This window comes from Aphelocoma coerulescens, chromosome 4, assembly GCF_041296385.1.
Source record: "Aphelocoma coerulescens isolate FSJ_1873_10779 chromosome 4, UR_Acoe_1.0, whole genome shotgun sequence".
NCBI lineage: Eukaryota > Metazoa > Chordata > Aves > Passeriformes > Corvidae > Aphelocoma > Aphelocoma coerulescens.
Window position 1 is genome coordinate 38718464 of NC_091017.1, and position 60948 is coordinate 38779411.

General features: G+C 46.1%; 1 long non-coding RNA gene across 3 annotated transcripts; it reads right to left on the reverse strand.

Annotated features, from left to right (window-relative positions):
- Positions 1–33495: 33495 nt before the first annotated feature.
- Positions 33496–58510, reverse strand: LOC138109032 (uncharacterized). 3 transcript variants are annotated; one of them, XR_011150218.1, is made up of 10 exons: positions 58380–58510; positions 56643–56810; positions 54726–54803; positions 52559–52655; positions 42052–42198; positions 35949–36101; positions 35362–35429; positions 35125–35161; positions 34625–34751; positions 33496–33624 (listed from the first exon to the last, which is right to left on the reverse strand). It is a non-coding gene; the product is annotated as an uncharacterized lncRNA (long non-coding RNA). The 3 variants fall into 3 exon arrangements; XR_011150217.1 differs by having other exon boundaries at positions 35125–35256; XR_011150219.1 differs by having other exon boundaries at positions 35125–35256; positions 42052–42201.
- Positions 58511–60948: the final 2438 nt, after the last annotated feature.

Here is a 60948-nt window from a genome sequence, read left to right on the forward strand (position 1 = left end):
CTGGAGCTCCTGGCTTTGTGGTTTTCTCAAGCCTAACCCTAGGCGGAACCCTAACCCTAGCCCTAAACCTAGTTTGAGCCGGAAATCGGGCATATGGCTGTGGAGAGTACTAAGCTGATGGAAGAAGAGGGAGCAAGATTTGGGCTGCGTTGCGCTCACTTTCGCCTTCCTTTCGCACGGTCTGTGTCCCTGGAGCTCCTGGCTTTGTGGTTTTCTCAAGCCTAACCCTAGGCCTAACCCTAACCCTAGCTTGAGCCAGCAATCGGGCATTGGGCTGTGGCGAGATCCATGGAGAAAGAAGAAGAGTGAGCATGACTTGGGCTGCGCTGCGCTCACCTTGACCTGCCTTTCGCATGGTCAGTGCCCATTGAGCTCCTGGCTTTGTGGTTTTCTCAAGCCTAACCCTAGGCGGAACACTAGCCCTAACCCTAGTTTGAGCCAGCAATCGGGCATACGGCTGTGGAGAGTACTAAGCTGATGGAAGAAGAGGGAGCAAGATTTGGGCTGCGTTGCGCTCACTTTCGCCTTCCTTTCGCACGGTCTGTGTCCCTGGAGCTCCTGGCTTTGTGGTTTTCTCAAGCCTAACCCTAGGCGGAACCCTAACCCTAGCTTGAGCCAGCAATCGGGCATTGGGCTGTGGCGAGATCCATGGAGAAAGAAGAAGAGTGAGCATGATTGGGGCTGCGCTGCGCTCACCTTGGCCTGCCATTGGCATGGTCAGTGCCCATTGAGATCCTGGCTTTGTGGTTTTCTCAAGCCTAACCCTAGGCGGAACACTAGCCCTAACCCTAGTTTGAGCCAGCAATCGGGCATACGGCTGTGGAGAGTACTAAGCTGATGGAAGAAGAGGGAGCAAGATTTGGGCTGCGTTGCGCTCACTTTCGCCTTCCTTTCGCACGGTCTGTGTCCCTGGAGCTCCTGGCTTTGTGGTTTTCTCAAGCCTAACCCTAGGCCTAACCCTAGCCCTAACCCTAGTTTGAGCCAGCAATCCGGCATAGGGCTGTGGTGTCTTACAAGCAGAAAGAAGAAGAGGGAGCAAGGTTTTGGCTGTGTCATGTTCATCTTGGCTTGCCTTTCGCATGGTCAGTATCCCTGGAGCGCCGGGCTTTGTGGTTTTCTCAAGCCTAACCCTAGGCGGAACCCTAACCCTAACCCTAGTTTGAACCAGCAATCGGGCATTGGGCTGTGGCGAGATCCATGGAGAAAGAAGAAGAGTGAGCATGATTTGGGCTGCGCTGTGCTCACCTTGGCCTGCCTTTCGCATGGTCAGTGCCCATTGAGCTCCTGGCTTTGTGGTTTTCTCAAGCCTAACCCTAGGCGGAACCCTAACCCTAGCCCTAACCCTAGTTTGAGCCGGAAATCGGGAATATGGCTGTGGCGAGTACCAAGCAGATGTAAGAAGAGGGAGCAAGATTTGGGCTGTGCCATGCTCACATTGGCCTGCCTTTGGCATGGGCAGTGCCCATTGAGCTCCTGGCTTTGTGGTTTTCTCAAGCCTAACCCCAGGTTGAACACTAGCCCTAACCCTAGTCTGAGCCAGCAATCGGGCATACAGCTGTGGAGAGTACTAAGCTGATGGAAGAAGAGGGAGCAAGATTTGGGCTGCGTTGCGCTCACCTTCGCCTTCCTTTCGCACGGTCTGTGTCCCTGGAGCTCCTGGCTTTGTGGTTTTCTCAAGCCTAACCCTAGGCGGAACACTAACCCTAACCCTAACCCTAACCCTCATTTAAGCCGGAAATCAGGCATTGGGCTGTGTCGAGTTCCATGGAGAAAGAAGAAGGAGTAAGATAGGCTGTTCTGCACTCACTTTCGCCTGCCTTTCACATGGTCACTGTCCTTTGAGCTCTTGGCTTTGTGGTTTTCTCAAGCCTACCCTTAGGCCTAACCGTAACCCCAACCATAGCTTCAGCCAGCAATCGGGCATAGGGCTGTGGTGTCTTACAAGCAGAAAAGAGAAGAGGGGGAAAGGTTTTGGCTGCGACATAATCACCTTGGCCTGCCTTTCGCATGGTCACTCTGCCTGGAGCTCTTGGCTTTCTGTTTTTCTCAAGCCTAACCCTAGGCGTAAACCTAACCCTAACCCTAGTTTGAGCCAGCAATCCGGCATAGGGCTGTGGTGTCTTACAAGCACAAAGAAGAAGAGGGAGCAAGATTTAGGCTGTGCCGTGCTCACCATGGCCTGCCTTTCGCATGGTCAGTGCCCATTGAGCTCCTGGCTTTGTGGTTTTCTCAAGCCTAACCCTAGGCGGAACCCTAACCCTAGCCCTAACCCTCATTTAAGCCGGAAATCAGGCATTGGGCTGTGTCGAGTTCCACGGAGCAAGAAGAAGAGGGAGCAAGATTTGGGCTGTGCCGTGCTCACCTTGGCCTGCCTTTCGCATGGTCAGTGCCCATTGAGCTCCTGGCTTTGCGGTTATCTCAAGCCTAACCCTAGGTGTAACCCTAACCCTAGCCCTAACCCTCATTTAAGCCGGAAATCAGGCATTGGGCTGTGTCGAGTTCCACGGAGCAAGAAGAAGAGCGAGCAAGATTTGGGCTGTGCCGTGCTCACCTTGGCCTGCCTTTCGCATGGTCAGTGCCCATTGAGCTCCTGGCTTTGTGGTTTTCTCAAGCCTAACCCTAGGCGGAACCCTAACCCTAACCCTAGTTTGAGCCAGCAATCGGGCATTGGGCATTGGCGACTTCCATGGAGAAAGAAGAAGAGGGAGCAAGATTTGGGCTGCGCTGCGCTCACCTTGGCCTGCCTTTCGCATGGTCAGTGCCCATTGAGCTCCTGGCTTTGTGGTTTTCTCAAGCCTAACCCTAGGCCTAACCCTAACCCTAGCTTGAGCCAGCAATCGGGCATTGGGCTGTGGCGAGATCCATGGAGAAAGAAGAAGAGTGAGCATGATTTGGGCTGCGCTGCGCTCACCTTGGCCTGCTATTGGCATGGTCAGTGCCCATTGAGCTCCTGGCTTTGTGGTTTTCTCAAGCCTAACCCTAGGCGGAACACTAGCCCTAACCCTAGTTTGAGCCAGCAATCGGGCATACGGCTGTGGAGAGTACTAAGCTGATGGAAGAAGAGGGAGCAAGATTTGGGCTGCGTTGCGCTCACTTTCGCCTTCCTTTCGCACGGTCTGTGTCCCTGGAGCTCCTGGCTTTGTGGTTTTCTCAAGCCTAACCCTAGGCGGAACCCTAACCCTAACCCTAGCTTGAGCCAGCAATCGGGCATTGGGCATTGGCGAGATCCATGGAGAAAGAAGAAGAGAGAGCAAGATTTGGGCTGCGCTGCGCTCACCTTGGCCTGCCTTTGGCATGGTCAGTGCCCATTGAGCGCCTGGCTTTGTGGTTTTCTCAAGCCTAAGCCCAGGCCTAACCCTAGCCCTAACCCTAGTTTGAGCCAGCAATCCGGCATAGGGCTGTGGTGTCTTACAAGCAGAAAGAAGAAGAGGGAGCAAGGTTTTGGCTGTGTCATGTTCATCTTGGCTTGCCTTTCGCATGGTCAGTATCCCTGGAGCTCCGGGCTTTGTGGTTTTCTCAAGCCTAACCCTAGGCGGAACCCTAACCCTAGCTTGAGCCAGCAATCGGGCATTGGGCTGTGGCGAGATCCATGGAGAAAGAAGAAGAGTGAGCATGATTTGGGCTGCGCTGCGCTCACCTTGGCCTGCCTTTCGCATGGTCAGTGCCCATTGAGCTCCTGGCTTTGTGGTTTTTTCAAGCCTAACCCTAGGCGGAACCCTAAACCTAGTTTGAGCCAGGAATCAGGCATTGGGCTGTGGCGACTTCCATGGAGAAAGAAGAAGAGTGAGCATCGTTTGGGCCGCACTGCGCTCACCTTGGCCTGCCTTTCGCATGGTCAGTGCCCATTGAGCTCCTGGCTTTGTGGTTTTCTCAAGCCTAACCCTAGGCGGAACACTAGCCCTAACCCTAGTTTGAGCCAGCAATCGGGCATACGGCTGTGGAGAGTACTAAGCTGATGGAAGAAGAGGGAGCAAGATTTGGGCTGCGTTGCGCTCACTTTCGCCTTCCTTTCGCACGGTCTGTGTCCCTGGAGCTCCTGGCTTTGTGGTTTTCTCAAGCCTAACCCTAGGCCTAACCCTAACCCTAGCTTGAGCCAGCAATCGGGCATTGGGCATTGGCGAGATCCATGGAGAAAGAAGAAGAGTGAGCATGACTTGGGCTGCGCTGCGCTCACCTTGACCTGCCTTTCGCATGGTCAGTGCCCATTGAGCTCCTGGCTTTGTGGTTTTCTCAAGCCTAACCCTAGGCGGAACACTAGCCCTAACCCTAGTTTGAGCCAGCAATCGGGCATACGGCTGTGGAGAGTACTAAGCTGATGGAAGAAGAGGGAGCAAGATTTGGGCTGCGTTGCGCTCACTTTCGCCTTCCTTTCGCACGGTCTGTGTCCCTGGAGCTCCTGGCTTTGTGGTTTTCTCAAGCCTAACCCTAGGCGGAACCCTAACCCTAGCCCTAACCCTCATTTAAGCCGGAAATCAGGCATTGGGCTGTGTCGAGTTCCACGGAGCAAGAAGAAGAGGGAGCAAGATTTGGGCTGTGCCGTGCTCACCTTGGCCTGCCTTTCGCATGGTCAGTGTTCCTGGAGCTCCTGGCTTTGTGGTTTTCTCAAGCCTAACCCTAGGCCTAACCCTAGCCCTAACCCTAGTTTGAGCCAGCAATCCGGCATAGGGCTGTGGTGTCTTACAAGCAGAAAGAAGAAGAGGGAGCAAGGTTTTGGCTGTGTCATGTTCATCTTGGCTTGCCTTTCGCATGGTCAGTATCCCTGGAGCTCCGGGCTTTGTGGTTTTCTCAAGCCTAACCCTAGGCGGAACCCTAACCCTAACCCTAGTTTGAACCAGCAATCGGGCATTGGGCTGTGGCGAGATCCATGGAGAAAGAAGAAGAGTGAGCATGATTTGGGCTGCGCTGCGCTCACCTTGGCCTGCCTTTCGTATGGTCAGTGCCCATTGAGCTCCTGGCTTTGTGGTTTTCTCAAGCCTAACCCTAGGCGGAACCCTAACCCTAGCCCTAACCCTCATTTAAGCCGGAAATCAGGCATTGGGCTGTGTCGAGTCCCAAAGAGAAAGAAGAAGAGGGTGCAAGATTTGGGCTGCGCTGCACTCACCTTGGCCTGCCTTTCGCATGGTCAGTGCCCATTGAGCTCCTGGCTTTGTGGTTTTCTCAAGCCTAACCCTAGGCGGAACCCTAACCCTAGCCCTAACCCTAGTTTGAGCCGGAAATCGGGAATATGGCTGTGGCGAGTACCAAGCAGATGTAAGAAGAGGGAGCAAGATTTGGGCTGTGCCATGCTCACCTTGGCCTGCCTTTCGCATGGTCAGTGCCCATTGAGCTCCTGGCTTTGTGGTTTTCTCAAGCCTAACCCTAGGCGGAACACTAGCCCTAACCCTAGTTTGAGCCAGCAATCGGGCATACGGCTGTGAAGAGTACTAAGCTGATGGAAGAAGAGGGAGCAAGATTTGGGCTGCGTTGCGCTCACTTTCGCCTTCCTTTCGCACGGTCTGTGTCCCTGGAGCTCCTGGCTTTGTGGTTTTCTCAAGCCTAACCCTAGGCGGAACCCTAACCCTAGCCCTAAACCTAGTTTGAGCCGGAAATCGGGCATATGGCTGTGGAGAGTACTAAGCTGATGGAAGAAGAGGGAGCAAGATTTGGGCTGCGTTGCGCTCACTTTCGCCTTCCTTTCGCACGGTCTGTGTCCCTGGAGCTCCTGGCTTTGTGGTTTTCTCAAGCCTAACCCTAGGCCTAACCCTAACCCTAGCTTGAGCCAGCAATCGGGCATTGGGCATTGGCGAGATCCATGGAGAAAGAAGAAGAGTGAGCATGACTTGGGCTGCGCTGCGCTCACCTTGACCTGCCTTTCGCATGGTCAGTGCCCATTGAGCTCCTGGCTTTGTGGTTTTCTCAAGCCTAACCCTAGGCCTAACCCTAACCCTAGTTTGAGCCAGCAATCGGGCATTGGGCTGTGGCGACTTCCATGGAGAAAGAAGAAGAGGGAGCATCGTTTGGGCTGCACTGCGCTCACCTTGGCCTGCCTTTCGCATGGTCAGTGCCCATTGAGCTCCTGGCTTTGTGGTTTTCTCAAGCCTAACCCTAGGCGGAACACTAGCCCTAACCCTAGTTTGAGCCGGAAATCGGGCATATGGCTGTGGCGAGTACCAAGCAGATGTAAGAAGAGGGAGCAAGATTTGGGCTGTGCCATGCTCACCTTGGCCTGCCTTTCGCATGGTCAGTGCCCATTGAGCTCCTGGCTTTGTGGTTTTCTCAAGCCTAACCCTAGGCGGAACACTAGCCCTAACCCTAGTTTGAGCCAGCAATCGGGCACACGGCTGTGGAGAGTACTAAGCTGATGGAAGAAGAGGGAGCAAGATTTGGGCTGCGTTGCGCTCACTTTCGCCTTCCTTTCGCACGGTCTGTGTCCCTGGAGCTCCTGGCTTTGTGGTTTTCTCAAGCCTAACCCTAGGCGGAACCCTAACCCTAGCTTGAGCCAGCAATCGGGCATTGGGCATTGGCGAGATCCATGGAGAAAGAAGAAGAGTGAGCATGATCTGGGCTGCGCTGCGCTCACCTTGACCTGCCTTTCGCATGGTCAGTGCCCATTGAGCTCCTGGCTTTGTGGTTTTCTCAAGCCTAACCCGAGGCCTAACCCTAACCCTAGTTTGAGCCAGCAATCGGGCATTGGGCTGTGGCGACTTCCATGGAGAAAGAAGAAGAGGGAGCAAGATTTGGGCTGCGCTGCGCTCACCTTGGCCTGCCTTTCGCATGGTCAGTGCCCATTGAGCTCCTGGCTTTGTGGTTTTCTCAAGCCTAACCCTAGGCCTAACCCTAACCCTAGTTTGAGCCAGCAATCGGGCATTGGGCTGTGGCGACTTCCATGGAGAAAGAAGAAGAGGGAGCAAGATTTGGGCTGCGCTGCGCTCACCTTGGCCTGCCTTTCGCATGGTCAGTGCCCATTGAGCTCCTGGCTTTGTGGTTTTCTCAAGCCTAACCCTAGGCGGAACCCTAACCCAAACCCTAAAACTAATTTATGATGGAAATCAGGCATTGGGCTGTGTCGAGTACCAAGCAGATGTAAGAAGAGGGAGCAAGATTTGGGCTGCGCTGCGCTCACCTTGGCCTGCCTTTCGCATGGTCAGTGCCCATTGAGCGCCTGGCTTTGTGGTTTTCTCAAGCCTAAGCCCAGGCCTAACCCTAGCCCTAACCCTAGTTTGAGCCAGCAATCCGGCATAGGGCTGTGGTGTCTTACAAGCAGAAAGAAGAAGAGGGAGCAAGGTTTTGGCTGTGTCATGTTCATCTTGGCTTGCCTTTCGCATGGTCAGTATCCCTGGAGCTCCGGGCTTTGTGGTTTTCTCAAGCCTAACCCTAGGCGGAACCCTAACCCTAGCTTGAGCCAGCAATCGGGCATTGGGCTGTGGCGAGATCCATGGAGAAAGAAGAGTGAGCATGATTTGGGCTGCGCTGCGCTCACCTTGGCCTGCCTTTCGCATGGTCAGTGCCCATTGAGCTCCTGGCTTTGTGGTTTTCTCAAGCCTAACCCTAGGCGGAACACTGGCCCTAACCCTAGTTTGAGCCAGCAATCGGGCATACGGCTGTGGAGAGTACTAAGCTGATGGAAGAAGAGGGAGCAAGATTTGGGCTGCGTTGCGCTCACTTTCGCCTTCCTTTCGCACGGTCTGTGTCCCTGGAGCTCCTGGCTTTGTGGTTTTCTCAAGCCTAACCCTAGGCGGAACCCTAACCCTAACCCTAGTTTGAGCCAGCAATCGGGCATTGGGCATTGGCGACTTCCATGGAGAAAGAACAAGAGGGAGCAAGATTTGAGCTGCGCTGCGCTCACCTTGGCCTGCTTTTCGCATGGTCAGTGCCCATTGAGCTCCTGGCTTTGCGGTTATCTCAAGCCTAACCCTAGGCGTAACCCTAACCCTGGCCCTAACCCTCATTTAAGCCGGAAATCAGGCATTGGGCTGTGTCGAGTGCCACGGAGCAAGAAGAAGAGGGAGCAAGATTTGGGCTGTGCCGTGCTCACCTTGGCCTGCCTTTCGCATGGTCAGTGTTCCTGGAGCTCCTGGCTTTGTGGTTTTCTCAAGCCTAAGCCGCGGCCTAACCCTAGCCCTAACCCTAGTTTGAGCCAGCAATCCGGCATAGGGCTGTGGTGTCTTACAAGCAGAAAGAAGAAGAGGGAGCAAGGTTTTGGCTGTTTCATGTTCATCTTGGCTTGCCTTTCGCATGGTCAGTATCCCTGGAGCTCCGGGCTTTGTGGTTTTCTCAAGCCTAACCCTAGGCGGAACCCTAACCCTAGCCCTAACCCTCATTTAAGCCGGAAATCAGGCATTGGGCTGTGTCGAGTCCCAAAGAGAAAGAAGAAGAGGGAGCAAGATTTAGGCTGTGCCGTGCTCACCATGGCCTGCCTTTCGCATGGTCAGTGCCCATTGAGCTCCTGGCTTTGTGGTTTTCTCAAGCCTAACCCTAGGCCTAACCCTAACCCTAGCTTGAGCCAGCAATCGGGCATTGGGCTGTGGCGAGATCCATGGAGAAAGAAGAAGAGTGAGCATGATTTGGGCTGCGCTGTGCTCACCTTGGCCTGCCTTTCGCATGGTCAGTGCCCATTGAGCTCCTGGCTTTGTGGTTTTCTCAAGCCTAACCCTAGGCGGAACCCTAACCCTAACCCTAGTTTGAGCCAGCAATTGGGCATTGGGCATTGGCGACTTCCATGGAGAAAGAACAAGAGGGAGCAAGATTTGAGCTGCGCTGCGCTCACCTTGGCCTGCTTTTCGCATGGTCAGTGCCCATTGAGCTCCTGGCTTTGCGGTTATCTCAAGCCTAACCCTAGGCGTAACCCTAACCCTGGCCCTAACCCTCATTTAAGCCGGAAATCAGGCATTGGGCTGTGTCGAGTTCCACGGAGCGAGAAGAAGAGGGAGCAAGATTTCGGCTGTGCCGTGCTCACCTTGGCCTGCCTTTCGCATGGTCAGTGTTCCTGGAGCTCCTGGCTTTGTGGTTTTCTCAAGCCTAAGCCGCGGCCTAACCCTAGCCCTAACTCTAGTTTGAGCCAGCAATCCGGCATAGGGCTGTGGTGTCTTACAGGCAGAAAGAAGAAGAGGGAGCAAGGTTTTGGCTGTGCCATTCTCACCTTGGCCTGCCTTTCGCATGGTCAGTATTCCTGGAGCTCCTGGCTTTGTGGTTTTCTCAAGCCTAACCCTAGGCGGAACCCTAACCCTAGCCCTAACCCTCATTTAACCCGGAAATCAGGCATTGGGCTGTGTCGAGTTCCACGGAGCAAGAAGAAGAGGGAGCAAGATTTGGGCTGTGCCGTGCTCACCTTGGCCTGCCTTTCGCATGGTCAGTGCCCATTGAGCTCCTGGCTTTGTGGTTTTCTCAAGCCTAACCCTAGGCGGAACCCTAACCCTAACCCTAGTTTGAGCCAGCAATCGGGCATTGGGCATTGGCGACTTCCATGGAGAAAGAAGAAGAGGGAGCAAGATTTGGGCTGCGCTGCGCTCACCTTGGCCTGCCTTTCGCATGGTCAGTGCCCATTGAGCTCCTGGCTTTGTGGTTTTCTCAAGCCTAACCCTAGGCCTAACCCTAACCCTAGCTTGAGCCAGCAATCGGGCATTGGGCTGTGGCGAGATCCATGGAGAAAGAAGAAGAGTGAGCATGATTTGGGCTGCGCTGCGCTCACCTTGGCCTGCCTTTCGCATGGTCAGTGCCCATTGAGCTCCTGGCTTTGTGGTTTTCTCAAGCCTAACCCTAGGCGGAACCCTAACCCTAGCCCTAACCCTCATTTAAGCCGGAAATCAGGCATTGGGCTGTGTCGAGTTCCACGGAGCAAGAAGAAGAGGGAGCAAGATTTGGGCTGTGCCGTGCTCACCTTGGCCTGCCTTTCGCATGGTCAGTGTTCCTGGAGCTCCTGGCTTTGTGGTTTTCTCAAGCCTAACCCTAGGCCTAACCCTAGCCCTAACCCTAGTTTGAGCCAGCAATCCGGCATAGGGCTGTGGTGTCTTACAAGCAGAAAGAAGAAGAGGGAGCAAGGTTTTGGCTGTGTCATGTTCATCTTGGCTTGCCTTTCGCATGGTCAGTATCCCTGGAGCTCCGGGCTTTGTGGTTTTCTCAAGCCTAACCCTAGGCGGAACCCTAACCCTAACCCTAGTTTGAACCAGCAATCGGGCATTGGGCTGTGGCGAGATCCATGGAGAAAGAAGAAGAGTGAGCATGATTTGGGCTGTGCTGCGCTCACCTTGGCCTGCCTTTCGTATGGTCAGTGCCCATTGAGCTCCTGGCTTTGTGGTTTTCTCAAGCCTAACCCTAGGCGGAACCCTAACCCTAGCCCTAACCCTCATTTAAGCCGGAAATCAGGCATTGGGCTGTGTCGAGTCCCAAAGAGAAAGAAGAAGAGGGTGCAAGATTTGGGCTGCGCTGCACTCACCTTGGCCTGCCTTTCGCATGGTCAGTGCCCATTGAGCTCCTGGCTTTGTGGTTTTCTCAAGCCTAACCCTAGGCGGAACCCTAACCCTAGCCCTAACCCTAGTTTGAGCCGGAAATCGGGAATATGGCTGTGGCGAGTACCAAGCAGATGTAAGAAGAGGGAGCAAGATTTGGGCTGTGCCATGCTCACCTTGGCCTGCCTTTCGCATGGTCAGTGCCCATTGAGCTCCTGGCTTTGTGGTTTTCTCAAGCCTAACCCTAGGCGGAACACTAGCCCTAACCCTAGTTTGAGCCAGCAATCGGGCATACGGCTGTGAAGAGTACTAAGCTGATGGAAGAAGAGGGAGCAAGATTTGGGCTGCGTTGCGCTCACTTTCGCCTTCCTTTCGCACGGTCTGTGTCCCTGGAGCTCCTGGCTTTGTGGTTTTCTCAAGCCTAACCCTAGGCGGAACCCTAACCCTAGCCCTAAACCTAGTTTGAGCCGGAAATCGGGCATATGGCTGTGGAGAGTACTAAGCTGATGGAAGAAGAGGGAGCAAGATTTGGGCTGCGTTGCGCTCACTTTCGCCTTCCTTTCGCACGGTCTGTGTCCCTGGAGCTCCTGGCTTTGTGGTTTTCTCAAGCCTAACCCTAGGCCTAACCCTAACCCTAGCTTGAGCCAGCAATCGGGCATTGGGCATTGGCGAGATCCATGGAGAAAGAAGAAGAGTGAGCATGACTTGGGCTGCGCTGCGCTCACCTTGACCTGCCTTTCGCATGGTCAGTGCCCATTGAGCTCCTGGCTTTGTGGTTTTCTCAAGCCTAACCCTAGGCCTAACCCTAACCCTAGTTTGAGCCAGCAATCGGGCATTGGGCTGTGGCGACTTCCATGGAGAAAGAAGAAGAGGGAGCATCGTTTGGGCTGCACTGCGCTCACCTTGGCCTGCCTTTCGCATGGTCAGTGCCCATTGAGCTCCTGGCTTTGTGGTTTTCTCAAGCCTAACCCTAGGCGGAACACTAGCCCTAACCCTAGTTTGAGCCGGAAATCGGGCATATGGCTGTGGCGAGTACCAAGCAGATGTAAGAAGAGGGAGCAAGATTTGGGCTGTGCCATGCACACCTTGGCCTGCCTTTCGCATGGTCAGTGCCCATTGAGCTCCTGGCTTTGTGGTTTTCTCAAGCCTAACCCTAGGCGGAACACTAGCCCTAACCCTAGTTTGAGCCAGCAATCGGGCACACGGCTGTGGAGAGTACTAAGCTGATGGAAGAAGAGGGAGCAAGATTTGGGCTGCGTTGCGCTCACTTTCGCCTTCCTTTCGCACGGTCTGTGTCCCTGGAGCTCCTGGCTTTGTGGTTTTCTCAAGCCTAACCCTAGGCGGAACCCTAACCCTAGCTTGAGCCAGCAATCGGGCATTGGGCATTGGCGAGATCCATGGAGAAAGAAGAAGAGTGAGCATGATCTGGGCTGCGCTGCGCTCACCTTGACCTGCCTTTCGCATGGTCAGTGCCCATTGAGCTCCTGGCTTTGTGGTTTTCTCAAGCCTAACCCGAGGCCTAACCCTAACCCTAGTTTGAGCCAGCAATCGGGCATTGGGCTGTGGCGACTTCCATGGAGAAAGAAGAAGAGGGAGCAAGATTTGGGCTGCGCTGCGCTCACCTTGGCCTGCCTTTCGCATGGTCAGTGCCCATTGAGCTCCTGGCTTTGTGGTTTTCTCAAGCCTAACCCTAGGCCTAACCCTAACCCTAGTTTGAGCCAGCAATCGGGCATTGGGCTGTGGCGACTTCCATGGAGAAAGAAGAAGAGGGAGCAAGATTTGGGCTGCGCTGCGCTCACCTTGGCCTGCCTTTCGCATGGTCAGTGCCCATTGAGCTCCTGGCTTTGTGGTTTTCTCAAGCCTAACCCTAGGCGGAACCCTAACCCAAACCCTAAAACTAATTTATGATGGAAATCAGGCATTGGGCTGTGTCGAGTACCAAGCAGATGTAAGAAGAGGGAGCAAGATTTGGGCTGCGCTGCGCTCACCTTGGCCTGCCTTTCGCATGGTCAGTGCCCATTGAGCGCCTGGCTTTGTGGTTTTCTCAAGCCTAAGCCCAGGCCTAACCCTAGCCCTAACCCTAGTTTGAGCCAGCAATCCGGCATAGGGCTGTGGTGTCTTACAAGCAGAAAGAAGAAGAGGGAGCAAGGTTTTGGCTGTGTCATGTTCATCTTGGCTTGCCTTTCGCATGGTCAGTATCCCTGGAGCTCCGGGCTTTGTGGTTTTCTCAAGCCTAACCCTAGGCGGAACCCTAACCCTAGCTTGAGCCAGCAATCGGGCATTGGGCTGTGGCGAGATCCATGGAGAAAGAAGAAGAGTGAGCATGATTTGGGCTGCGCTGCGCTCACCTTGGCCTGCCTTTCGCATGGTCAGTGCCCATTGAGCTCCTGGCTTTGTGGTTTTCTCAAGCCTAACCCTAGGCGGAACACTGGCCCTAACCCTAGTTTGAGCCAGCAATCGGGCATACGGCTGTGGAGAGTACTAAGCTGATGGAAGAAGAGGGAGCAAGATTTGGGCTGCGTTGCGCTCACTTTCGCCTTCCTTTCGCACGGTCTGTGTCCCTGGAGCTCCTGGCTTTGTGGTTTTCTCAAGCCTAACCCTAGGCGGAACCCTAACCCTAACCCTAGTTTGAGCCAGCAATCGGGCATTGGGCATTGGCGACTTCCATGGAGAAAGAACAAGAGGGAGCAAGATTTGAGCTGCGCTGCGCTCACCTTGGCCTGCTTTTCGCATGGTCAGTGCCCATTGAGCTCCTGGCTTTGCGGTTATCTCAAGCCTAACCCTAGGCGTAACCCTAACCCTGGCCCTAACCCTCATTTAAGCCGGAAATCAGGCATTGGGCTGTGTCGAGTGCCACGGAGCAAGAAGAAGAGGGAGCAAGATTTGGGCTGTGCCGTGCTCACCTTGGCCTGCCTTTCGCATGGTCAGTGTTCCTGGAGCTCCTGGCTTTGTGGTTTTCTCAAGCCTAAGCCGCGGCCTAACCCTAGCCCTAACCCTAGTTTGAGCCAGCAATCCGGCATAGGGCTGTGGTGTCTTACAAGCAGAAAGAAGAAGAGGGAGCAAGGTTTTGGCTGTTTCATGTTCATCTTGGCTTGCCTTTCGCATGGTCAGTATCCCTGGAGCTCCGGGCTTTGTGGTTTTCTCAAGCCTAACCCTAGGCGGAACCCTAACCCTAGCCCTAACCCTCATTTAAGCCGGAAATCAGGCATTGGGCTGTGTCGAGTCCCAAAGAGAAAGAAGAAGAGGGAGCAAGATTTAGGCTGTGCCGTGCTCACCATGGCCTGCCTTTCGCATGGTCAGTGCCCATTGAGCTCCTGGCTTTGTGGTTTTCTCAAGCCTAACCCTAGGCCTAACCCTAACCCTAGCTTGAGCCAGCAATCGGGCATTGGGCTGTGGCGAGATCCATGGAGAAAGAAGAAGAGTGAGCATGATTTGGGCTGCGCTGTGCTCACCTTGGCCTGCCTTTCGCATGGTCAGTGCCCATTGAGCTCCTGGCTTTGTGGTTTTCTCAAGCCTAACCCTAGGCGGAACCCTAACCCTAACCCTAGTTTGAGCCAGCAATCGGGCATTGGGCATTGGCGACTTCCATGGAGAAAGAACAAGAGGGAGCAAGATTTGAGCTGCGCTGCGCTCACCTTGGCCTGCTTTTCGCATGGTCAGTGCCCATTGAGCTCCTGGCTTTGCGGTTATCTCAAGCCTAACCCTAGGCGTAACCCTAACCCTGGCCCTAACCCTCATTTAAGCCGGAAATCAGGCATTGGGCTGTGTCGAGTTCCACGGAGCGAGAAGAAGAGGGAGCAAGATTTCGGCTGTGCCGTGCTCACCTTGGCCTGCCTTTCGCATGGTCAGTGTTCCTGGAGCTCCTGGCTTTGTGGTTTTCTCAAGCCTAAGCCGCGGCCTAACCCTAGCCCTAACTCTAGTTTGAGCCAGCAATCCGGCATAGGGCTGTGGTGTCTTACAGGCAGAAAGAAGAAGAGGGAGCAAGGTTTTGGCTGTGCCATTCTCACCTTGGCCTGCCTTTCGCATGGTCAGTATTCCTGGAGCTCCTGGCTTTGTGGTTTTCTCAAGCCTAACCCTAGGCGGAACCCTAACCCTAGCCCTAACCCTCATTTAACCCGGAAATCAGGCATTGGGCTGTGTCGAGTTCCACGGAGCAAGAAGAAGAGGGAGCAAGATTTGGGCTGTGCCGTGCTCACCTTGGCCTGCCTTTCGCATGGTCAGTGCCCATTGAGCTCCTGGCTTTGTGGTTTTCTCAAGCCTAACCCTAGGCGGAACCCTAACCCTAACCCTAGTTTGAGCCAGCAATCGGGCATTGGGCATTGGCGACTTCCATGGAGAAAGAAGAAGAGGGAGCAAGATTTGGGCTGCGCTGCGCTCACCTTGGCCTGCCTTTCGCATGGTCAGTGCCCATTGAGCTCCTGGCTTTGTGGTTTTCTCAAGCCTAACCCTAGGCCTAACCCTAACCCTAGCTTGAGCCAGCAATCGGGCATTGGGCTGTGGCGAGATCCATGGAGAAAGAAGAAGAGTGAGCATGATTTGGGCTGCGCTGCGCTCACCTTGGCCTGCCTTTCGCATGGTCAGTGCCCATTGAGCTCCTGGCTTTGTGGTTTTCTCAAGCCTAACCCTAGGCGGAACCCTAACCCTAGCCCTAACCCTCATTTAAGCCGGAAATCAGGCATTGGGCTGTGTCGAGTTCCACGGAGCAAGAAGAAGAGGGAGCAAGATTTGGGCTGTGCCGTGCTCACCTTGGCCTGCCTTTCGCATGGTCAGTGTTCCTGGAGCTCCTGGCTTTGTGGTTTTCTCAAGCCTAACCCTAGGCCTAACCCTAGCCCTAACCCTAGTTTGAGCCAGCAATCCGGCATAGGGCTGTGGTGTCTTACAAGCAGAAAGAAGAAGAGGGAGCAAGGTTTTGGCTGTGTCATGTTCATCTTGGCTTGCCTTTCGCATGGTCAGTATCCCTGGAGCTCCGGGCTTTGTGGTTTTCTCAAGCCTAACCCTAGGCGGAACCCTAACCCTAACCCTAGTTTGAACCAGCAATCGGGCATTGGGCTGTGGCGAGATCCATGGAGAAAGAAGAAGAGTGAGCATGATTTGGGCTGTGCTGCGCTCACCTTGGCCTGCCTTTCGTATGGTCAGTGCCCATTGAGCTCCTGGCTTTGTGGTTTTCTCAAGCCTAACCCTAGGCGGAACCCTAACCCTAGCCCTAACCCTCATTTAAGCCGGAAATCAGGCATTGGGCTGTGTCGAGTCCCAAAGAGAAAGAAGAAGAGGGTGCAAGATTTGGGCTGCGCTGCACTCACCTTGGCCTGCCTTTCGCATGGTCAGTGCCCATTGAGCTCCTGGCTTTGTGGTTTTCTCAAGCCTAACCCTAGGCGGAACCCTAACCCTAGCCCTAACCCTAGTTTGAGCCGGAAATCGGGAATATGGCTGTGGCGAGTACCAAGCAGATGTAAGAAGAGGGAGCAAGATTTGGGCTGTGCCATGCTCACCTTGGCCTGCCTTTCGCATGGTCAGTGCCCATTGAGCTCCTGGCTTTGTGGTTTTCTCAAGCCTAACCCTAGGCGGAACACTAGCCCTAACCCTAGTTTGAGCCAGCAATCGGGCATACGGCTGTGAAGAGTACTAAGCTGATGGAAGAAGAGGGAGCAAGATTTGGGCTGCGTTGCGCTCACTTTCGCCTTCCTTTCGCACGGTCTGTGTCCCTGGAGCTCCTGGCTTTGTGGTTTTCTCAAGCCTAACCCTAGGCGGAACCCTAACCCTAGCCCTAAACCTAGTTTGAGCCGGAAATCGGGCATATGGCTGTGGAGAGTACTAAGCTGATGGAAGAAGAGGGAGCAAGATTTGGGCTGCGTTGCGCTCACTTTCGCCTTCCTTTCGCACGGTCTGTGTCCCTGGAGCTCCTGGCTTTGTGGTTTTCTCAAGCCTAACCCTAGGCCTAACCCTAACCCTAGCTTGAGCCAGCAATCGGGCATTGGGCATTGGCGAGATCCATGGAGAAAGAAGAAGAGTGAGCATGACTTGGGCTGCGCTGCGCTCACCTTGACCTGCCTTTCGCATGGTCAGTGCCCATTGAGCTCCTGGCTTTGTGGTTTTCTCAAGCCTAACCCTAGGCCTAACCCTAACCCTAGTTTGAGCCAGCAATCGGGCATTGGGCTGTGGCGACTTCCATGGAGAAAGAAGAAGAGGGAGCATCGTTTGGGCTGCACTGCGCTCACCTTGGCCTGCCTTTCGCATGGTCAGTGCCCATTGAGCTCCTGGCTTTGTGGTTTTCTCAAGCCTAACCCTAGGCGGAACACTAGCCCTAACCCTAGTTTGAGCCGGAAATCGGGCATATGGCTGTGGCGAGTACCAAGCAGATGTAAGAAGAGGGAGCAAGATTTGGGCTGTGCCATGCACACCTTGGCCTGCCTTTCGCATGGTCAGTGCCCATTGAGCTCCTGGCTTTGTGGTTTTCTCAAGCCTAACCCTAGGCGGAACACTAGCCCTAACCCTAGTTTGAGCCAGCAATCGGGCACACGGCTGTGGAGAGTACTAAGCTGATGGAAGAAGAGGGAGCAAGATTTGGGCTGCGTTGCGCTCACTTTCGCCTTCCTTTCGCACGGTCTGTGTCCCTGGAGCTCCTGGCTTTGTGGTTTTCTCAAGCCTAACCCTAGGCGGAACCCTAACCCTAGCTTGAGCCAGCAATCGGGCATTGGGCATTGGCGAGATCCATGGAGAAAGAAGAAGAGTGAGCATGATCTGGGCTGCGCTGCGCTCACCTTGACCTGCCTTTCGCATGGTCAGTGCCCATTGAGCTCCTGGCTTTGTGGTTTTCTCAAGCCTAACCCGAGGCCTAACCCTAACCCTAGTTTGAGCCAGCAATCGGGCATTGGGCTGTGGCGACTTCCATGGAGAAAGAAGAAGAGGGAGCAAGATTTGGGCTGCGCTGCGCTCACCTTGGCCTGCCTTTCGCATGGTCAGTGCCCATTGAGCTCCTGGCTTTGTGGTTTTCTCAAGCCTAACCCTAGGCCTAACCCTAACCCTAGTTTGAGCCAGCAATCGGGCATTGGGCTGTGGCGACTTCCATGGAGAAAGAAGAAGAGGGAGCAAGATTTGGGCTGCGCTGCGCTCACCTTGGCCTGCCTTTCGCATGGTCAGTGCCCATTGAGCTCCTGGCTTTGTGGTTTTCTCAAGCCTAACCCTAGGCGGAACCCTAACCCAAACCCTAAAACTAATTTATGATGGAAATCAGGCATTGGGCTGTGTCGAGTACCAAGCAGATGTAAGAAGAGGGAGCAAGATTTGGGCTGCGCTGCGCTCACCTTGGCCTGCCTTTCGCATGGTCAGTGCCCATTGAGCGCCTGGCTTTGTGGTTTTCTCAAGCCTAAGCCCAGGCCTAACCCTAGCCCTAACCCTAGTTTGAGCCAGCAATCCGGCATAGGGCTGTGGTGTCTTACAAGCAGAAAGAAGAAGAGGGAGCAAGGTTTTGGCTGTGTCATGTTCATCTTGGCTTGCCTTTCGCATGGTCAGTATCCCTGGAGCTCCGGGCTTTGTGGTTTTCTCAAGCCTAACCCTAGGCGGAACCCTAACCCTAGCTTGAGCCAGCAATCGGGCATTGGGCTGTGGCGAGATCCATGGAGAAAGAAGAAGAGTGAGCATGATTTGGGCTGCGCTGCGCTCACCTTGGCCTGCCTTTCGCATGGTCAGTGCCCATTGAGCTCCTGGCTTTGTGGTTTTCTCAAGCCTAACCCTAGGCGGAACACTGGCCCTAACCCTAGTTTGAGCCAGCAATCGGGCATACGGCTGTGGAGAGTACTAAGCTGATGGAAGAAGAGGGAGCAAGATTTGGGCTGCGTTGCGCTCACTTTCGCCTTCCTTTCGCACGGTCTGTGTCCCTGGAGCTCCTGGCTTTGTGGTTTTCTCAAGCCTAACCCTAGGCGGAACCCTAACCCTAACCCTAGTTTGAGCCAGCAATCGGGCATTGGGCATTGGCGACTTCCATGGAGAAAGAACAAGAGGGAGCAAGATTTGAGCTGCGCTGCGCTCACCTTGGCCTGCTTTTCGCATGGTCAGTGCCCATTGAGCTCCTGGCTTTGCGGTTATCTCAAGCCTAACCCTAGGCGTAACCCTAACCCTGGCCCTAACCCTCATTTAAGCCGGAAATCAGGCATTGGGCTGTGTCGAGTGCCACGGAGCAAGAAGAAGAGGGAGCAAGATTTGGGCTGTGCCGTGCTCACCTTGGCCTGCCTTTCGCATGGTCAGTGTTCCTGGAGCTCCTGGCTTTGTGGTTTTCTCAAGCCTAAGCCGCGGCCTAACCCTAGCCCTAACCCTAGTTTGAGCCAGCAATCCGGCATAGGGCTGTGGTGTCTTACAAGCAGAAAGAAGAAGAGGGAGCAAGGTTTTGGCTGTTTCATGTTCATCTTGGCTTGCCTTTCGCATGGTCAGTATCCCTGGAGCTCCGGGCTTTGTGGTTTTCTCAAGCCTAACCCTAGGCGGAACCCTAACCCTAGCCCTAACCCTCATTTAAGCCGGAAATCAGGCATTGGGCTGTGTCGAGTCCCAAAGAGAAAGAAGAAGAGGGAGCAAGATTTAGGCTGTGCCGTGCTCACCATGGCCTGCCTTTCGCATGGTCAGTGCCCATTGAGCTCCTGGCTTTGTGGTTTTCTCAAGCCTAACCCTAGGCCTAACCCTAACCCTAGCTTGAGCCAGCAATCGGGCATTGGGCTGTGGCGAGATCCATGGAGAAAGAAGAAGAGTGAGCATGATTTGGGCTGCGCTGTGCTCACCTTGGCCTGCCTTTCGCATGGTCAGTGCCCATTGAGCTCCTGGCTTTGTGGTTTTCTCAAGCCTAACCCTAGGCGGAACCCTAACCCTAACCCTAGTTTGAGCCAGCAATCGGGCATTGGGCATTGGCGACTTCCATGGAGAAAGAACAAGAGGGAGCAAGATTTGAGCTGCGCTGCGCTCACCTTGGCCTGCTTTTCGCATGGTCAGTGCCCATTGAGCTCCTGGCTTTGCGGTTATCTCAAGCCTAACCCTAGGCGTAACCCTAACCCTGGCCCTAACCCTCATTTAAGCCGGAAATCAGGCATTGGGCTGTGTCGAGTTCCACGGAGCATGAAGAAGAGGGAGCAAGATTTGGGCTGTGCCGTGCTCACCTTGGCCTGCCTTTCGCATGGTCAGTGTTCCTGGAGCTCCTGGCTTTGTGGTTTTCTCAAGCCTAAGCCGCGGCCTAACCCTAGCCCTAACTCTAGTTTGAGCCAGCAATCCGGCATAGGGCTGTGGTGTCTTACAGGCAGAAAGAAGAAGAGGGAGCAAGGTTTTGGCTGTGCCATTCTCACCTTGGCCTGCCTTTCGCATGGTCAGTATTCCTGGAGCTCCTGGCTTTGTGGTTTTCTCAAGCCTAACCCTAGGCGGAACCCTAACCCTAGCCCTAACCCTCATTTAACCCGGAAATCAGGCATTGGGCTGTGTCGAGTTCCACGGAGCAAGAAGAAGAGGGAGCAAGATTTGGGCTGTGCCGTGCTCACCTTGGCCTGCCTTTCGCATGGTCAGTGCCCATTGAGCTCCTGGCTTTGTGGTTTTCTCAAGCCTAACCCTAGGCGGAACCCTAACCCTAACCCTAGTTTGAGCCAGCAATCGGGCATTGGGCATTGGCGACTTCCATGGAGAAAGAAGAAGAGGGAGCAAGATTTGGGCTGCGCTGCGCTCACCTTGGCCTGCCTTTCGCATGGTCAGTGCCCATTGAGCTCCTGGCTTTGTGGTTTTCTCAAGCCTAACCCTAGGCCTAACCCTAACCCTAGCTTGAGCCAGCAATCGGGCATTGGGCTGTGGCGAGATCCATGGAGAAAGAAGAAGAGTGAGCATGATTTGGGCTGCGCTGCGCTCACCTTGGCCTGCTATTGGCATGGTCAGTGCCCATTGAGCTCCTGGCTTTGTGGTTTTCTCAAGCCTAACCCTAGGCGGAACCCTAACCCTAGCCCTAACCCTCATTTAAGCCGGAAATCAGGCATTGGGCTGTGTCGAGTTCCACGGAGCAAGAAGAAGAGGGAGCAAGATTTGGGCTGTGCCGTGCTCACCTTGGCCTGCCTTTCGCATGGTCAGTGTTCCTGGAGCTCCTGGCTTTGTGGTTTTCTCAAGCCTAACCCTAGGCCTAACCCTAGCCCTAACCCTAGTTTGAGCCAGCAATCCGGCATAGGGCTGTGGTGTCTTACAAGCAGAAAGAAGAAGAGGGAGCAAGGTTTTGGCTGTGTCATGTTCATCTTGGCTTGCCTTTCGCATGGTCAGTATCCCTGGAGCTCCGGGCTTTGTGGTTTTCTCAAGCCTAACCCTAGGCGGAACCCTAACCCTAACCCTAGTTTGAACCAGCAATCGGGCATTGGGCTGTGGCGAGATCCATGGAGAAAGAAGAAGAGTGAGCATGATTTGGGCTGCGCTGTGCTCACCTTGGCCTGCCTTTCGTATGGTCAGTGCCCATTGAGCTCCTGGCTTTGTGGTTTTCTCAAGCCTAACCCTAGGCGGAACCCTAACCCTAGCCCTAACCCTCATTTAAGCCGGAAATCGGCCATTGGGCTGTGTCGAGTCCCAAAGAGAAAGAAGAAGAGGTTCAAGATTTGGGCGGCGCTGCGCTCACCTTGGCCTGCCTTTCGCATGGTCAGTGCCCATTGAGCTCCTGGCTTTGTGGTTTTCTCAAGCCTAACCCTAGGCGGAACCCTAACCCTAGCCCTAACCCTAGTTTGAGCCGGAAATCGGGAATATGGCTGTGGTGAGTACCAAGCAGATGTAAGAAGAGGGAGCAAGATTTGGGCTGTGCCATGCTCACCTTGGCCTGCCTTTCGCATGGTCAGTATCCCTGGAGCTCCGGGCTTTGTGGTTTTCTCAAGCCTAACCCTAGGCGGAACCCTAACCCTAGCCCTAACCCTAGTTTGAGGCGGACATCGGGAATATGGCTGTGGCGAGTACCAAGCAGATGTAAGAAGAGGGAGCAAGATTTGGGCTGTGCCATGCTCACCTTGGCCTGCCTTTGGCATGGGCAGTGCCCATTGAGCTCCTGGCTTTGTGGTTTTCTCAAGCCTAACCCCAGGTGGAACACTAGCCCTAACCCTAGTCTGAGCCAGCAATCGGGCATACGGCTGTGGAGAGTACTAAGCTGATGGAAGAAGAGGGAGCAAGATTTGGGCTGCGTTGCGCTCACCTTCGCCTTCCTTTCGCACGGTCTGTGTCCCTGGAGCTCCTGGCTTTGTGGTTTTCTCAAGCCTAACCCTAGGCGGAACCCTAAGCCTAGCCCTAACCCTAGTTTGAGCCGGAAATCGGGCATATGGCTGTGGCAAGTACCAAGCAGATGTATGAAGAGGGAGCAAGATTTGGGCTGTGCTGCGCTCAACCTGGCCAGCCTTTCGCATGGTCAGTGCCCATTGAGCTCCTGGCTTTGCGGGTTTCTCAAGCCTAAGCCTTAGCGGAACCCTAACCCTAATCCTAACTCTCATTTAAGCCGGAAATCAGGCATTGGGCTGTGTCGAGTTCCACGGAGAAAGAAGAAGAGGGAGCAAGACTGGGCTGGGCTGCACTCACCTTGGCCTGCCTTTCGCATGGTCAGTGCACCTGGAGCTCCTGACTTTGTGGTTTTCTCAAGCCTAACCTTAGGCGGAACCCTAACCCTAACCCTAGTTTGAGCCAGCAATCCGGCATAGGGCTGTGGTGTCTTACAAGCAGAAAGAAGAAGAGGGAGCAAGGTTTTGGCTGTGTCATGTTCATCTTGGCTTGCCTTTCGCATGGTCAGTATCCCTGGAGCTCCTGGCTTTGTGGTTTTCTCAAGCCTAACCCTAGGCGGAACACTAACCCTAACCCTAACCCTAACCCTCATTTAAGCCGGAAATCAGGCATTGGGCTGTGTCGAGTTCCATGGAGAAAGAAGAAGGAGTAAGATAGGCTGTTCTGCACTCACTTTCACCTGCCTTTCACATGGTCACTGTCCTTTGAGCTCTTGGCTTTGTGGTTTTCTCAAGCCTACCCTTAGGCCTAACCGTAACCCCAACCATAGCTTCAGCCAGCAATCAGGCATAGGGCTGTGGTGTCTTACAAGCAGAAAAGAGAAGAGGGGGAAAGGTTTTGGCTGCGACATAATCACCTTGGCCTGCCTTTCGCATGGTCACTCTGCCTGGAGCTCTTGGCTTTCTGTTTTTCTCAAGCCTAACCCTAGGCGTAAACCTAACCCTAACCCTAGTTTGAGCCAGCAATCCGGCATAGGGCTGTGGTGTCTTACAAGCACAAAGAAGAAGAGGGAGCAAGATTTAGGCTGTGCCGTGCTCACCATGGCCTGCCTTTCGCATGGTCAGTGCCCATTGAGCTCCTGGCTTTGTGGTTTTCTCAAGCCTAACCCTAGGCGGAACCCTAACCCTAACCCTAGTTTGAGCCAGCAATCGGGCATTGGGCATTGGCGACTTCCATGGAGAAAGAAGAAGAGGGAGCAAGATTTGGGCTGCGCTGCGCTCACCTTGGCCTGCCTTTGGCATGGTCAGTGCCCATTGAGCTCCTGGCTTTGTGGTTTTCTCAAGCCTAACCCTAGGCCTAACCCTAACCCTAGCTTGAGCCAGCAATCGGGCATTGGGCTGTGGCGAGATCCATGGAGAAAGAAGAAGAGTGAGCATGATTTGGGCTGCGCTGCGCTCACCTTGGCCTGCCTTTGGCATGGTCAGTGCCCATTGAGCTCCTGGCTTTGTGGTTTTCTCAAGCCTAACCCTAGGCGGAACCCTAACCCTAGCCCTAACCCTAGTTTGAGCCGGAAATCGGGAATATGGCTGTGGCGAGTACCAAGCAGATGTAAGAAGAGGGAGCAAGATTTGGGCTGTGCCATGCTCACCTTGGCCTGCCTTTCGCATGGTCAGTGCCCATTGAGCTCCTGGCTTTGTGGTTTTCTCAAGCCTAACCCTAGGCGGAACACTAGCCCTAACCCTAGTTTGAGCCAGCAATCGGGCATACGGCTGTGAAGAGTACTAAGCTGATGGAAGAAGAGGGAGCAAGATTTGGGCTGCGTTGCGCTCACTTTCGCCTTCCTTTCGCACGGTCTGTGTCCCTGGAGCTCCTGGCTTTGTGGTTTTCTCAAGCCTAACCCTAGGCGGAACCCTAACCCTAGCCCTAAACCTAGTTTGAGCCGGAAATCGGGCATATGGCTGTGGAGAGTACTAAGCTGATGGAAGAAGAGGGAGCAAGATTTGGGCTGCGTTGCGCTCACTTTCGCCTTCCTTTCGCACGGTCTGTGTCCCTGGAGCTCCTGGCTTTGTGGTTTTCTCAAGCCTAACCCTAGGCCTAACCCTAACCCTAGCTTGAGCCAGCAATCGGGCATTGGGCATTGGCGAGATCCATGGAGAAAGAAGAAGAGTGAGCATGACTTGGGCTGCGCTGCGCTCACCTTGACCTGCCTTTCGCATGGTCAGTGCCCATTGAGCTCCTGGCTTTGTGGTTTTCTCAAGCCTAACCCTAGGCGGAACACTAGCCCTAACCCTAGTTTGAGCCAGCAATCGGGCATACGGCTGTGGAGAGTACTAAGCTGATGGAAAAAGAGGGAGCAAGATTTGGGCTGCGTTGCGCTCACTTTCGCCTTCCTTTCGCACGGTCTGTGTCCCTGGAGCTCCTGGCTTTGTGGTTTTCTCAAGCCTAACCCTAGGCGGAACCCTAACCCTAGCTTGAGCCAGCAATCGGGCATTGGGCTGTGGCGAGATCCATGGAGAAAGAAGAAGAGTGAGCATGATTTGGGCTGCGCTGCGCTCACCTTGGCCTGCCATTGGCATGGTCAGTGCCCATTGAGATCCTGGCTTTGTGGTTTTCTCAAGCCTAACCCTAGGCGGAACCCTAACCCTAGTTTGAGCCAGCAATCGGGCATTGGGCATTGGCGACTTCCATGGAGAAAGAAGAAGAGGGAGCAAGATTTGGGCTGCGCTGCGCTCACCTTGGCCTGCCTTTCGCATGGTCAGTGCCCATTGAGCTCCTGGCTTTGTGGTTTTCTCAAGCCTAACCCTAGGCCTAACCCTAACCCTAGCTTGAGCCAGCAATCGGGCATTGGGCTGTGGCGAGATCCATGGAGAAAGAAGAAGAGTGAGCATGATTTGGGCTGCGCTGCGCTCACCTTGGCCTGCCTTTGGCATGGTCAGTGCCCATTGAGCTCCTGGCTTTGTGGTTTTCTCAAGCCTAACCCTAGGCGGAACCCTAACCCTAGCCCTAACCCTAGTTTGAGCCGGAAATCGGGAATATGGCTGTGGCGAGTACCAAGCAGATGTAAGAAGAGGGAGCAAGATTTGGGCTGTGCCATGCTCACCTTGGCCTGCCTTTCGCATGGTCAGTGCCCATTGAGCTCCTGGCTTTGTGGTTTTCTCAAGCCTAACCCTAGGCGGAACACTAGCCCTAACCCTAGTTTGAGCCAGCAATCGGGCATACGGCTGTGAAGAGTACTAAGCTGATGGAAGAAGAGGGAGCAAGATTTGGGCTGCGTTGCGCTCACTTTCGCCTTCCTTTCGCACGGTCTGTGTCCCTGGAGCTCCTGGCTTTGTGGTTTTCTCAAGCCTAACCCTAGGCGGAACCCTAACCCTAGCCCTAAACCTAGTTTGAGCCGGAAATCGGGCATATGGCTGTGGAGAGTACTAAGCTGATGGAAGAAGAGGGAGCAAGATTTGGGCTGCGTTGCGCTCACTTTCGCCTTCCTTTCGCACGGTCTGTGTCCCTGGAGCTCCTGGCTTTGTGGTTTTCTCAAGCCTAACCCTAGGCCTAACCCTAACCCTAGCTTGAGCCAGCAATCGGGCATTGGGCATTGGCGAGATCCATGGAGAAAGAAGAAGAGTGAGCATGACTTGGGCTGCGCTGCGCTCACCTTGACCTGCCTTTCGCATGGTCAGTGCCCATTGAGCTCCTGGCTTTGTGGTTTTCTCAAGCCTAACCCTAGGCGGAACACTAGCCCTAACCCTAGTTTGAGCCAGCAATCGGGCATACGGCTGTGGAGAGTACTAAGCTGATGGAAGAAGAGGGAGCAAGATTTGGGCTGCGTTGCGCTCACTTTCGCCTTCCTTTCGCACGGTCTGTGTCCCTGGAGCTCCTGGCTTTGTGCTTTTCTCAAGCCTAACCCTAGGCGGAACCCTAACCCTAGCTTGAGCCAGCAATCGGGCATTGGGCTGTGGCGAGATCCATGGAGAAAGAAGAAGAGTGAGCATGATTGGGGCTGCGCTGCGCTCACCTTGGCCTGCCATTGGCATGGTCAGTGCCCATTGAGATCCTGGCTTTGTGGTTTTCTCAAGCCTAACCCTAGGCGGAACACTAGCCCTAACCCTAGTTTGAGCCAGCAATCGGGCATACGGCTGTGGAGAGTACTAAGCTGATGGAAGAAGAGGGAGCAAGATTTGGGCTGCGTTGCGCTCACTTTCGCCTTCCTTTCACACGGTCTGTGTCCCTGGAGCTCCTGGCTTTGTGGTTTTCTCAAGCCTAACCCTAGGCCTAACCCTAGCCCTAACCCTAGTTTGAGCCAGCAATCCGGCATAGGGCTGTGGTGTCTTACAAGCAGAAAGAAGAAGAGGGAGCAAGGTTTTGGCTGTGTCATGTTCATCTTGGCTTGCCTTTCGCATGGTCAGTATCCCTGGAGCGCCGGGCATTGTGGTTTTCTCAAGCCTAACCCTAGGCGGAACCCTAACCCTAACCCTAGTTTGAACCAGCAATCGGGCATTGGGCTGTGGCGAGATCCATGGAGAAAGAAGAAGAGTGAGCATGATTTGGGCTGCGCTGTGCTCACCTTGGCCTGCCTTTCGCATGGTCAGTGCCCATTGAGCTCCTGGCTTTGTGGTTTTCTCAAGCCTAACCCTAGGCGGAACCCTAACCCTAGCCCTAACCCTCATTTAAGCCGGAAATCAGGCATTGGGCTGTGTCGAGTCCCAAAGAGAAAGAAGAAGAGGGTGCAAGATTTGGGCTGCGCTGCACTCACCTTGGCCTGCCTTTCGCATGGTCAGTGCCCATTGAGCTCCTGGCTTTGTGGTTTTCTCAAGCCTAACCCTAGGCGGAACCCTAACCCTAGCCCTAACCCTAGTTTGAGCCGGAAATCGGGAATATGGCTGTGGCGAGTACCAAGCAGATGTAAGAAGAGGGAGCAAGATTTGGGCTGTGCCATGCTCACCTTGGCCTGCCTTTCGCATGGGCAGTGCCCATTGAGCTCCTGGCTTTGTGGTTTTCTCAAGCCTAACCCCAGGTTGAACACTAGCCCTAACCCTAGTCTGAGCCAGCAATCGGGCATACAGCTGTGGAGAGTACTAAGCTGATGGAAGAAGAGGGAGCAAGATTTGGGCTGCGTTGCGCTCACCTTCGCCTTCCTTTCGCACGGTCTGTGTCCCTGGAGCTCCTGGCTTTGTGGTTTTCTCAAGCCTAACCCTAGGCGGAACACTAACCCTAACCCTAACCCTAACCCTCATTTAAGCCGGAAATCAGGCATTGGGCTGTGTCGAGTTCCATGGAGAAAGAAGAAGGAGTAAGATAGGCTGTTCTGCACTCACTTTCGCCTGCCTTTCACATGGTCACTGTCCTTTGAGCTCTTGGCTTTGTGGTTTTCTCAAGCCTACCCTTAGGCCTAACCGTAACCCCAACCATAGCTTCAGCCAGCAATCGGGCATAGGGCTGTGGTGTCTTACAAGCAGAAAAGAGAAGAGGGGGAAAGGTTTTGGCTGCGACATAATCACCTTGGCCTGCCTTTCGCATGGTCACTCTGCCTGGAGCTCTTGGCTTTCTGTTTTTCTCAAGCCTAACCCTAGGCGTAAACCTAAACCTAACCCTAGTTTGAGCCAGCAATCCGGCATAGGGCTGTGGTGTCTTACAAGCACAAAGAAGAAGAGGGAGCAAGATTTAGGCTGTGCCGTGCTCACCATGGCCTGCCTTTCGCATGGTCAGTGCCCATTGAGCTCCTGGCTTTGTGGTTTTCTCAAGCCTAACCCTAGGCGGAACCCTAACCCTAGCCCTAACCCTCATTTAAGCCGGAAATCAGGCATTGGGCTGTGTCGAGTTCCACGGAGCAAGAAGAAGAGCGAGCAAGATTTGGGCTGTGCCGTGCTCACCTTGGCCTGCCTTTCGCATGGTCAGTGCCCATTGAGCTCCTGGCTTTGCGGTTATCTCAAGCCTAACCCTAGGTGTAACCCTAACCCTAGCCCTAACCCTCATTTAAGCCGGAAATCAGGCATTGGGCTGTGTCGAGTTCCACGGAGCAAGAAGAAGAGCGAGCAAGATTTGGGCTGTGCCGTGCTCACCTTGGCCTGCCTTTCGCATGGTCAGTGCCCATTGAGCTCCTGGCTTTGTGGTTTTCTCAAGCCTAACCCTAGGCGGAACCCTAACCCTAACCCTAGTTTGAGCCAGCAATCGGGCATTGGGCATTGGCGACTTCCATGGAGAAAGAAGAAGAGGGAGCAAGATTTGGGCTGCGCTGCGCTCACCTTGGCCTGCCTTTCGCATGGTCAGTGCCCATTGAGCTCCTGGCTTTGTGGTTTTCTCAAGCCTAACCCTAGGCCTAACCCTAACCCTAGCTTGAGCCAGCAATCGGGCATTGGGCTGTGGCGAGATCCATGGAGAAAGAAGAAGAGTGAGCATGATTTGGGCTGCGCTGCGCTCACCTTGGCCTGCTATTGGCATGGTCAGTGCCCATTGAGCTCCTGGCTTTGTGGTTTTCTCAAGCCTAACCCTAGGCGGAACACTAGCCCTAACCCTAGTTTGAGCCAGCAATCGGGCATACGGCTGTGGAGAGTACTAAGCTGATGGAAGAAGAGGGAGCAAGATTTGGGCTGCGTTGCGCTCACTTTCGCCTTCCTTTCGCACGGTCTGTGTCCCTGGAGCTCCTGGCTTTGTGGTTTTCTCAAGCCTAACCCTAGGCGGAACCCTAACCCTAACCCTAGCTTGAGCCAGCAATCGGGCATTGGGCATTGGCGAGATCCATGGAGAAAGAAGAAGAGAGAGCAAGATTTGGGCTGCGCTGCGCTCACCTTGGCCTGCCTTTCGCATGGTCAGTGCCCATTGAGCGCCTGGCTTTGTGGTTTTCTCAAGCCTAAGCCCAGGCCTAACCCTAGCCCTAACCCTAGTTTGAGCCAGCAATCCGGCATAGGGCTGTGGTGTCTTACAAGCAGAAAGAAGAAGAGGGAGCAAGGTTTTGGCTGTGTCATGTTCATCTTGGCTTGCCTTTGGCATGGTCAGTATCCCTGGAGCTCCGGGCTTTGTGGTTTTCTCAAGCCTAACCCTAGGCGGAACCCTAACCCTAGCTTGAGCCAGCAATCGGGCATTGGGCTGTGGCGAGATCCATGGAGAAAGAAGAAGAGTGAGCATGATTTGGGCTGCGCTGCGCTCACCTTGGCCTGCCTTTCGCATGGTCAGTGCCCATTGAGCTCCTGGCTTTGTGGTTTTTTCAAGCCTAACCCTAGGCGGAACCCTAACCCTAGTTTGAGCCAGGAATCAGGCATTGGGCTGTGGCGACTTCCATGGAGAAAGAAGAAGAGTGAGCATCGTTTGGGCCGCACTGCGCTCACCTTGGCCTGCCTTTCGCATGGTCAGTGCCCATTGAGCTCCTGGCTTTGTGGTTTTCTCAAGCCTAACCCTAGGCAGAACACTGGCCCTAACCCTAGTTTGAGCCAGCAATCGGGCATACGGCTGTGGAGAGTACTAAGCTGATGGAAGAAGAGGGAGCAAGATTTGGGCTGCGTTGCGCTCACTTTCGCCTTCCTTTCGCACGGTCTGTGTCCCTGGAGCTCCTGGCTTTGTGGTTTTCTCAAGCCTAACCCTAGGCGGAACCCTAACCCTAACCCTAGTTTGAGCCAGCAATCGGGCATTGGGCATTGGCGACTTCCATGGAGAAAGAACAAGAGGGAGCAAGATTTGAGCTGCGCTGCGCTCACCTTGGCCTGCTTTTCGCATGGTCAGTGCCCATTGAGCTCCTGGCTTTGCGGTTATCTCAAGCCTAACCCTAGGCGTAACCCTAACCCTGGCCCTAACCCTCATTTAAGCCGGAAATCAGGCATTGGGCTGTGTCGAGTGCCACGGAGCAAGAAGAAGAGGGAGCAAGATTTGGGCTGTGCCGTGCTCACCTTGGCCTGCCTTTCGCATGGTCAGTGTTCCTGGAGCTCCTGGCTTTGTGGTTTTCTCAAGCCTAACCCTAGGCCTAACCCTAGCCCTAACCCTAGTTTGAGCCAGCAATCCGGCATAGGGCTGTGGTGTCTTACAAGCAGAAAGAAGAAGAGGGAGCAAGGTTTTGGCTGTTTCATGTTCATCTTGGCTTGCCTTTCGCATGGTCAGTATCCCTGGAGCTCCGGGCTTTGTGGTTTTCTCAAGCCTAACCCTAGGCGGAACCCTAACCCTAGCCCTAACCCTCATTTAAGCCGGAAATCAGGCATTGGGCTGTGTCGAGTCCCAAAGAGAAAGAAGAAGAGGGAGCAAGATTTAGGCTGTGCCGTGCTCACCATGGCCTGCCTTTCGCATGGTCAGTGCCCATTGAGCTCCGGGCTTTGTGGTTTTCTCAAGCCTAACCCTAGGCGGAACCCTAACCCTAACCCTAGTTTGAGCCAGCAATCGGGCATTGGGCATTGGCGACTTCCATGGAGAAAGAAGAAGAGGGAGCAAGATTTGGGCTGCGCTGCGCTCACCTTGGCCTGGCTTTCGCATGGTCAGTGCCCATTGAGCTCCTGGCTTTGTGGTTTTCTCAAGCCTAACCCTAGGCCTAACCCTAACCCTAGCTTGAGCCAGCAATCGGGCATGGGCTGTGGCGAGATCCATGGAGAAAGAAGAAGAGTGAGCATGATTTGGGCTGCGCTGCGCTCACCTTGGCCTGCCTTTCGCATGGTCAGTGCCCATTGAGCTCCTGGCTTTGTGGTTTTCTCAAGCCTAACCCTAGGCGGAACCCTAACACTAACCCTAGTTTGAGCCAGCAATTGGGCATTGGGCATTGGCGACTTCCATGGAGAAAGAACAAGAGGGAGCAAGATTTGAGCTGCGCTGCGCTCACCTTGGCCTGCTTTTCGCATGGTCAGTGCCCATTGAGCTCCTGGCTTTGCGGTTATCTCAAGCCTAACCCTAGGCGTAACCCTAACCCTAGCCCTAACCCTCATTTAAGCCGGAAATCAGGCATTGGGCTGTGTCGAGTTCCACGGAGCAAGAAGAAGAGGGAGCAAGATTTGGGCTGTGCCGTGCTCACCTTGGCCTGCCTTTCGCATGGTCAGTGTTCCTGGAGCTCCTGGCTTTGTGGTTTTCTCAAGCCTAAGCCGCGGCCTAACCCTAGCCCTAACTCTAGTTTGAGCCAGCAATCCGGCATAGGGCTGTGGTGTCTTACAGGCAGAAAGAAGAAGAGGGAGCAAGGTTTTGGCTGTGCCATTCTCACCTTGGCCTGCCTTTCGCATGGTCAGTATTCCTGGAGCTCCTGGCTTTGTGGTTTTCTCAAGCCTAACCCTAGGCGGAACCCTAACCCTAGCCCTAACCCTCATTTAAGCCGGAAATCAGGCATTGGGCTGTGTCGAGTTCCACGGAGCAAGAAGAAGAGGGAGCAAGATTTGGGCTGTGCCGTGCTCACCTTGGCCTGCCTTTCGCATGGTCAGTGCCCATTGAGCTCCTGGCTTTGTGGTTTTCTCAAGCCTAACCCTAGGCGGAACCCTAACCCTAACCCTAGTTTGAGCCAGCAATCGGGCATTGGGCATTGGCGACTTCCATGGAGAAAGAAGAAGAGGGAGCAAGATTTGGGCTGCGCTGCGCTCACCTTGGCCTGCCTTTCGCATGGTCAGTGCCCATTGAGCTCCTGGCTTTGTGGTTTTCTCAAGCCTAACCCTAGGCCTAACCCTAACCCTAGCTTGAGCCAGCAATCGGGCATTGGGCTGTGGCGAGATCCATGGAGAAAGAAGAAGAGTGAGCATGATTTGGGCTGCGCTGCGCTCACCTTGGCCTGCTATTGGCATGGTCAGTGCCCATTGAGCTCCTGGCTTTGCGGGTTTCTCAAGCCTAAGCCTTGGCGGAACCCTAACCCTAACCCTAACTCTCATTTAAGCCGGAAATCAGGCATTGGGCTGTGTCGAGTTCCACGGAGAAAGAAGAAGAGGGAGCAAGACTGGGCTGGGCTGCACTCACCTTGGCCTGCCTTTCGCATGGTCAGTGCACCTGGAGCTCCTGACTTTGTGGTTTTCTCAAGCCTAACCTTAGGCGGAACCCTAACCCTAACCCTAGTTTGAGCCAGCAATCCGGCATAGGGCTGTGGTGTCTTACAAGCAGAAAGAAGAAGAGGGAGCAAGGTTTTGGCTGTGTCATGTTCATCTTGGCTTGCCTTTCGCATGGTCAGTATCCCTGGAGCTCCGGGCTTTGTGGTTTTCTCAAGCCTAACCCTAGGCGGAACACTAACCCTAACCCTAACCCTAACCCTCATTTAAGCCGGAAATCAGGCATTGGGCTGTGTCGAGTTCCATGGAGAAAGAAGAAGGAGTAAGATAGGCTGTTCTGCACTCACTTTCGCCTGCCTTTCACATGGTCACTGTCCTTTGAGCTCTTGGCTTTGTGGTTTTCTCAAGCCTACCCTTAGGCCTAACCGTAACCCCAACCATAGCTTCAGCCAGCAATCCGGCATAGGGCTGTGGTGTCTTACAAGCACAAAGAAGAAGAGGGAGCAAGATTTAGGCTGTGCCGTGCTCACCATGGCCTGCCTTTCGCATGGTCAGTGCCCATTGAGCTCCGGGCTTTGTGGTTTTCTCAAGCCTAACCCTAGGCGGAACCCTAACCCTAACCCTACTCTGAGCCAGCAATCGGGCATTGGGCTGTGGCGACTTCCATGGAGAAAGAAGAAGAGGGAGCAAGATTTGGGCTGCGCTGCGCTCACCTTGGCCTGCTTTTCGCATGGTCAGTGCCCATTGAGCTCCTGGCTTTGTGGTTTTCTCAAGCCCAACCCTAGGCATAAACCTATCCTGAACCCTAGTTTGAGCATGAATTTGGGCATATGGCTGTAGTGATTTCCAAGCAGATGGAAGAAGTTGGAGGAAGATTTGGGCTTTGCCGCGCTCACCTTGGCCATCGTACCGTATGGTCTGTGTCCCTGGACATTTTGGCTTTGTGGTTTTCTCAAGCCTTACTCTAGGTGTTACCTTAATCCTAATTCGAGGCAGAAATCAGACATTGGTCTGTGGCGAGTTCCAGGCGGAAAAGCAGCACAGTTTTGGTTGTGCTGTGCTCAACTTTGCCCTGCCTTTCGCACGGTCTGTGTCCCTGGAGCTCCTGGCTTTGTGGTTTTCTCAAGCCTAACCCTAGGCGGAACCCTAACCCTAGCCCTAAACCTAGTTTGAGCCGGAAATCGGGCATATGGCTGTGGAGAGTATTAAGCTGATGGAAGAAGAGGGAGCAAGATTTGGGCTGCGTTGCGCTCACTTTCGCCTTCCTTTCGCACGGTCTGTGTCCCTGGAGCTCCTGGCTTTGTGGTTTTCTCAAGGCTAACCCTAGGCGTAACCCTGAATCTAACCCTCGTCTCAAGGATCAGACCTTTTGCCTGAGAGCCTTTTCTTGGTGCTTCTTGAACTCTGTCTGTCTTGTTTCTGTGACCTCTTCCCTGGGGTTTGTCTACCAATGCCCAGCCACTCTCAGAGAACCTTTTCCTAATACCTTAAACCTCCCCTGATACAGCTTTAGGCCATTCCCTTGTGTCCTGTCAATGGCCACCAGAGGGAAGAGATCAGTGCCTGTCCCTCCTCTTCCCCTCCTGAGGAAGCATTTTACATGCTTAGATATTTTTCTGAAGGACTTCTGGTTTCTTATCCAGGATATTTTAAATAAAATATTTTTGCAGTATCCACTTGATACTTTTTTCTTATTTACTTCTTTCTCTTTTTACTTTTACTTTTTTCTTTACTAATTACTGTAAAGTTTCAAATGTCAGTATGTTGTTATGGTATTTTATGAATCACAAAGTCCAGGGTATGGAAAGCAACACAAGAGATAAACTAGACAATGAGCCCTTCAAAAGTCTGTATGGAAAACTGTCCTTCAAAATCCTAGACAAAATATTTATTAAAGATATTTTATGGACTATCATAAGGATTGAACAAATTTGCTGAAAAGTCTTACTGTCTTTTTCATCATGTTAATTTTGACAATGCCTTGGCACCTTTAGCATCCCATAGAAAGCACTGAGAGAGCTAATTCTTCATTTTCTCTTCTGCATAGCTTTCTTTGTTCACATATTCATTTCCCCTGCTTTTATGACATCCTACAATTTTAGAAGCTTGTTAGAATTATGCTCTGCTTATGCAGATCTCCCTATACCTAAAATGAAAATATCTAGAACTGAGCTGTTACAACTAAATAGTTAGAGCTGGCTAGAGGCACTCTATCATCCTTGTGAACTCAGCACTGCTGAGCGTTACAAAGCATTTAGCAGCCTTAATGTAGCTGTCCATCAGTTTTTCATCTGCATCAACCTGACTTTTCCCTGAAGTAGGCTTCCAAAAACCTTTTCTTTCCGAGCAGATATATTATATAATCTACCCGTACCTCATAAAATCAGATTATGACTTAAAGCTTCCAAATGAAACTTATATAAGCAAAAATATCCTGACCAAGCAAAAGATTAAAAAAAAAAAAATACTGCACATACTTCTTGAAGACACAAAAGGTGAGATAATTTTATGAGGTTTGGTGTTCTTTCTGGGTTTTTTTGTTTGTTCATTTGTTTTACATTTCCATTGTCAACCCAAACTTAAAAGCTGGTTCAGAAGTCATAAGGGATATGAGGTCAGTTTTAACTCATCACATATCCCTCCCAAAGACAGACTGCTCATATCATCAGTATTCTGAGGTTTTGTTCCTTTTTCAAGGTAGGTGTTTTATTCTGACCTTGCTTTGTCAGGCTCTGAAGGGACAAACCTAACATGACCTTGGGATTTTTAAATGGAAAGTCAAATCTTATTAGGTTTTCTATTTTTGAAATTCAAAGACATACATATTCATATAGCTTATATGATCAGAGCTTGGAAATACTTTGTAAACGAGTTCCACTTCTGTATAAACTTGAATGCAACTGGCTTAGGAGTCTCTGAATTTGTACATAAGTGTTTAGCACAAAACCAACAGAGGTATGCATCTGTGTAAGTCTTGTTTGTAATATAAACAGCAATAACACAAAATAAATAATACATCTACCCTACAAAGTATCTTCAAAGGCTTTTTCTGTGGTTTAGATACATGTGAAAGTGGAAGGGATCACTTACCACCACTCAGCAGGGGGCTTGGTTGCTGTTGATCAGAATGTTCATTTCTGCACAGTGAAAAGTTGTCTGAATTTTCTGCTATGAAAACAGCTTCATTTATCTGGGATAACACAACAGTGCTATGAAACTGCAAAAAGACAGAACATTCTATGATGCATTTTTCCATACCATTAATACCACAGGTGTCATTCTCCTACCAATCATATAGAGCACAGGGCATACAGGTACAGAGCACACATGGGGAAGGGTGGAACATAAATGACTTGATGGTGGCAGAGGATCCTCTAAAATAGTGAGCAAAGCTGAGATTAGACAAAGACTCCTAATAAGGAGTTAGTTGCCAGAACAAAATCTCTTGAACATAGAGTCCTTATGAAAAGCCTTTAAGACAGGATGGAGTATCTTTCAAAAAGATGAGTTTCATTTTTATCAGTATCACGATTTGAGCTTTGCAGCAGAAATTTTGCTGTATCAGTCAGAAAATATTATTATAGAATTACCTTGTGACCTTAAAGTATGCAGACCTTCGGCTTTCCCCTAAAAGAGAAGAAATGGTAGCAGTATGTCTAGCTACAAAAGCTTCTTTTCGAAGAGGATGCAGGTATCAAAAAAACCACCACCAGCCACCAGACCTATATATATGTGTGGACACAAAAGGACATGTAGCAGAAAATGTCAGGATGTGCTTTCATGCTAAGTTACTTTTAATGCAAGAAAGAGAAAAAAACTAAACTCACCATTGTAAAGGAAGGAAGTAGACAGGGAGCCTATGGAAAATATTGAAGATTATTCTAAAGTCCATGAACTAGAAGGAAAAAATGATTGTTAGTTTGTGTTTGAAATTCTTTACTTCAAAGGTATATTGATATTCCTGTGGGAGTTTTAGAGAATAACTCACAGGCCAGAACGAATCCCAAAATTCAGAGTACCTTGTGAAGACATTTCATTTTGATAATGTGTGTAATTTGCTTCTAACCCATTCTTTATAATACTCATTTCCTGGCTTTTAATGAGTACTAGTTTAACTGACATCTTTTTTTTTCTGTCTGAAATTTATATATGATATTATTGTAGAACAGTGGAATAGATGAATGTTCTCTATATTTTTCTTCTTATAGCCTTCTTAACCCAGAATAACTGCTTTGTTTTACCAGTCCCATTAAACACACATTTCTGCTTTTGGTTTGAAAGCTATTGACTTAACTAATTCTCTATTGCTAATAGAATCTTCTTAATAGCAACACAAAAACATGAATAAATTGCCAACAAACAGAAATCTTCTTTTCATGGCAGATGAAACTGTCTTTACTCTTCTTAAGCTCACCCAGTTTCCATCCAAGGCAGCTGAGCAGTGGATGCTAAGTCAGGACCAATGATCTGAAGTGCTGAGGGGAGAGGATCAAGGGTTGATTTGAACACGATGTGTGTAATTGCAGATCAGCCTCTAAAGCACTTGTGATTGAATTGCCAGGTGCTCCTGAAATTAAGGTAATACTGTTAGCCACTAATGTAATTAGAGCCAGTGGCAACAGAAAGGTCTGAGAAAACAAAAGCTATTGCTAGCACATAAGAGCAAGAGAAACAGAGAGATCTCTGAAATTATGGTGACATTGAGGGTAACTATGTGTTTCAGCAAACATACAAAATGAGGTAGCACATTACAGGGGAGTTCACTGTGGTCTCAGTAAGAACTTTTCTATAATTAACAAAATAAATTACAGTAAGTCAACCTCCAAGCAGCTTTGTCTTGATAAGCAAAGTCTTTCAACTTCCTGCATTTAAAAAAACTGGCCAAAGTTCTGTTAAGTTTCATTTAGTGACACTTCAATTCAAACAAGTTCTTTGAAGAATTTTCTTCTTGTTTTGATACATATTTGAAGTATTTCATCAAAAAACTCTCTGGGAGCTCATGTCATGTTAACTGCAAATTAAAAGAAGTTACTTGACAGTGTCAAATCAGACCATTTTATTAAATTTTCTCTTAAACGCTAGGGAAACAAAGGTAACTGACTAAAGCCATAATCTAATCCTTAAGGGGCTTGTAATTAAAATTGCCACTATATGTTTAATTTCCAGTGTTCCCCAATTTATTTATTGTGTGCAGTCCTTTTTCCTATGTGCTCTGTTACATATATGGGAACACACAAAATTTGAAGCTGTATCTGTTATTCTGTATATATTAACAGTATTTTTCTGATTTTCTGTTTTAGGATTTGTTACAGTGTTCATGACTGTTGAATTGCAGTGATGGATACCTCTCTAATCAAGTGAGGCAGTGAAACCTGAAGAAGTGATTCATCTTACTTATGCTACTCATCTTGTCATGTGTACTGTGGCAGTGTTAGCTATCCTGAACACATCCAGGACTGAAATCTAGCCAACTGAGTTGCCTAAAATTAAGAGTCCTATGATGTTTTACTTTCATAACTTGCTCATCTGAATTCTGCACACACGATAATGCCCTGTTTCACTCTGCTCAACTCATCAGCTGATCAATCAGCTAATTGGTAAAAGCATGTCAAAACCAAAACCATTAAAGAGGCAATGAGATCTGCTGACCCCTATAACAGCCAGGAATCCTTGAACATTTCTCTGGGACTCAAATTTAGTGAAGAAGTAACAGTGCATGAGCAGTTGACACTATTGTAGGTCATGTATTCAGCTGGACTGAGCTGCATAAATGTAAAAAATAGGAAAACGTAAGAACTTCTCACCTAGCCCCACATTTCTTGGCCCATGGACAAGAGAAACAACATGACACAATTTCATATGCTTTCTATTTGTCTGTCTTTACAGCAGATCAAACTTGGAGAATGTTACTGAGGATTCCACATTTCTGTGAGCACCTTCCTCAGCCTTCAGGCTTTGTGGTTAGTCTTTACTGGCATTTGCTGCTGCAGAGATTTTGAGATGTTAATAAAAATTTTGTCTGATCTCAAAGAGTATCTGGAGTTCAGTAAATTCCCCAATCCCCACTTCCCATGTAGGTCTAAAGCAAAGCAAAGCAAACCTTCCTCAGAAAGTTATGTTACTTGAAGTGTGAGGGAGAATTATCAGAGAGCCCTGTAAGCTTCAGGCACCAACAGGTGTATATATAAAAGATTGAACAGAAGTTTTAAATACCTCTTCAGTTTGACTAAATTAATTGAACTAAATACCTTTTAGTTTACAAGCACACTCTTCCTGGTAATTGCATTTTGTTATCTTCTTCTCCAACAGCTATTTCTTCCAGGAAAAAAAATAGCCCCTCAGGAGCTGTGCCTGCTCTCATCTTGTCTAACTCCATGCCTATTCTTTGCCTCCAATCCCACAATACTTCCAGTTTCTTAGAGACCATAGAAAGCGGTGCTACAAACAGGCAGGCATCCCAGCAGTGAAAATAAGCTGTAATCAGAGCATCTTTGACAGCAAGAAAATGACAGAGTGGAGTTAGCACACACTCACAGAAAACTCTGCAAATTTGTATCTCCGGAAAAATGAAAAGTGATCCTGTGCCCTTTTCAATGCGGTGATCATGTCAGAAACTCCTGGGATATCAAACTTCCTTACAGAAATGTAGCTTTCAAGATCTGGTGTGTGGGGGGCATCCATTATTGCTACTAAGCCAGGTACCCCACTTGTTCAAATGTGACTGCAAAGTGTCTGTGATACCTGATACAGTTAAGACACAAAGAATGGAGACTTTTTATACAAAGGATTCAGATCCAATAAAAGTATTACATCTCTCACACTTCTCATATACTATTCCTATTAAACTAGATGTGTTTTTTACATTTGGGGAGAGTTATAAGATCTCATGGATATCAGAAGAATGCCTTTTCTATATTAGTTCTGTTTCTTTATCAGTAATTTTTAATTTAGTGGCCAATTTTCTGTAAATGTTATAGAATATTTAACACTGAGCCTGCAAACTTTCCTATTAAAAAATAAAGAGAACTTTTCTCTTGAAATTTGAAAATGTGGAAATATTGTCACTCACTTCACTTTCCTTTGGAATAAATTTATGGTAAATCAAAATGGGATAATAAAGTTACACTCTGTAAACCTGTTAAGCTGATAATTTACAAAACTATTTCCAAACATGGTTGGTTTTTCTCCCTGATACAATGTAGCACAGCTTTCATCTAGGAAAGCACTCATATTCTGCAAAAATATCAAAGTTGCAAATATCAGATTTTTCCTTTCCCCATCTTTTTTTTTGTAAAGACATTTTAGTACCGCCTTTCTTGTCTTTGTTTTAAAACTTAACATAGGTAACTAGTTTATGAATTCAGTCTTTTGTTTATTATGGATTAGTTAACCTTTTAGCTTATTAATGCACTTTGTTCATACCAGCAGATACTGTCTGGAAATGAAGAAATCACTAAAAATAAAGTAAAGCTCTCAAGTTCATCTTCTGCTAAAAGACAGGAGTGTCTTTCCCCATCATATAAACTGAACAAAAATTTTGCAAATACAATGACAAATATCTTAAATAGTCACATTGAAAATGCTGTTCCTCTTGCAAAATTAATTTTTTAAGCAATTGAATGTATTAATTTTAGTGTCTCACAATCTACTCATCTAATTGATCACAGCCCATCTGCTTCCTTCAAACTCCCTTTCAAGGGTATCAGCACACTTCAGCTGTACTATGCCACAGTTACTAAGGCAACCAGTGTGTGAAGCAGGCAGGAGCTGTGCTGATTCGATTAAAATATTCTCCTGCCAGAAAACCCCTACAAAATGATGTATATCAAAAGCTACACTTTTGCATGAAAGAAATATATGTGAAAGGACTTTGGAGAAGGGGGAAATACTTGTTCTATTTTTCTTTCTTTCTTTTCTTTCTTTTCGAAAATACTTTCATGTTTGTGGAATAAGGTAATAGAGGTTTCATATGACACAAGATATTTGGGGCAGGTTATGAAGATATCCAAGTCTGCAGTAGATATAGAAGTTGCTTCCTCAAAGTACCTGCTATGCACAGTCTGAAGCAACAACACAGATTTATGTTCATAGGTAAAGTTTCTCACATGCTCCCTGGTTGATGCCAGCTTGGACTGCCCTGTAACTCTCAGGCTACCCCATACTGTGTGACCTAAGAGTCCTTTCCCAAATACCAGCTCTGGATGATTTTAAGCCTGGGGGGGAAAGAAAAGCCCTATCCCCTTCCTCAGGCTCATTTTTTTTTCTCAGAAACACATGACAGGTACTATTTATCAAAATATTTCACCATTTTTCTTATACTAAATTTATTCAGAAGTTATATTCTTCTGAGGAGACAAAAGTTACAAGGTTTTTTAAAGGCTTGAGAGGGTACCAGAGAGAATCAGAAGATTTGCCAAACACAAAACCAATTCTATGTCTTTCAGCAATATTAGCAAAACATTCTGCCCCAAAATCTAATTCATTTCAACATAACAAATATAAAACTTCTCCCTCTCTTACTCTTTTCACCAAATGCAAAACCAGTTATAATTCTGTGGAGGAATAGAGCCTCTGGGGGTATCGGAGGTGAATAATATGTTTTGATGAATTAGCTGAAATATTAATGTAGCACAAATAATCACATTGCATGCTGAAGGCTGAGACACTAATTGTGTCTTGCATCTTTATACACAACTGACACTATTTAAAAAGGCAAATAGCACAGCTTTTGAGGAGGCAAAATCCCTTACTGGGAAAATAGGAAACCTCTTCCAGTTTGAATGGGACTGCCAGAAGAGCTCACTTTAGGAATGGTCCCCCCTAAAGGGAAATGTCAGCAGTTTTGTTCAGAGCTAGACAGAAATTTTGCTGTGAAACAAAGTGCATCAGAAGTGGTAGATTACTGAGCTCCAAATTATTAGTTTGATCGGCTGTGTTTCTTCATCTGTGTCCCACTTGAAAGATTTATTATGCTTTGAGCACTGAGGAGAGGATTTGCTTGCCTGCTTCCAAATTATTCATCCAAGCCTCCTTTTATGGTTGGTAGAGAAACTGGCATTTATAGGAAACAATTTATCTGCACAGTTTTAGCCCTGTCAGAGGAGTGGAGTTATGTCCTACTCTTCCCTGTCTTTCTCCACTGATTGTAACAGAAGCATAGACATCTGGCTCAAGTGCAGACATCTACATTTCATCAGGCAAATCATCCTGCCCTTAAGATCATGATGATCTACTATCTTTTCTTAGTATATTCCTATCCTCAGAAAATTATTAGTCTGGCCAATGTGAAATTACTGCCTGAGTTATAGGGAACTTGAGTAATTGAGTAATACACTTAAGAGAAGCCCTGCAGTGAAGGGCAAAAGTACAACCATTTCTGACCTTGTATCAATGAAGCAGAGAAAGACTTGAGACTGTGGCTATCAGATTGCTGTATTTGCTACACTGAACCTTAGGAAACTGGCACCCAGTTGCAATTCTGATTTGCATCCCGAGATTTACGAACACCATGGTCAAATTAACCCACTAACCGTACACAGGCAGTTTTGCCCCAACTCACTTTTTTCCTTGCAAAACCAATCTAATCCAGACTCGAGAACAAGGATCCACATTATTCAGGCCATCCAGAGTCAGAAATATTTTTTGTGTAAAAGAAAGAGGAAAATCATATTTTCCCAAAGATAACTAAGGAAATCCATGGATAAACATATCCTATTTTTAGATGTTGTAGCATTTCCTAAGCATAGAGATGCAACGTGGTGAAAGAGCAACCAATTTCTAATACCTAGTGTAACTTTTTCCTAATGTGCCCTTTTAGGAGATTCACTGAAGTGTTTATTCTCTGCCATGCAAAAGATTTGCATACTCCAGGCTTTCAGTGCCCACTCGTCATGTGAATTCTGCTTAGATCAATCAGATACCTCTGGAAACTCCTTGCATGGTTCACTCCTTAGCATTCCAGGCTTTTTGAAAGTGAGCAAGGATCAGATTAGATGATTCTGTAAATACTTTAAGTCACAAAACTTAAGGTATAAGTACATTTCTCTTAAATATAGTAGAGTGGCACACAGTCTTGATTGACACAGCCACAGGAAAAAAAGAATACAGTTTATTTGCACTTAGATTATGCTCTTATCAAAGACTCTTGGCTCTTCAGATTTGTGCCACAGACTAAACAAACACTGTCATCAAACTACTAGCATTTGATACAGCTGGGCTAACGATGGAGGAGCTGTCCCAGCACTATTGTAGTTCAGGGTAGAGCAGATTAATCCTAATCAGTTGCCTTACCAGTCAAGCTCAGAATGATAGAAAGGTGCCAGAAAGTTCTCTTTCTGTAAGTCAAGTTGAATTCTGACACAGCAAAGTTTCTAGTCCACAATAATTTCTATATATCTGAGTTTTCACTTAACAGAGGCTGAAGTGTTGAAAAGCAACGAACATTTTGTAGCTTGTCTGTGTGAAGAAGCAGGATGAAAGCATTTAGAGCTCCAAAATTCTATATAGTGTCACCTTACCACTGCAAATGATAGAACTGGAGAAGCTGTACTGTAACTGCACATCATTTCTGTCAATAGGTCTCATGGGTTTCCAGTTGTAGTAGATGGGTACATAGATTGAGATGACTCTGCTGCCTCTTGCATCAGTGATTCCATTTGAGATGGCTGCTTACATAAACGGGAAGAAAAAGTTAATCTGCTATGCAATGTGAGAGTGCATTAACAGTAATCAAACAAAAGTAAGAGAAACTAGAATGAAAACAGTGCAAGCAGTAATACTGTAGGAGAGAATTATTCTTCTAAGTAGTTTAAAAATGTAGAAGGGAATAATTTGCCATGGGATACATATTTTGGAGTGTAATTTGTATTTTTGTACAAGCATGATAATTACCATTATAGATTGCGCACAGGCTTGGTGGACATCACATAATTATCTCCTTAAAACGTAAACAAATATCTGCTAAACTGCATCTGCAGCCCTTTAGGTTTCTAAAAATACTGTAATAACAGCAGAAGTTAATTTAAACAAATACAGTTGGTTATCTGCAGTTACTGTTGTTTCTAAGTTTTCATTGTGGAAACACAGTTCAAAAAGTTACACCCACATGCATACACTGAAAACACAGCCATTATATACAATAAGAACAGATTTGACTTTTGAATAGCCTAAAGGAATATCTCAAGTAAACAAACCAGGCTAACAATTATTTCATATTATTTCATATTTCAAAGCCTGTGCTTTGAGCTTTACATGAGACCAGTTACTATGCCCTAACCCATCAAGAAATGGTTTTGACTCAGATATTTGCTCTTCTTCCACACATCTCTCTTGTTTCTAGGGTGATACTCTTCCCCAGAGGCGAACCATTTTCCCTTTGACAGTGTATTTCCACTTTGCAGAGTATTGTATATGTGGACCCAAGTCTTTCTATTCCTTGGCATCTCTCTCTATTCCTGTTTTCACTAAAACATTATACGTGCTGTCTGAGGGCTGCAGGCTTAAGATGTCATTGCAATGGTTCCCATTACTTATCCGTCAGAAAGCAGGCACTGGAAAAGCCAGACTTAGCTCAGAGTCCTTAGGCCCAGCAATTTGTGGGTAACACTGATGCACTGTGAAGGGGGCACTAGTGCAGTCATATGAGATGTGCAACATAAAATAAATGTAAGAAATTAGCAACCTTATGATATTTTCAAAGAAAGAACAAGATACTTATATCACCCCAAGTTGATAGCCAATGGCATTAGCTGCTTAACTAATCACAGGGTAATTCTGATCCTGCAGCTCCTGTGACTTCTGTGCATGGTGTTTGCTAACAGTGTTTCTGCATCTTTTCCAATTGAAGTGTTATCAACTCTTATTGGGGAAAAAAGCCCACAACTCAACAAACTTGTGCATCATCTTGCACACCTCTGCACTTTGTGTATAAATAAAATAAAAAGATGCTATAAAAGAAATAAAAAATATAGTAAATCTTGAATATTCATGCACTGCTGTTCCCTTTATTTTGCTTCTCTTACTGCATGCATGAAAACACCCATGCTTATTTGCTTCTCGATTTACAGCTGTGGAGAGCAAGTTTAATGACTCACTGTTCCCACGCAGTAAAATCTACATTCTTTATGTCTCTGACTTACCACACGTGCACACACCAGCTAACACATACAGAGTCAATCATGGACACATTGATCTGGTTTTCTGTATATAAAACTGATCTGCACATACCAAGGGCCTATTTGTCCAAGATGTCCAAGATGTTATTTAACACCTCAGGACATCTCAGCCAAATGGCTGAAGTTTTCCTCCCGGCATCCAGAAAATATTCAATAGCTTATACTAATTGAAGTGATGCTTCTGTGACAAAGACAGATAAACATTGCAACCTTCTTGCATAATGCCTAGGACAATAATTGGAAGTAAATTTTGAAAAGAAAGAAAGAATTAACAGCTTAGGAGCTTTTTCTTACAAAGTTGGTTTTTTTTGTTATATATGCAAAAAGAGCAAAATAATGAAACACAATGGTTCTTTAGCTATTCCAAGATGTAGACAATTTAATAAGCATCATAGTATTTCATCTGACTTTGTCTTTCTCATGGAAGACCTCCTTTTCCCAGTCTTAGGCCAAAGGTTCAGTTTTTCTCCATTAGGTGCCTGGACAATTATCACAGATTTACAAGTTTAACTCGTAAATGTATCTTAGTCAAGCCTTTTTTAAAAAATGGACTTTCAAACAAGTACCTCATACACAAGATTATCATCTGAAGTAGAGGCATTTCAGATAGTACAGACAGTAGACATGTGCCTACATATTTTGCAGAAATTACTTAGTTCAGACCTACTATGTAGATTTCCAGATGAAAAAAATTGAGTTAAATTGGACAAAAAGGAGACCAAATATAAACTTGATGAAAGTTAGACTTAGTGGAAAGAAATTGAGCAATAAAAAATCAGAGAAATAACATGCTTCTGAAGTTCAACAGTTTCCTGCGGGAAACAAGAACCAAAATATTGACATAAAAACAAATACACCTAAAATTATTGCTTGGGCCCTTTAAAAGTATAGTTTTAACAAATGAAGCTCATTAAAGTGACATTTTGGTAAACTTCCTAAGTCATCATAAAATTACTGGTGCAACCTAAACAAAAACATCTGTTCGTTTTCAATTTGGGGAAAATCTGTATTGAAAATTATATTTCAGAACAAAGCATTTGAATTGAATTGTTAGGGCCCTTTCATTTAAAGGTTCCTAAAATATAAATTGGGTATGTGGGGAGGCTTTTATCTCTCTTCAGCCAAAACAATTTGCAATGTTGACATGAATTCACAAAATATTTTGCTTGACACAAATGTTTTCATCAACATAATCTGTACTCTTCTATCAAGAGAAGATCATTTTGACCAAGGAAAAAATGCTTGACTTCCATGAGATGATCTGTAACTTGTTGAAAACAAAACCATAACACTTTCCAGTTTTCTACTAAGACGTCGTTCTCATCTAATTCTTAGAAACTGCACTTCTCAGACATAACTGACACATTGACCTCATCACTGCAATCTTGCTCAGAATTGATAACAACGTGTATTCAGACCTAGGACACATTCTAAAAGGTGCTTCAGGGTTGAAAATCAAGCCCCTTTCATAATCCAGCAATAAAAATGAGCTTCAAGATCTTTAATCAAGCCAGAATTTCAAATTCTGATAAGATACTAGAAAAAAAAGTGGAGGATCAGTCCATGAGTTTGGCTTTGGCTTAACATCCAAGAATATCGAAAATGTCTCTAGATACTTGAGAAGGTTTTAAAAGTTTTCTATGAAAAGCTAGCTATACTTCATATACAAAATGATCAGGAAAACGACCATGCAAGTATAAAATACAGATAAATGAATTGCCAAATTTATTAAGTTTTTTTCATAATAACTTATCCCCAGTAGAAGAAAGGGTAGATGACGGCAAAAAGAAAATAACTCAGAAGATAGAAAGCTCTGAATATCCTAGTCTCAGCTGACAATTGCTGCTTTGGTTCAGTTTCTTACAGTAATGACTAAAAAATTCCCTTGATCTCAAGGGTTAGCAATTTCTTTAATAATTCTTTATAACTCTTTATAACAGATGTCTCTGAATATTTTGCTGCCATTACTGCATGGCTAGACAATAAATTTGTGAGACATTGCTGCCTTTTCACAGTTAGGGTCTATAATACTAAGAAATACATTATCTCCATTTGTGCTAGACCACTGTTATTACAAATTTTCAACTATAGATCAGGACAACATATAATGATGAACAAGAGGCTCAGAGGAACTTTATAGATATATATATATCTCAATTGCTTTTATGACATGTTATTTTCTGTCCTAGACAAATTGGAAGATGATTATCTTCCTAAGAAATGCATATTATTAAGTGAGAATATACTTCAGACATGTCAGCAACTCTTATATTAACATAATTTCAAGTCCTGGAAGCATTGCATCTGATTCCAGGGTTTCTTTCAGAGCAGGAATTGAAAGCAAATTTCTAACAAAATACAGGGCAGATGGATTTGAAGCTGTTTAAGAGTCATTGCTACAATTACTTTATTAAACTATGAATTAAAGAAAGTCTATACATTAGAAATAAAGTGGGTAACCTGACCATGAAATACATGTCCCTGATTCTTTCTGTAGCTTACACAGTCTCTAACTGTGTATGTAGAATACATTTAGCTTCCAGAGGAAAAAAAAAATTTAAAGGTAAAAGCTATAGCGCTTTTTTTTCATAACAGCTTGACTCCTATTGTGGATCTGCTTGCAGGTACTCATGAAAGGCATAATTTTAACAAAAAATTTTTACATGATTGGGATAAATTCTTACCTTTGGCTTTCTACAATTCAGAGTTCTTTAGCTTTTCAGATACATCTGATAAAAGCATTCATTATCGCTTTTGAATACATGTTGTCATAGCCTACGATCATGTCTATACATCAACGAGAAGAAGTGAATGTCCAGTAAAAGGTATTTAATAATCTTCAGTAATATTTATCAATATAAAATATATATATATATTTCCTATTACATGGTACATGCATATTCCAGGAACTGAACTGGAGTAAATGTATGTAAATCCATTCAGAATAATTTAAACAGGCTGAGGACTCATTCTTCTCATTGGGAAGAACTGGGTCCTCTAACAGAGTTACTAAGTGAACATCCAAAAGATCTTTGTGCCCTTCATTGTCCTTCACATCAGTAATGAGGGTCTGCTCTCCACTGCTGAAAGGAGAGTTGGCAGCTCTATAGCAATTCCTTTTATGTAGGAAACACACCTTTCAAAAAATCTGAAGAAACATAAAATTCAGTACATGTCTGCCCTTAGAGCTCACCAGGCACACACTGTTCTGTAGCTCTCCTCTGAATAAGGACTTGGCTCAGTTCAGAGTTTGTTTCACAGTGTCTGTATTGAGTTTCAAACTCTGTGTTTGTGACCTTTCAAAACAACACTGCAAAATTAAACTAAAAATTTTTCTCTAGTCCATGTGGTCTACAATTAGAAAAAAAATTGGGAAAGGACTTGAGGAAAAAAGTTAATGCAGTAACTATTGTTACAGACAATCAGTCTGAAAACATCCACTTTCTGGAACAAAGGTAAATTGATAAATAAATCAAAGAGAATCACTTTGTATAAACTATTTTGGCTATTTTTTTTTGCAAGTTAAGGGATGATAGAGATTGTTACACTGTTTCTATTTTAAATAAATGGGATACGAAGAGAAGACAAGTGTAGAATGACCCAAATAATTAAATGTCTATAGACCCCTGCTAACATTCTGCAATGTTTTCATCTGGTTAATAATTTGCTTAATCTTACTACCAGTTCACAAGCCAGTTTGATTAAAACCAGTCAATAGGTATGTTTTCATATATGTTTTAAAATATTTTGCTGAACTTTCAAGCTCTCACATGAAAGTGAAGGAAAAGGTGAAGAAAAAAAGTGCTGGTAAACCTTGTGCAACCCACACAGCTAATCAGGGAAAATTACCAAAATTGCCAACACTCCTGTCACACTGTAAGTGAGGGTACAGGAGAAGTATTAATGACAAACAGCAACAGCTTCTCCAGAAAAATTGCACATAAACACTATTGCTAGTCCTGCCACTAAGAAAGATGAGCCACAGTGTCATTTTTGTCATAGATAACAGCCTTGTTTAATGGCAGCACATTTGTAGCACTGTTTGGAGTCTCTGCAATGACTTTTTGCATGGCATCTCACACAATATTTCCTGTTGCTGTGTTCCTTAAGCATGCTGGGAATCAATATGGTTAGTAATAGCAATCACAATAAATGTGCATTATGAGTAATATTTTACTGCCAAAAGAATCGGCAATCATAATTTGTGTCTGTGTTAATTATATTTCCACTATGACTGCTAGATAACTAGCTCAGATAAATAGTCTGTAGCCTATAGTTAATGGACAAAATGATTTTAAATCCTTTCATTCAGTACAGAATACAAAGGAGAGATTATGGTGGGAGCATCTTTTGACACGCATTTCCCTCTTAAGTTTTAGCCCAGACAGAAGAAAAGACAACCGTGTTTTGAATGAGTCTGAAGATGCTTAGAAGTGCCTCAGACAAGGATGCTTGAAGGGAAGCAGCTCTTTCAAGGACTTCCTGCAAATATGGTTTTGAAAAGGCTGTCAAAAACGGTATACACGCTATCATAAAGAAATACAGTCCTACAGCTGCACTTACACTTCCTTAAAAATTAGCTATCAACTGTCACTTCGCAATAGTTAATTGTCCAGAAAGAGGTAAAAACCCCAAACATACTAGAGGAGAAACCAGGGGTATGGTATATTTAAGAAAAAATCTCACTTAATTCCCAATTTTCATGTGCAACTTTGCATTGTGTGCATATCTATATGGATCTGTGCATTTAGACTCATCGTGCCATTTTCAAATGATCATGAAAATAATAGTGTGTAGTGTCCAGATGTGTGATGCACAAGTCACTTGGCAGTTAAATAGTGCCTTCAGAAAAGTTCAGGCCTAAGTGATACCTCTTGGAAAAATAGTCAGGCTTGACTGCCCTCCTATTCTTCAGTCAGAACAAATTCTTTTAACTCAAAGATTGTCTCAGTTCAACAGGAAGTGCTAGTGCTGTAGCCCTTGCCTCTTGAATGATACTTGGGGAAGACCATGCTCCACCATGACAGTGACCACCTTTGAACATTTCCATCCCTCCCATCAATGAACTGCTGCAAAAGCAGACCTCAGTGACTGGAAGTGCAGATCCTCAGTAAGAAGCAAACTTTGCAGTTCAGTGAAGCAGATGTGCTGAGTGCAACTGCTTCTAGAGACAACCATGCCTGGACAGTGGTGATCTAGGCAATTATTTACATGTAGCCTTTCATCTCTAATTAGATTTACCTTAAGGTTTATTTTCCTTAAGAAGTGATTACGCTAGCAGCTCCTCCTTATGATCAGTAGTTGAAAGCTTTTCTAACTATTCCTATACAAATTACAATACATAGATATTAAAATGTGGATGAAGTAATTTTTGCCCACTTCTGTATTAACAAAATGTTTTGTTTATTTTATTAGTGATAGATGTATTAAAACATGAACTTGAGCTCCTGTTCAACCTCTTATAAGAGAGTATATCTCATAAAATGGGAAACAAAAATAAGAAAAAACCCTGAAATTAATTTAAAGGATTCCACAAAAAAAAACCAACAACAACAACAACAAAAAAACCCCAAAAAACAAAAAACACCAAAAACCACACCAGCAGTGGGTAGAAAACAAAAAAAAAAATCCAGACTTTGCATATTCCTAGAGTGGCAACAGCTAATTTATTTTTCACTCAGTAAGCCCTGCCAGCTATGTGGTTTCTTCCTTTGAAAAAAAAAAAAAAAAAAAAAGAAGACAAAAATAAAGGAGTATAGACACTGAAGTAAGCATCCAGCAAAATAGGACTTTTGCTCCCATTTTTCAATCTTAAGACTTTTACACAAAACATCCCTGTAATTTATGAGCTAACACCTTTCAGCAGAGGAGAAAAAAGAACAAAAAGAATAACTCTTCTAGGCCAGTTGTTGTCATTGACAACTCAATATACATCTGATGCAATGATGGAAAATATCGTAAGTCATACCAATAGCCTGTCATTAATAAACAGTTTGTCTCATTATTTTGCAGTTTCTTGAGGCTAAAAACACATTGATATAATGTGTTTTCTCACTCTGAAAGTAGTATTAAAAATGCATCAGTGGAAGAGTACTTGAGGGAAAAAAAAAAGGCAATGACAATTTCTGTGTGCTATTTCACAGCTTTTTTCAGTTCACCTTGAAATTCATCTTCTAAGAAATACAATGGGCAGTACTCATCCTAAAAACTTGCTGAAAAAAGTTTCTGGTGAACCTACAGACAGCTTGCATACCTGAACTCAACAACTTTGTTTTGTTTCCCTCTATGCAGCAACTTCACTTTGAGATTTCCGTGCTTGACCAACCCCTAATTATCTATTCAACGATATCCGTCCCAGTATAGAAAAACCCTACAACCGCACAGTTCATGTGCATCTGCTATACATCAAGCCACACATAGGCAAATATTTAGTTTTAATCCTTTTAAAATTTTTCTGCAAGCTTAAAAGCAAATAAGTAGCCAGAGAAATTAATCAAATTCTCCTGTAACATGTAAAAGTAAATAGTTTTCATCTAATCATTTTATATTCTGGAAAGCTCCCTTCCTTTAAAGTTCTATAGAATATAGCTGTAGATTATTCTCTTAGATACACCAGGACATAGGAAGGTTGAGATCAGACACAAATAAAATCAACCTCCTGCCATCTATACTTTGACATATTCAATGACATTCTATGGAAGAACGAAAAGCAAGGCTGAGACACTCGTTAGAGAGATTCAAGTAACACTAACTGTACTATGCCTTTCTTTCTCTGCCTCAGTCCCTGCACTGTTACTCAGACCACAACACCATTATTAAGAGAATTCATTGCTATAACTTTGTACTTATACTGCATGTTGTCTTTAAACAAACTCAAATGTAAAAGCAATGACAAATTGCACTCTGAAAATATTTTTTTTAAATGGCAAGCTCCTGATTTCTGTAACTTTTGAACACAGCTCCTTTGACCGTCTAAGATGTCAAGGCAGCAATTTTTAATTTTTAATTTAAAGGTTTTTAATTTTTATTTTAAAGGTTCCCCAGGGAAACTTTGGCAGTCCATAGAAGTACTGTGAGCTCATAAGTGAAATTGGTAAAAAAAATATTATTTTTGTGAAGCAGCTAGGGTAAACCTGAGGAGCACATCTGTTTTAAAACAATAGAAGAAAGAGTAGAAAACAAAAGAAGAAAGAAAAAGTTTATTCAAGGATTCCGAACTACTGGCAATGAGCAGGGAAACTCTTTTAAAATAACAGTGTCTTCCGTAAAGCAGAATATCCAAAAAGGTTTGAAAGGGACCTTTCAAGTTCATCTAGTCCCACCTCCCTGCCATGGTCAGGGACACCTTTCACTAGATCAGGTTGCTCAATGCCCCTCTCTGGGCAACCTGTTCCAGTGCCTCACCACACACTTAGTACAGAATTTCTGATACTAAAGGAAAAGGGATTTTGAGAAATGTAAGAAGACAGAGAAAACTGAGCAGAAGAGAGCCCATGAACCAGCGCCTTTGACCCGTCACCACCTTTTTCATTCTGGCAGTGCACACTTCACGTATAAACTGAAAAGGGTTGCTATGTTACCCAGGGATTGCAATCTCAGCCCCTCAGACAAAGGTGCCTAGGGAGAGAAGCATCTGGCACTTTTAAAAGCAAGATAGTTTTAAGCAGATACTTTACAGATTCGTCTGAACAGCAAGAGGTTAAAGGGGCTGAGACCTGGGACATAATGTTCCCAGAGCAGCCATCCTGGCATTTCAAGGGAGATCCTCAACCCATCTGGCAAACCTATCTACTTCAGGGTTCTTGTGCAGTCCTCAAAGCAGAGAGAAAAACAAGAGGCAAAGGGAGCTAACCAAAAGACTTCAAAAGAAAGACAGGTTGCCCTCAGAACTGACTGTATTTCAAAAATCCTTTGCCAAATTGAAGATTTTGCTGTAAATCATTTCAGCCTCGGTGAACCAGCATTTACAGATTTTCACTTTTCCTCTAGCAATGTTCTGACTGGTTTTTGTTAGCCAAAATATCTCAATCTAATATGCTTAACCTTACCCTGTAAGAAACCCACCTGTAGAAAGGAATTTTTGTGGTTTCAAAAAACCAGCAAAATGATCTGTCCCATTACAAGTATCTAAACGTAGTATACAGCAGTTCACCTTTAAAATCTTCAAGAAGGTATTAATGCAAGCTCTTCCTCTTCACTTATGGTGCATTTGCTCTCCCCCAGCACCCCAATGCAGCAGATGGTCTAGCTCACCTAAGTACATATAGTGACTACAGCTTCAAATTCCACTGCCTTTAGTTAAGTTCAACTTAAGTTGCACTGTTGCCAGGAGGAACTGGATCAATGACATGGGAGTACATGGTCAGATTGCAAATATATGTCCAATATTTGTTGCCCGTGTCCTCTCACTACTCCAGCCACATCACAGACTACAGCAGTGTGTCATTTTCCACTCTAGTAACCCTGGTTGTTTGGGAATTGAGATTGGTTTTGCTGATTTTGTACTACAAAGATGCAGTGTGGGCCTGTTGTACTACAGTCTGAGGTGGCATCAGGCACAAAGGAGTTTGATGTTCTGTAGCAGCAGTTGTGAACTGCAGAGCTGGCAGCTTCAGCAGCAAAATGTAACATGCTGCTCAGGGAGATGAGAAATCTTCTTTTACCCTATAGAATGAAATATTCTTTATAGGTACTTCTACCTGTTGCAATGAGTATTTTTCCTTTTTTTCTGTCTTGTTTGTACTTTTGCTGGTTTGATTAGAATGGTTTCAGTGTTTGCATCTATCAGATCTGCTTAGTAAATGTTTTTGTACTAGCAGAGACCATTAAATAAAGGAACTGGCACACTTACTCTGGCTCTTTCCATTTGCAAGATAGATGGGTCAGAAGGACAGTAAATGCACCATTGAATCAAGAAGACACCAGCAGAAGATGCTGATTATTTTCTCCTATGCCAAGAGAAAAAAAAAGTTCTTACTCTGATTGTTATGCATTTCCTTTACATATCAGTGAAAATTCTACAAATAACACAGTATATAATATATATTTTATATATTATATTTTATCTTCCTTTCTTTAAGGCTGATCTTTTCACCAGCTGGTATAGAACATTCAGTTAATGTTTCCTATCAGTGACTTTTCAGAAAACTCACTCATTCTAGAGATTTTTGGACATTTGAGATAGTCACTAGGCAAGGCCATATCTTCTGTTTCTTGACAGGCCTTCCTCAACAAGTTCATAAAAGGTTCCCCCTAATGGTGAGAGAGGTAAGAGAAAATAGTCTAATTCCTATTTCTTTAAGGTACATCTGGAGAAATTTGGTTGGCTTGTCAGTAACACACCTGCATTAGGCCTTAAACTTTTCTATATACATCAATTAGAAGGAACAGTTACATGTAATGGAAGAGATGGGAAATTCATTTAGTAAACAAGAAAAGGTGTCAGCAGGAGTTAGTTAACCACTTAATGAAAACTGGAAGTCTGTGGACTGGTATTTTGAACAAATAAAGCAGATTGAGCAAACTAAGGGAGAGATGTTATATCTGATGTTTAATGAAAAAAAATGCAGCTGCATTAACTTCCACATTTAGAATGTAACTGTGAACTCTGTTGGCAGCTCCTCTGCAAATGTCTACAAATAGTATACTTCATCTGAATAATGATGAACCAAATCAAGTAAACATCAGATTATGTTGTTATCACTGTTAAAAACTACTGATCAGAATACATTTTTGATTTTGTAAATTGAAACCTATTGCAATAAATGCAACATCCTTCCATTCCAGGAAAAAAAAGTCGTCTTGCACTTTATTTTTGCTAGGCCATCCCTGTTAGGGCAAGGCCACTGTTAATTGCCTTTACAGAGCAAGAAAAACAGGATCTTTTCTAATCTGGTTTTCACTCTTCTTGCTTGAAATCACTATGTTCCCTGTTATCGCATAAATATATGTTGATTAATGGCATAATTTATTTTCAATTTACACAAATGTGGGAGCTTATCTTTTGGAAATTATCCATGTACAATTTCTGTGACTATGTTCAGATGACATATTGTCTTGGGGTGATCTCAAACTGGGCCACATATGCACATATGATTAACCTAAGATATGATATCAAATTGAGCTATGAGGAAAGATGAAGACAGTAATTCTTCAATGGGGAAATAAAAGAATCAAGGAGAAGTATAAAAATCCAATTTTAAAGCAAGCATCAATGGTCATGCCCAAGTGACTCAGATCATGTTTAAATTCCAAGATTGCTTGAAGAAATAACCCTTTATAGATTTTTCATTGCCATTAAATGAGCAATTTTTATAATTATCTGATACATACATCAACCAGCTCTTTCATCATATTTTGGTACCAAGAATCACAGGACATTTCTTACAAGTCACGAAAGCTCTTTAGGCTTGGAGAGAAAATTTCAGCCCATTCATTAATTTTAAAGATGCCAGTTAAGGCAGAAGTATTCTTATGTGTGAGATGAAATAAAATCATATTAAAAACTATAAAGAACCTCCTGCAAGTATTGGGGGTTTTCAAGTGAAATTTAATATGTATTTTTTCTCCTAATAATTGATTTATGAATATTTTTAAAATCAAAATGTTTAAGCCATTGGAAGTCTTGATATGACTCCTTTCACTCTGATATCCTATCACCAGGATTTATGAGGAATTACAGGTTAGTCCTATGCATAGCATTTGCATAAAGTATCTTTCCATATTGTTTAGGTTCCATTTTGAAATATTTCAAATCTGTCTGGCATTTTTAAGATTGGAATTTTGATTAAAATACATCAACTTATTTTTGTTTACATAATTAGTATATAAGTTTGGTCTTTGAGAGATTTATAAACCTCTCTGATCTGATTTCCAAACCTAGGAGCTTTCAATAGAGTTCACCATCATAAATACTGTTTCATAGAAAGTAAACACCTGAATGCTGAGAATTAAATTGTTTCCTTTTAAAACACTGCAAATGAATGGAATAGGTTTAAGTGCAACAGTAACTTGCTTACAGTTTAGTGTTAATGGGCCCTTCTTAAAGTTGTAGGTGAACTTGAAATGAACTCAGTTTGTTAGCACAAATGGCTGAGCTGAGGAGTAAACATAGAAAGACTGGTTATCTTCAGATAAGGGCTGGGCCAAGGCTGGCCCAAGCTGGAAGATAAGAACAGTTAATGACCTGTCCATGTGGACGAGGAGAAAGAATCCAAAGAGGTGTTAGAAGACCCCAGACTACAAATCGCCATGACACCAAGAGGCACAACAGGCCATATGATGACTGGGTGCACACACCAAGAGGGTATAAAGACCCAAGGGTTCCTTTGTTCAGGGAACCTCTCCAGAGGCACCCATCTAGAGCTGGCTTAAAATTAAACATTACCCTACACAATTAATTTCTAATATTCGATTAAAAAAACTTGATTTAATCCCAAAAAACCTAATTAAAAATTAATGGTCCTTTTATACATTAACAGTTAGCTTTTAAATGCTTACAAGAGGCATTTTCTCCTCTTAGTGCTTTGAGAGGCAATCAAGAGCTTCTTTTTCTCTTTAATTACTGTCTTTCCATCCTTTCCAGAAACACAAAATTGACAAAATGTTTACATCCTATTGAAGAAATGAGACAAATTACTTTCTACATACTAAAGTGTTTTGACCTTAGATACGATGCCTATAACATCTCCAAGGAAACACTAAGTTGAAATCTAAACTTTAATTAAAATTATATTTGAGGGCAATTATTTGGGCCACAAAATGTAATTTGCTTTATCATTGGGCATTACTCTTTCAAAACTGCAGAGTTACTGTGCCCAGTGGCCTCAACAAAAATCTGTTTGTGTACCTGCCTTGCTTTGTAGCTCTAGAGGGATGGATAGTCTTCATTTCCTGGTAGGTTATAAATGTGTTCAGCTTCTCTGCTGTAGTTTCTGCTGGCAGAGGGCACTGCCCTCCAAAACTAAATCTCTTTCAATGTACTTCTGGTTTCAGGTTAAGGTTCCTTGGGAATCCCATGCCTTGAAAAGCTTTATTAAACTGTCACACTCCATTATTTTTTTAAAGATGCTTTAAAAAAATGTTTTTTCTCCAATAGAGAAGACTAAATATTAGTCACTTACACTAAAAAGCTTACTAGCCTTTAAAAAAAATTTTAATGAATAAAAAATACATTAAAGAATACCTAAGAGATGCCTGTTGGTGTGTTTGTAAAAAGAAGAGAGTTTCATTTTTGAGTCTCTGAGTTAGCCCTGTTGCAACTCTGAGTGGTCTTTCTACGGCAAGAAAGTGCCAGTATTTGTGAGCTTCATGCTCAGGGATTTGACAGAATTGTGTAAAGAAGGCTTCAGATAACAAAATATGAATACAGGGGAGTAGGGAGGGACTGCAGGAGGCAGAAAACAAAAACCTGGTAGAGTCTTATCAGGAGGAGCTCATGCTGGAGAAAGCTAGCAGGAATACCCCAAAACCAAGGTGGGCAAAAACTATCTATTTGCAATGCAAACAAGATTCAGAGCCTGAGTTTAGTCCCTATCTTTTTTATTAGTACTACTGCCACAAAGGCTTATCCTAGGAGTTTAATAGGATAACGTAAATATTGCAGTAGTGAAATGCTGTATTTTAAAGTAGAAATGTATTCTGATGTGAGATCAAAGTGTTTACACTCGGTAATAACTCAGGAAAAACTTCAAAAGTCATTGTTTCTTCTGCTTCTCTGCCTAGGCTTCAAAAAAAAAAAAAAAGGTATTTAAAACTAGACTTCCTGCTACTGTTTGTTAACAAAGGATGGCAATAAATGATCCTTTGACTACTCAGAAATAATCTATTAGGTCAGTCAACCTAATAGATTGACCAGAGTTAATGTTGTTCTATAAACTATGCTTTCTTATATAGTAGTCATGGAATAGGTAGGAATATGGAGAAAAGAGACAGACCTGCTGGACCATGTCCAGAGCAAGATGCTCAGAAGGCTGGAAGGCCTCTCCTGGGATGCTGGCCTGAGAGAACTTCAGTTGCACAGCCTGGTGAAAAGAAGTCTGGTGGCAGCCTTACAGTACTTCAAGGTGGTGTAAAAGAAAGACGGAAACAACATTCACCAGGGCCTGTTGCAACAGAACAAAGAGTAAAGGTTTTAAAATAAAGGGAATAGATTTGATCACCTATAAGGAAGAAGATTTTACAATAACAGTGATGAAACACTAGCACAGGTTGCCCAGTGAGATGGTGGATTCCCCATCTTTGGGAATGTTCAAGTTTGAATGGGGGTCTGAGCAATCTGATATAGCTGATGATATCCCTGCTCATTGGCAGGGGGTTTGGACTTGGTAACCTTTAAGGGTCCCTTCCAACTCAAACTATTCTGATTCTACGGCATTCTATAACTCTGTAGAACGACTGGGGAGAAAAGAAATTAAAAAAAAAAAAAAAAAAAACACATTTAAAAGGAGGAAAGGAAAAAATAAGAAGCCATTTAGAGAAACTTACAAGTTTACACATAAGCATAAAAATATTACCAGAAGGCAAAATATTGTTAATTTGGGAAATCTCCCTAGTGGTATAGCTATGATGGTTATTTTAACAGTCTGGTCCCTAAAAACATTCTGGTGCTGTAGTAGAAAAATTATTAATTTAATGTGCAGCACTCTAACTTATTTTTATATTACACCAGTATAATACTGGTGAAAATACTGCACCCTAGAGGAATGCTAAATCTGAGATCCCGTATGAGAACCATATTACCTCTAAGAGAAAATACTCACTAGGAAGTGCAGATTTACAGGTGAATTTGCTATGCCTAGCTGGAGAGAATTCTTGAACTGGAATTACTTACAGGGTATGTGGTTCTACTGGCAACTATTGACTAGGGAATAGACAGATCCACTGCATTTTGTAAGTACTATTTTCTAGTTTGAAACAAAAAGGCTTCTTTTCCTTCAGGCATTTCTCTTTGGAAGCATTCCTCTGACACTCCTTTTGAAAGATAAGTGGTATATGTATGATCTCTTACGCTGAAGGGTTTTAAAAGGAACACTACTTTTACTGCTTCGGTGTGGGTCTGCTTTTTTATTTTTTTTTAATGTCTGGGGGTTTTGGTGTTTTTGTTATTATTTTGGTTTTCTGTAATTTGAAAGAATAGCTTTATCAGAGCAAACACTTCATGATTATCTCCGGAGGGCCTTAAGATTGCCAACATACAACACCATAACAAGCTTCTATAACTACTAGAGGTCACTTTTTAGAAAGAAGCAGACATACCAATATGTGATGTAAACAGAATAGGCTTGACACAGCCCAGCACCTTAATTGTGCCTCTCCTGATGGGGGAGGCTTTTTAGAGTCCTTGTGAGGAGGCCAAGAGACGAACGGGACCTTCAGCCTTCTCTGCTTTCAGATAGTTGTTTATTAAGTCTTATCAGAGAAAGAGAGCCACTAACGTGACCCGGACATGGCACAAAGCAGAGAATGCAGGAGAATGCCAAATTATCAAGATAGCACAGCCTTTTTAAAGGTAAATTAACTAATAAAAGCTTAAAACAAAAGATATTAATGTGGATGGTATCTTTTCAGCTTTATACCGGCTAGCGCTTGTATTTCAATGCCTTAGAAAGCCTCGAGCAACCCAGAGAGGCAGCACAGGCGATCTAGCACTTTAATAGCTCTAAAATCGGTACCTGTATCAGCTGCAGAGCAAATACCATCAGCAGAAGCAAAGAGGGAAAAATATAGCTCCCTGCCCGCTCAATTCCCTGCAGTTAGAAGCCTTAAAAAAGGAGAGAGACAACTACAGATGTTCACAGGAAGATAGCTGAGCTGAGAGAGGGTGGAGCCTCCCCTCGACTATCCTTTATTCGGAGAAGAGGGAAGGGGAGGACCTGGGGTGAGTGGCCAATCAGACACTGCTGAAGAGTTTGAGTTACATTTGGTTTTGCCCGCGCTTCGAACAAAGGAGCTCGGAGCACGTGGCCGGAGCACGTGTCTTTGGGAGGGGGAGGGGAAGCTCAGAACAGGCAGCAACATATTTTCACTTTTCTTCCAATGTCTAGTAAATTGTCTGGTCACGCAGAGAGGAACTGCGGAACTCTTTATCCAATCATCCCAGACTACTTCTACTGCAGAATATGGAGTCGATGAAGAAGAAGAAGGAGGTCTGGAGAACAACAATCCTCCATTTTGATGTTTTTTGCTTTAATCTATTTACTATATTAATAAACTCAAGACTTCTAAGTTTTTCACCCTGTGACAATCTTACATAATATTCTATCACCTAATTCACACCAGTGTAGATTCTAATTCTTCCCAAAGGCTAGGCAATTTTCTCCGTGGATGAAGGTCAAAAACAGTGTTGTCCAGGGGGGTAGAACCCTTCAAAAGAGGCAGAGAAATATTCTCTGCATTCTGGGTTCCCACAAAGCTGATAGATAGATAGATGGCAGTTTCTAACACAGTCTCTAGGAATATCCCAGATATAAAAGCAAATATTTTTCAGTGCTTTTCCTAAATGTTCGCTCGGCTCCAATATGCAATTGGCATATGTCCACCTTGAGGATGCTGCCTCTTGGCTGTCTATAAACTAATTTTCATTCAAAATTAGTAAAATATTTTAACCAAGCACAAACTAAAACAAATCAATATCAGAAATATCACAGGAAAAAATGTCCACAATATCTTACTAAAAAAGACAAAAAATGTTAGCTAAAAATTACCTGGTTTGGTAAACATAAGTGGTTGCATATCCAGTCTCACTCCCCCAAGGTGAGGGCTGGGAAGGACAAGGAAGGGGGCGGAGGAGTGGAGAAGAGAGGGAAAAATACCGACCGTCATTAAGAAAAGCCAAATAAACCACACAATAAAACCTTGGGGAAAAAAATGTGATTCTAAAAAAAATAAATAAGCTTTGAAAGGGAGCAGTTTCATTTTAACAATGGGATATTTAGTCATCTCGTCTTCCTTTAGTCCACTGGAGCTATACCAGAAAGAGACATGAATATTTAATCCCATACTAATTACTTCATTTGCACATATAGCTACTTAAAGAATGTTTTCAACCACCAAAATTTGTCCGTCAAGCACATTTTGACACACTGAAATAAAGGAAAATGTTAGAATAGCCGTATTCCTTCAAGCAAATGTGATTAAAGTTGCAGTAATATAAGACACCAATAAAATAACGGATAATAAACAGGATCTTTTAGACTACAATGAAGTTCTCTAGTTCTCCCAAATGCTGGTAAAAATTATATTAAAGCAAAAGAAAGAAAACACACACAAAACCCACAAAGAAAGAAACAAAACACTTCATGCAGGTCACGTGTCTAACTTCAGTGTAACCTGGTCTAGTGGAAGGTGTCCCTGCCTATGGCAGGGATATTAAAACTAGATGATCTTTAAGGTCCCTTTCAACCCAAACCATTCTATGATTTATGGTTGATGGGGTGTCCTTTCAAGTAAAAAATGACATGCCTGAACAGAAATACCATCTAATTTCAGGTGTGTGTGATTTCTGCAGTGACAAGCCTTGCTGGAACTTGTTTGTGTTAGTAGCGTGAGTTGCCACCACGAAAAGCAAAAGGCTAAAACAGAAAACAATACTGGACAAGAAAGTATTTTATACGCATATCTCTTATGCAGTCTTCACACTCCCTTGCAGTTAGATTACTCTTATTCATTACTACCATGAAGAACTAGTAAAAATAGATTCCATGCAAAACAACCTGGCTTACTGTCACATCCCATTCCCAGCTTGTCCCCCCTTGCAAAGCAGTCTATGCCTGCTGCTCCCTGCCACATGAAATGGGTATTCAGCTTCATAAACAGCTCAAGGAATTATTTTAGAAAGTGCTTATTAAAAAGCAGGATCCCTGCCTCCTCAATACATGCTTATCTCTCTATTCTTTGCTCTTTGCTCTAGTTCCAGCTTGAGTATGATGCCCCTATTAATACAAATGCACCTTAAAAAGTCCAAATATGGATTAGGTACTTGTGTTTTCATGGTGACAATATATAGAAAAATAGCTTGCAGCCATCAGTCAGTCACATTGACCTTCAGTTCCACAATGAACTACGATTTTCTTACATTTTTAATAGCCAAAAAAAAAAAGCTATTACAGTGGCCATTTAGCTGCAAGTTACAAAATCTTTTTAGCATTTGGAAGTTTAATGTTTTTCTCTCGAAGAGGATAAGTAATGGGAATATGAATCAAGCCACCATTTGGATACTGCTCATGCTGCAGAATAGCATTT